At 40.8% G+C, this 72089-nt stretch overlaps 1 long non-coding RNA gene across 1 annotated transcript; it reads left to right on the top strand.

Annotated features, from left to right (window-relative positions):
• Positions 1-30594: 30594 nt before the first annotated feature.
• On the top strand, positions 30595-62972 carry LOC129015790 (uncharacterized). The gene is made up of 3 exons (XR_008494661.1): positions 30595-30756; positions 60458-60561; positions 62779-62972. It is a non-coding gene; the product is annotated as an uncharacterized LOC129015790 (long non-coding RNA).
• Positions 62973-72089: the final 9117 nt, after the last annotated feature.

The following is a 72089-nucleotide window of genomic DNA, read 5'->3' as shown; positions in this document are numbered from 1 at the left end:
CTCACTTTCTCAGGCTGATGCACCTCTAAATGTTCTCGTTAGCTCTAGCTCTGATATTGTCATGATGGAGGTGGTGAGCAAACCCCTTCTTCTGACCAAAAAAAATTTTAAAAGATCGAGAGAGGAAATCCAAGAGGGGTCAACTTAAGAAACAATACAAAGTGCACCAGTTTACAAACACTTACTTTTTTGGAACTCTTCCTTCATTCCTCAAAACCAGAAAGTGACATTTGTGAGAAAGAGCTCTGGGATGGCAGAGTCCCAAATCAGCTCCTCCCATGCGTCACACCCCAGAACTGACAAGGTAAGGGGGCATGACACAGGAGAAAGAGCACTGCTCTGGGTGTGGGACCACCCAGGTTTGGGGTGGGGGTTCCCGCTCTCTCACTGCGGACGCTTGGGAAAATCACTTCTCCTCTCGGACTTCAGTTTCTCTCTCGCTAAAATGGGGAGGTTGGGTTTTCACACCAGCCTGTGCCTCAGAGCCACCTCAAATTTCTCACCATACCTCGTGTCTTAGGAGCTCTGGAGTCTGTAGGAACTGGGGGCTCATGTAATTTATAAAGGCTTCTCTACTTTTTTGCCTTGTCCTAAAGCAATTGGCTCACATGAGACTTTGTCCAGTCACCAGTGACTTGGAGATTCTCAATGTGAGTTGAAATGAGGTAAAATGTACAATCTAAGAGGCTAACAGCAGCTTTACTTTCTGCTCAGAGTCTAACCTTTCCCCTGCCTTATTCCTCAGAAGCACATGATTGAAATTGAATTTTGATTTTTAGACTTCAAATGCATCATTTCTCAATATATAATTAGTTGTTAATGATGGCATGAAATTTAGAAAATCACGGATTTTGATTCTAAATCCTAACTCCAGTCCTTTGAGTTATTTACTTGGGAAGTGATTCTGCGTCCCCAAACCCCAGTTTCCTTGTGGGTACAATTGGGAGAGTTTGGACACATGCTTCCGAGCGTTAAGGCAGATAATTCATACAAAGCATTTATTCCTCTGACTTGCACAACATTAAAGCTCAGGGCATGTCAGCCACTATTACACTCTTCTTCTGATACTGATAGAGTCCCACGCTGACCCCACCGTGGCCTTTTAATAAGACCGCCAGAGGCTATTTGGTGTGGGACCCTTCCTTTTACTGGAAAGTGAATACCTTTTCATGACCCAGAAACAACCATCACACACTCCCAAGACCCGTGATTTCAGTCATGGGAAGAGACACTGAAACTACTGCATTGTTTATCTCCAAGACCTTATGCAATGTTTTTCCCACTATTTTTAAGCTCCCCAGCCTTGCCTTTCCCCTACTTCAACTCCCTAAAGCTCAGCTCCTTGTTCAGTTCAGCTATTTCAGTTTTGGGTTGAATGGTCTAGACAGGAACCAAAAAATGCGCAGTCTGCATACAGGTCCCCCTGTGGGCCCCACAATTTTTCCGAAAAGACATGGGGCTGAATGACAGAGGAACTTTAATTTAATGAACTAATCCATCTAAAGCACACACCACGAACCTGGTGCACCATGGTGCTCCATAAATTGTGAAAATGCAATATTATGATTATCTGTAGACTTTAAATCCCTTGGCTTTTATTTGCTTGGCCTTCTTCTATTCTTAAGAGAATATCCTGGAATCACGGCCAATAGCTCAGCTGCCTTGGAGCAAAATAGGAAAGACAGTTCAGTCTCATTTGAGTGGACTTCTCTGGCCCTTGACACAATTTTGTTATAAACCTCCCCAGTAGTTAGCAGTAGCTGCACAACGGACAAACACAAAATCTCAGTGGCATAGAACAATAGGCACTTACTTAGTTCACATGCCCGTGAGGCAGCTGATCTCACCCTCCTTGTGGTGTCAGTGAGCTAGTCTGGGCATGTCTTTCTCATAGTCGTGGAGGACACACCAGAGTACACTTACACAACCAAGCACACAAACACATTTCAAGTCCCTGCCACATCCTGTCTGCTAAGATTCCATTGGCAGATACAAGTCAGGTGATCATACCCAAGATCAAAAATGAAGTATATTTCTCTCATGGAAGTATAAGAGAGAGAGAGCAACTATTTCTGAAAAGGAATTCTTTAATCCACCACACCACTCCAAATTCCATTAATTCTCACAGTACTCCAATATACACTTCTGACATTCTCATACGTGATGCATGTTGGGTAGATGCAGAAATGGGGAAATGGTCCTTTTCTGTTCCTGGACCAGCTGGAAGGAAGTCCCTCTCTATACCTCCTCCACGCTGCCATTTTGTATTCATTCTGCAGGCAGCTGCTTCGTAATCTCTGGCCGTTGCATATATAGATATTTTGCATCTCTTGCTAAGCTGAGAAAGTCAACCAAAGCTTCTAGTTATTTTGGGTCTTAGAGAGCTCTGGAGTGGCTTTCAAGGTGTTGCTAACTTTATCTCTCCTTGGAAGATTCCCCAACAATGCCAGTCCCCCATTGCCAGAAGCCTGGGTCCTGTTCCTGTGGTCTGGTTGCATCCTCTGCACACTTCCATTAGGGAATTTCTGATACAGTCACTATCATGGTTGGCTCATCAGGTCATGTGATCAGTGTTTCTAAAAGGATGGCCAATATTCTTCTGAATCAGAATTTTCTGGGGTACTTGATATAATTCCGGTTCCCAGCCTTCACCATCAAAGGTCGTATATGAAACATTCAACAACTGGGGGGAATCATACGAATCAGGCAGAATGTCACCTGCAGCAATAAGGGACTTCAGAACACTCAACTCAGCAAAACATTACTCTTTTATTCACTGGAGAATTGCAAGGAGTCCTGGGTTGGGGTCAGGACAGTTAGTGGGATTGGGGGGTAGACAAATGTCAGAGGGACTGTGACATTTGGTATTTACCAACAAATAAAGAAGTATTTTAATATTTCAATAATCAATTCATCTGTCCTGGTATGTTCCACTTGAACTGTCTCTGATTAGTCTTATTAGTCAAACTTTCTGGGGGTGAGGTTCAGGAATCTATTTTCAGCAGGTTTCAAATTTTGTTCAGCCCCAGGAGTAACTACTTATCTACTTATCTTGAGCAATGTTTTGTTTTTAAGTTTGATAGACACCAAAAAAATACAGACATCATAAAGATAAACCTCTTTGCATTAACTACTAGAAACCTCATAGCAAAAAGTATGACTCGCTTATCTTTAGCAAGTGGCCCACCTGGTAGTATTTTGCTGGGGTCATGAGCCTGGTTCTGACCAAGGAGTTGTGAGTGGGTAGTATGCTACCTCTGAAAGAAAGCATTTAATTGCTGATTTGAGACCCTCCAGAGCTCTCTTCCCCTCTGAAAGCAACACGTGAGAAAGTGGTTGCTCCATCATCCTGAGTTCTGGTACAAGGCTGTGAAAAGAAGAGCACCTAACCACCCCTCAGTGGACATAGGCATAGATGAGAAATAAACTTTTGTTCTGTTAAATCACTGAGATCTCAGGGTTCTTTGTTACTGCAGCAAAACTTAACCTAATTGAACTCATGATCTGCCTCCTTGGCCTAATTGAAATTTAGGGTATGGATTCAGTGTTGCCTTTCTTCAGAGCCCTTAGCCACTGCCTAATATATCATAATAATCATTAATTACCATCCACTGCACAGATAAGGTCAAATATAAGAAGACACACAAAAGTGCTTTGTAATCTATAAATATTTTACAAACATTTTGGAAAAGCAAGTGATTCTATCAAACTTAATGATATTGATCTTGTCCCCTCAATAAGGCTGTAAGGTCTTTAGAAGAAGAGATTCTGTCCTTGAGGAATTTGAAAGCTTAGATATTTCTAGGATATATCTACCATGTTATAGGACTCCTGACAAGTTCTTAAAGAATTCTTCCCAGCCATATGGAACTGTAAGTCCAATCAAACCTCTTTTTTGTTAAAAAAAAAAAAAAAAAAAGGATTCTTATAGAATTGCATTTAATGGGTGACACAGAAAATCAAGAAAATAGCTTTTGTGACGCAGAATCCCTTTTTTTATTGGTTCTCATAATAATGGGAATTCTCCTGTTAAATCTTTAGAAGCAAAATGGCTTCCCTTTATATGGGACAAAAAATGGGAGCTTTCTAGCAGCCAATGTTTAGTTCTTGAGGAAGGTGTGAGAGGACGGATGGAGGTCAGAATGGACTGTCCCTGACCCCAGGGATGAGAGATGGAGTAAATCATGAATATGATCACTACTGAAGCTGAGAAAGAGCCTATTAATGTCATGTAATGAATTTCAAAAAAGATACAGTTGCACTTAGGGTATTTAAACCTTGGAGGTTTAAACTAAATCATACTTGTCACATGCACACAGTGTCACCAATGAGCTTATGTAAATATTTAATCTTCTCTATTTGCATTACTCAGCCCAGCCTACCTCACCAGCCCCTTCTCCCAGCCTTCTCTAACACCATCAGCCAGCCTCCTGGAACTTTGGTTTCTGTAATTTGCCATGCACTTTATGCCTCTGGCTGTAACATGTATATTTCCCTCTATCTGAACTTCCGTCTTGCATATTTCCTTTTCTACCTACTAAACACCTATACATCCTTCAAGGCTCAGTTCAAATACATCCTCCTCTTTGGGAAACTTTGCCTGAACCATTTACAACTCCCCTACCCTAGTAGAATTTTATTTTCCTCTTCTATGCCCCCATTACCTTGCTATCATTCCATAATTCTGGGTATCCCATCTATTTATTCAACAAATACTTATGAAATCTTGCTAGATGCCAGTCCTGGGGCCAGGTGCTGAGTGTACAGAAGTGAATAAAAATTCTAATTATTTGTAACTATGAATTCATGGACAGCAAGTGTCTTATCCATTTTTTTAACTTCCAAGGATAATGCATTTGCAGTCCTAAATAAATAATAAATACAGAATGTTTTCTCTTTATATCTCTTTAATGGGTGGCACAGAGGTTCAAGAATATAGCTTTGTGACACAGAATCCCTTTTTAGTCCACGTTCTACTTCTGCCTATATCCATCAGGGCTGTTTCAGTTGGAAGTATCAGAAATGCTATTCACACCACTTTAGCTACAAAAAGGAAAATACTGGCTCATGGATTCCAGGAAAGATTGACCATTCAAGCTGGGGGAAGGTCAAGGAAGGTGACTAATTTTAGGAACAATAACAGTAACAAATAGTAGATGCTATTCAGAATCTCTCTGTGTTTTATCTTTCTATTTCTCTTTGCCTATTCTGTTAATTTTCACTGTCTGCAGCCTGGTTTTCTTGGCATGGCAGGAAACATGGTCTTCAAGAACGTCCAGGTTTTAGGTCTTACAACTCTAACCACTGATGACAGACTGCTGATTTCTCCTGCTTACAGTCTGTAAAGTTCAAGGGAAGAATTCCAATTGGTTCAGTGCCAACTATTTGCCAATCTTGGAGCTACCCAGTGTTACCAGGAGATTAGAGAATGATGATTGGATAGGTTGTCTCAGATGTCCAACCCCAAACCACCAACAAACAAAGGCTTTGGGGGTAATGTTTCTCATTACCTATCAATTTCTCAAAAGCATCGGTTTCTCAAAAGCAAAGGAAGATGGTAAACAGATCGTCACAGTTTTCTGTCACTGATTCCGTCATTCATTTAACATTCTTTGCATATATATTACGTTTAATGCATCATGCTAAGATGGACTGAGAAAAAGAAATAAATAATAGGCAATTACTTATCTGGTCATCTGGTAAGAGGCACTAGACAGGGATTGTGGCATAGTGGTTAGAAACTTGGGGTCTAAAGCCAGAACACCAGGATGAAAATCTCAGCTATGTGATTTACATGGCTGTGACCTTGTGCCTCTCTGATCGCAGTGTCCTCATCTGTAAAATGGGAATAAGGCTCACATCATCTCAGGCACCAGTTGTGAGGCTTAGTGAACCACACATGAATGCTGGCATGGAGTGAATACTCAGTAAGATTTTCACTATTGATTTGTGCATGCTCTTACATCAGGACAGAAGGAATTATGTTTCAAAATGATGATACATAGAGCTCAAGATTCAAAAGAACTCCGACAATTAACACTGACAGTGGGGCCCAGAGAGGAAGAAGAATTTAGTTTAACCTTAGCAGATGAGCAGCATTTTAATACAACAGCAGATAAATGGTGTTTAAGAATAATGGACAGGACGGGTGCGGTGGCTCACACCTGTAATCCCAGCACTCTGGGAGGCCGAGGTGGGTGGATCACGAGCTCAGAAGATTGAGACCATCCTGGCTAACACGGTGAAACCCCGTCTCTATTAAAAATACAAAAAAAAGAAAAAAAATTATCCGGGCATTGTGGCAGGCACCTGTAGTCCCAACTACTTGGTAGACTGAGGCAGGAGAATGGTGTGAACCCGGGAGGCGGAGGTTCCAGTGAGCCGAGATCATGCCACTGCACTCCAGCCTGGGCAAACAGACCAAAATAAGAGGATGTAAAGTGGGCAGAAGATCCAGAAGTTCTGATTTGTGCAGGGTTTCTAGAGCCTACAATTCACAGATGTATAGGGTAGGAGATGTGGCTGTCAAGGAAGTTGACTGTGAAGGGACTGAACGCCACATAAGGGAGTTGGACTTTATCCCATAGACAGTGGGGAGCCATTGAAGGTTCTGGAGATGAGAACTAAGTGACAAGATCTAATGCACATTAATCATTGAGTAAAGACTTATTAGAGCCATAGTGGCCAGAAAAATAAATTAGAATTCCCTTTTAATCCCCCTTTTTTGCCCCATTTTTTGTTAGAGAAATAGTTCTCTTTCATTAGAAAACAGAATCATATGGACTATTATAAATGGCAACCAGTACCCAGTCCCAGTATTGGGCAGAATAAGAGATAAGGAGATTGTGGCAAATTAGAGGCCACATACCCTTCAAAAGGGAAAACCACTCCTCAGCTTCATTCAATATTTACCAAGTAGGACTACAGGCCCAATGTTAATAAATATTATGATGATTCTAGAAAAGTGTAAAATCTGTTTTTATGTAAAATGTCTGTTTTTTTTGGTTTTTCTTGTTGTCTCATTAACAACTTTTAAACTCTATAGACTAAGTAAAGTATGTCTGTGGACTTAATTTGTCATCAGGGCCATCAGTTTGAGACCTCTGGATTCCAGTTGATTCAGAACATGTATTAATCTGACCTAGACACCTTTACTCTATGATCATTCCACAATTTCTGTTGAAGAACTCAGAAATAAAAACAAAGAAAGAGAATGCCATGGGCAAGAAGTATTCCCAGTTAATCAAAGAAGAGATTTTAAAAACTGAAATTTTCTAATGTAAAATAAATCAATAAAAATAAAAACTAAGTAAAACAAATAAACAAAAAAGGTACATAGGGAGTTCTATGAGAGCCATGGGTAGATTATTCACAGTTAGACTCATATGCTAGGGGTATGATTTTAAATTCTAGCTGACATTTTTCACCAAAACTACTTGATAAAGGCTAAGGTCCAGTGCAATGGAAATAACTTAGGCTTTGCAGTTGGAAAATCTGAAAATTTCTAGTTTTGACAAGAAGATGTGTAAGCATATTTCTTAGAGCAGCTTGTATCGCTTATCTATTGCTAAATAATTCATAACAAACAATTACAAGATATTAGCATTATATAACAATAAGCATTTACTGCTTATGTATTTACAAGGTTCAGCAGATCTTGGTTGGCCTTGTTCATTTATTTTCAGATTTACTTCTTTCCACATCTCTCACCCTCCTCCTTGCGCTGGCAGCCTAGCCTGCCCTTATTTTTCTCATGGTGATGGGAGAGCTGCAAGAGAGGAGGTAGAGACGTATAAGCCCTCTTGAAGCCATAGCTCACACCTGGCAAACCATTGCCTTTTTAAAAAATTACCCAAAGTAAGTTGCTTGGCAGAGGGCCTGGACATATAGAGGTGCAAACAATTTTTGCGATCTACGTCACAAAACGTAACTGAAGATGGCTTAGAGTCAACCAACTTAGAATGGGGAAATAAATCAGGTTGCAGTCTCAAAGTGAAATACCTTATAGCAGTAAAGAAAATGAATGCACCATGGTATCATTCAGCAACATGGATGAATCTTACAAATCTATGATTGCCAAAAGAAAGGCAAATTCAAATAAATAAATACAATATGCATCTATTCCTGTAACACTCAAAAAGAAGCAAAACTAAACTATATTATTTATGAAAACTCATATAAGCAGTAAAATCATAAAATGAAGAAAAATGGTTACCAGAAAAGTCAAAACAGTGCCTCTATCTATTCTGGGTGTCCTGATTAGAAAGGAGAACCCAGGGGAGATAGAGATATCTATATCTTGACCTGAATGATGGTTATTCAGGCAGTGACTTCACAATTATTTGTTAAACCATGCTTTTATATTTTAGGCATTTTTCTGTATGAGTGTTATAGTTTACCACAGTTGGATTTTTAAAGTTCCTCAAAATGCAAAAATAACAGTTATGGGTAAAAACATCCAATTTTGCTATTTAACCCTGATGTGCTGGGAGGGGGCTACATCACCTCTGAATATCTGTTTTGTCTTTGGTGACAGTAGGATGATAATAGTCTCACTCGAGCTTGTCCCAAGGGGTAGATAAAAAGATGCCTAGAAGAGAATTTTTTAAATACTAGTAAACTAGATGCAGAGGTGGAAAATATTGGTATTTGACCTGTAGATGAAAGGAAGACTTTAGTTCTGAATCCTGTTTCCTAGCAATGCTCGTGGCATTTTCTCTTGTTTGTTTCAAGGAGAGAAAGCAGTGGAAGAACTCAAACCCAAGCCTATGTGATTCCCAAGTAACTAATTCAAGAGGAAGGAGGCTCTGGATATGCAATAAACAACCAAGTTTCCAAGTGTGAGCCACATCGCTCTCTCTGCCTCAAGCCTGTGTGGGAGCTTCCTGGTATAACTGGGATTCACTTGAATACCCCGTACTTGAGTGATTTCCTGAGGTCACAGCCTCTACCACCCCTGTGTGAGGAAGATGGGGCTGGGAAGCTCCTAACTGCATAAGTCAGACCCATCATAGTGGTTACTTACACTGGGGACTCACAGCTTGGCTCTGGGGTCCTTAAGCTGATGCAGGAGAGGAGTTTGGCACAACCAGCCACATGACACTGGGCTCCTTTCCATTCTGCCTATCAGATGGACCTGGGTCCTGGTGGGAGGTCTATCCCCATGGCAAATGGTTATCTTTAAACCCATCCTTCACCCTCTTATCAGTGGAGGAATGTGGAAAGATTGTAGGCATTAGCTGTGTAAGCATTTGGGATTTTGTGTGGGTAAGTGTGTGGGAATGGGAGGCTTATAGGCCTTCAACACATTCTCAAATCAAGTGAGTGTAATCTGCCCCAGCAGAGGTCCCTGAAAGAAAGTGTAACCTTCTCAGACTGCACAGATACTGCGAACAAGAACTAACATTTTCGAGTCCTTGCTTTGTGCAAACACTGTCTTAAGAGACTGACGTGAACAACCTCACTGAATCTTCACCCAACACTTTTTAGCCAGTAGTAACCAAGTACTGTCGTTACTCTTTTTTAACAGAAAAATGAGCCAGGAGGAATTGAAACGGAAACCTGAGGTCACACAGGTAGATGGCAGATTATGGATCTGACAGGTGTTTCCATGCTGTGGACAGCCTTGGTTTGAGCAGCAATAAGAGAGGGTACAAGGAGAAGTTGGAAATAGGTACAGAACGGTGACTCTCGCCAACTTTCCAGGACTTTATTTAGTGGCTTTGCTATTGTATAGGCATCACACACACACACACAGACAGACACAAGACACAAACACATTTCCAAATTTAAGTAGAAAACCCATTCCAAAACTAACTCTACAGAAATGATTCTTTGATTCTCCCACTATTTCAGATCATTGGCTCCAATATTTACTGTCTTTGGTGCATAAAATAGAGAAATTGAGATATAGCATTTGCTGTCAACCAAGGTTACGTATCATTCTCCAGCCCACTTTGGGTCCATGAGTTCTATGTCATCTGCTTTCAAAGTTTCCCTTTCTTGCTAGAAAGGGAGTTATTGGAATAATCATTTAGAGCAGGTACAACCCCACCCCACCCCCAAGCTCATACGGGCTGGAAAGCCTTCTTTCCCACCCCTCACCCTCCCCCACCACAGCTGTGTGGGCCTGGTCCTCTCTGCTTTATAGAGAAAGGGAATTCCAAGGAGAACCTCTGCTGGTTTATTTTTAATTGTTGACCTCCAAGGCCTTCTGTTTGCATCTGTTTATTAAATTGCGAGCTCAGCTGTGAAATGCCCTTTATGGTGTTGTTTTATTGGTGGACCATTCAGGGACCCAGCGCCACACAAACAGGATAAATATTTTTCTTTGCAGCACACACCCCACATTGGGGGCCACGGAACAAGAGAAGCGAGGATCTCGTTTGTTTACGAGCTCCGATTCATTCATTACTTGGCGAGGAGCTGTGAAATGTAAACCTCACATTCCGAAGGACAATCGCAGGGCCAGCTTGAGCTCATTTGGAGGTGTGATGTTCTACTCAAAAGGAGGCTGTTAATTTTATTGACCAAATTTGGAAAGTGGGAGCTCCAAAATTAAATAGAGCCTTTGGAAAAAAAATGAACATTTAGGTTTCTGAAAGACCTAGAGAGTGGTTACATGGTCTCGTTTTTTGGTTTCTTTTCCCTATAGGAAATTTCAGACGCCAGTGCTGTTTAGAAAGCATGAAGTGAAATTGCTGTCCGCCTCATCTTCTAGTTTTAAAAGATTTTATTTCTCTATGAGAGGTTTGTTCGTATTAATTATAGCAACCTTTGTAGCACATTTAGCACTCCGCTTTAAATATATATCATCTCTAGTAATTCACACAGTTATTATCCAAAGCTCACATCATTATTGACCTTGTATTATAGGTTGGAAAATGAAGCTCAACGCTGAGAAACTTTTGCCTGGAGCCCCACAGCTAGTGTGGACAGAGAGAAGACTGAAAACCAGGTCTACCCTGACACGAGAACCTGGGTTCCTTAACCGCCACACTCTCCTGCCTCTCTCTCTGCCGTTTTTTGTGTAACGAAAAATTTGACTTTCCCAGCGTTTCAGAGAGAACTAAAGTTTCCAACAGTTACTAAGCAGCCCCGGGTTGCAGATACCCCCTGCTTTGTTGTGCACAGAACAAAAAAATTCTGACTTGCTGAAAGATTTCAAAAGCCACGCAGTGTCTTCACTGCCACTCTGCCCCCAACCATATAGTCACGCACAGTGTCCTCCAAGAAAAAAGACATTTAACTCCAAAAGTCTCCTTTGGGGTTCCCAGACCTCCATTTTACTCTCTTTATGCCTGGCACGAAAGAGTAAAATCAAACCCAGTGCAGCAGATTCATGCACTCAGTCTGAGATGGCACAGCTCATTCGGGACTTAAAGGGGGTGTTTACCCAAAGCTAGCCTTGAACTGGGCCACGGAATGAGTGGGTCCATGTCAGTATTTGGACTTTAAGAAGGCCTGGTTTATAGCTGTTCAGAATTGTCTCTGAATTGGGCTTTGAATCACACATTTGCCATGTTCCTCCAAGGCCTTGTTCTTTTCTTAGGGGCAAAGGCTATTTGGCGAGATTTTCTTTAGAAGGGTTGCTGGGGGCAATGAAGAAAAAGCGGTGCAAATTCAGAATATCACAATGTGATATGGAAAAAAAATGTAAACCATGTTACAAAAGCTCTGTCATCAAGAAATGTTATTGTTGTTTGAATGGTAGGAACCATCTGGGTCTCTCTTAATGACCGGGGGCCCCTCTGTGCGTGGGTACAGATGCTTCTTTTGTTATTGGTGCTATCTTGTAAATAGTTAAAATATTTACCAAGGCACCTCTAAGCTGGAGCTATCCCATTTTATTATTTATACCTTTTCAGAGGGACAAAAATGGAGGTGTCCACTAAACGTGATGGATTAGGCTTATAAACAGCCATTATGGCCGTCAAACCTCACATGTCAGCTCCCCCTTTGTGTCTGCGCATTTCTAAGCTAACCAGTGATCCATGCATAAGATAGAAGGTTAAGAATGCGCAGAGAAAAGGAGTGTTGACTCCAAGCAAGATGTATCTTCTGCTGATTAGAAATACAGCTGTAGAAAGTGAGGGGGATGCCGGGCAAGAGGCGAGAAAAAGGGACTTGTGTGTGCATGAGTGTATGCGTGTGCATGTGTGTGTGTGTGCACGTATGTGTGTTTGCAGGCAGAAGGGAGAGAACTGGGGAGGTGCAGAAGTCACTGCAACCTGACACGCTGCATTTTAGTTCTCACAATTTGAGGCTGAAAACCTGCAAGTCCTCTACCTGCCAGCATCCCTCAGCTGTTTCCTTAACTGACTGCAGCTGGCTTTTGTTTTCCCAAGATAAAAATCAGGAAATGCAAAAATTAAATAGGATTTGAGAAGAAAAAGGATGGGCCCTGGGTAAGAAGAAAAAGAGTGAGCCAGCAGGTACCAAGACTTGTTGACAGAGGGATATTCCATCTTGTCGTAATTAAGTTTTAAAAAAATCTTAAAATAGGGTGAGGCGAGTGGCAACCCATGTGGCAGGTGATCCTGTGCAATGCCTAGGAGCTAAACTGGAATGACTTATTCACAAAAGTGAGATTTGAAAATCCTAGATAAAGTTAGATGGAAGGGAAAAGGAGGTATTTTTATATCAAACTACTTTATAATTCATAAAGGATGCATTGTCAATCCAATTAATGGAAGGAACCAAAGTAACTTGACTTGCAGGTAAAGAGGTGAATGTAAATTATATTATTTTTGGCCATGATGGCTGCACATGTGTTGGAAAAAGTTTCTGTCAAAAACTGGCTTCCATTATATTTTTACCTTTAAGTCCCAGCTCCTTTAATCTCTGAGAGTTTGTCTCTGATTTCCTGCCATGCCACAAACTCCAGCCTACAAATTCATCCCTCACTCTCTCTCAAAGAGAAGCTGTGGAATTAACAGGCAAAGGAGCTCATGCTTTTGAAAAGATTAGGCACAGAGTGGCTGAAATATCATCTAGCCACTCTAAATGTAGATTGGAATTTTAATTTTGGTAAAGTATTTCCTAGCCATCTCCTCTAGAAATCTAAATAAGAAATGATGACCTCATTTATGTATGTATTTATTTATATAGTTATTTATTCACTGTGGGACTTGGATCAAAACACTGATGTAACAAATAGAAAATTATATTTATCTGCCGTTTTGCAAAGAAAGGAGAAAAGAACATTTGGAAAACACGAAGACTGAAGCAAACTTCCTCTTTTGACTCAGGGGGCTGTTCCATCCTAAAAGTCCCTCTTTGGGTCTCTGGTCACCTTTAAGCATCTCCTAGAGAAAGCCCCTCCTCTAGCCCCTCTGCCTTCAGGCTGGTGTCTGCCACATTAGTATGCTGGTGCACCAACTAATTTGCCTCTATAAATGCTGGGATCTGAATCACACCACTGTTGTGGCCAGAGACTAAATTTCTCTCATCACTCTCTTTGGAGGAAAAGAAAGAAAGAAAAAGAAACACACACACACACACACACACACACACACACGTTTTCTAAACAACATTCTTACTCAAGCTATACTCATTGACATTATAAGCTCAGTGGATCACGATTTGGCTCATTAAGAAGCATGGTCTATGAAATGAACACTCAATAAATCTCCCATAAGACAGTAATTTTACTTTTTGTTCACAATTATAAGTAATAATAATAATTCTTATCAGCCCCCCCTCACATAACAAACACAAAAGCCCAACTAGGCTCACTTGATGGTTCCCTTGGCAAACTCTAAAAAGCAACCACAGGAGTATGCCTTACAGCTGATTCCTCCTCCACTTAATCGCTCCCATTCATGAATGAATTAGAATTTTCTGTAACTCAGAATATGTTAATTAAGCAAGAAGAACTTGGAAAGTTAAACTGTTATACCAAGCAGTTTGGCTAAACATTGTATATGTTTATACAAAAATGAATGGCATATATGTTGCACATCACATAGTTCATAGGACCCTCAGATGTATAGAAGCCACTAATTGAATTGCTCCCATGGTCCCTGCTCTCCTAATAACACAAACACACACACACACACACAACAATATCGAAGCCTAAAAAAACCACAACACCTCCAGAAGGCATATTTTTCTGTCCTCTTAGCCATAGGCAGCTACTTTGAGAATGGCTGTCACTATTTTCATAAGAAATAGGGAAGACTTGAGTTCCCATTGACACCCCTTTCTCTTTCCATCTGCTCTGAAGCTTTCAAATATTCCTGAGAAGAGCCTTTCTGTTTGCTTGTTTGTTTGGTTTGAGACAGGGTCTTGCTCTGTCACTCAGGCTGGAGTACAGTGGCAGGATCATGGCTCACTGCAACCTTGGCCTCCAGGGCTCAAGCAGCCTCCAACCTCAGCCTCCTAAGTAGCTGGAACTACAGGCGCGAACCACTATGCCACCACACACAGCTTATTTATTTATTTATGTAGCTACAGGGTTTCGCCATGTACCCCAGGCTAGTCTTGAACTTCTGGGCTCAAGCGATTCTCCCATCTCCGCCTGCCAAAGTGTTAGAGTTACAGATGTGAGCCTCCATGCCGGGTGAGAAGAGCCATCTCTAGAAGCCCATCTGGCCTCTGTCTACTTTAGGGATGCTGGGCATCTGACCAAATCACCAGTTTAAAAAAAAAAATCCTCAGATAGGATTGTCAGATTTTGTAAGTACAAATATGGGATGCCCCAGTTAAACTTGAATCTCAGGTAACCAAATAATTTGTTAGTATAATTACATCCCCATATAATATTTGGTGTATACTTCTCTAACACCACTACCCTGAGAAAGCCCGAGCCTGGTGACTCCAGGAGAGTGACTCACCCTGGGCATCTTATTTCTTACTTTGTGATTTTAATTAACAAAGAAAGTGCTGAGTGAAACCACAGATGTCCAGGTTTCTCAATGAGACACAACAAGTCCCTGAGGAAGGCGTCTCATTGTGGGGCAGGAAGGCAGAAGCAGACCATTAGAGGCTGCCCCCAGCAACAAACCAGAGCTCACACCTAGTCTCAAATATTGTTCACAGCCCAATGAGGTCGGACTTTTATTATCTCCATTTTACAGACAAGAAAACTGAGGCACAGTTTCCAAAGCCAGGCAGCTATAACAGAGATTTTGCCCCAGAGAGTCTGGCTTGAGACTCTACATTTAAAATAAAAATAATACCAAGCCAGAACATAAACAATTTAATTTTCCAAAGGACCTAAACTGCACATGTATGCTAAAATGGAAATGGCTGCAGCCTCATTGCCTGCACCCGCCGCTGCCTCTCCCGCTGAGCTGTTAGTGTCTGGACCATGCTTGGCCAGCCCAGTGAGGAATCCAGTGCTGGAAACATGGTGGGGAGAAACATGCGCGAACCCCAGAGAGGAATGGGACAATGCGGGGGGCGGCGGGGGGGTACCCTGTTATGCCCCTACCAGAGTCCTGCCCCCAACCCACCTCATTTCTCCCAACCTACAGGGGCAGAGAGCAATGAAAAATATTGAGAATGTAGGCTTAAATGAGGAACTCTGGCAAAAAAACTTCTTTCTAATTTAAAGACCACCCAGGTGTGTGCTGGTCTGTCCCCATTTTAGGGTCTTTGCCTCTTGCTTTTCAGCAAGAAAAGAAACAGATGTGATCCCCATTCATCCCTAATGGAGACAGAAGGGGAGGGAGGACATGGGCGGTGTGGGGAGCTTGGGGCTGTCTCTGGCCTGGAAATTCTGTCTTGTAGGAGGAGAACAGTAACTTCCACAGCGTTTAAGCCTGCCTGCATTTGTCACCTGTCAGCTCAAAGTCCAGCATATAGTATGGAATAAATACACATATGTTCAATCTCTTTAAAATTAAATAATGCAATCAAAAGTCTTGGTGGTGCCCAGGGCGTGGGCTGGTGACTGACCTGGCCTTGGGACTTGGAGCCTGACCACAGGAGTCTCACTTGGTTGGAGTCGCCAGTTGATGGGTTGGGGGTGGGGTGCTGGCTTCCCCTCACTCCCACCCTGGACTGGGTCAGCTCAGAGTGTCCTGGACAACTATCCCCAAAGGGGAAAAAAAGTCCTGTTCAACAAACCCTCAACTTTTGTCTTCTCCGGGGCTGCAGACCGTGGTACCTCTTATTCAGCCCTCCCTCTCCCCCATCCTGTGCCTGGGACGCTCTGTGGTTATGAGTCAATGATCAGACAGGAAAAGGGCACGCTTACTATAGGGGAGGAGGATTCAGCAGGGCTCTGGGCTTTGATGCCGGTTCTCTTACATCCTGAATGCATGAAAGGCTATGGGAGGGAGAGGAAGAATTATAAAAGCAGAAAGGAAGAAAATGTTATTAAAAAAAAAAGTTGAAGGGGAAAAGAAGTGCCTGGTTTGAAATGTTGTTAAGTATCATCGACAAATATCTCCAGGAGACAAAAGCTAGTTAAAAACTGAGTTGAGATAAGCCATCTCCTTCAGTGACTCATCTTCCTAGGAAATAATGGCAAAGAGGCGGTGTTCAGGAGGGAACTGATGTGCAAATAGCAGTGTCCCTGAAGCTGGGGTTAATTACAGGAAGGACTTCCAGGGTAGTTGTTGATACATGGCCCTGGTAGCAGAGCCTTGCATCACAGGCTAGGAAGGCAGCTCTCTGCCATTTGAATAGGGTCCCCAAACACTGTCCCAGAGGCAGGGGGCTGGGGGGCTCCCCAAATGGGTTCTTCAGAGAAGCCTCATGCCCGGTCCATGTTGCTTTGTGGGCTGACCTGGCATCCCTACCACCCTAGTCCAAGAACGCTCCCACTCAGTCCAGCCCCTGAAAATGTATCTGTAAGCAAACCAGAAATAAAATGATGTTTGCCATGCTGTTGGAAATTAACAACTTCAGTCCAAGGATTGGCAAGCAGCACCTCCAAACCATCAGCTAAGTCAAGTCTGGCTGTGGAATATGGAGATTATTTTCTCGGAGAAACCATTTTTGTACCAGGATGTACCTTAAGCAGCTTTGCCTTGCATCATGCCCCCCCGACACACACTTTTTTTTTTTTTTAAATGGAGTCTCACTCTGTTGCCAGGCTGGAGTGCGGTGGTGCAATCTCGGCTCACTGCAACCTCTGCCTCCCGGGTTCAAGTGATTCTTCTGCCTCAGTCTCCTGAGTAGCTGGGACTATAGGTGCCTGCCACCACACCCAGCTAATTTTTTGAATTTTTAGTAGAAACAGGATTTCACTGTGTTGGCCAGGCTGTTCTCGATTTCTTGGCCTCGTGATCCATCCGCCTCAGGCTCCCAAAGGGCTGGGATTACAGGCGTGAGCCACCGTGCCCAGCCACATCATGCCCCCTTTAAGAGATGAAATAATGCATTATATCCATATGGGCAAGGACAACTTGTGATAATGGAGCCCAGAAACCCACCCCATTCTGGGCAGGTTTGCAATGGTGACAGGATACCTGAATTAGAAGGAGGAGGCTGGGAAGCACTGAGAACTGTCCATTGAAAGGAAGAAGAAGCCTACATAAAAAAGCACCCACCAGCCAGCTCCCTATGCAGTGGCTTTCTGATACGCACTGATAAAATTTCAGAGGATGCTGAAAGAGCTCAGCCTTCTCTGCTCCTCCTCAGAAAGATAAGGGTGGGGGCTTTTTCCAACTCTCCACAAGCATCTTTTGACAATTCCGCAAAGGCAGTTCCTCAGTGCGGGGCATAAAGCAGATTCTGAGATCAAAGGGCCGCAGCTGGTAAAAACAGAGAGAAGGTGCAGGGAAAATGGCCAGAGTGCTAAGATCAGCCACCAACCTCCTGATCCAGGCCTCAGTTTCCCCACCTATGAAATGACGGGATAATCAAGATGATGTCTCAGCCCTCACATCTGATTTTCTGAAACTTGGGAACTCCTCAAACAGGTAATCTGACCCCGAGGGCAGGAAATCTATTTCACAGTCCCCTTTCTCTTTCCTACCACCTTGAATAATGCCTTTACCATTAGTAAGAGCTTAATAAATAAATATTTTGAATGGATCCATGCATGTGTGATCTGTGGCTCTTTCTTTGTCTTTTAAAATGAAAGATTTTTGGGCCAGTATTTGGGGAGGTGGTACGTCTCTTTCTTTCAGTCTTACAGAGTTGCTTCCAAAGATGAAATAAGAATAAATGACTGTAACAGCTAATATTTTTTGTGCTCAAGCACATTGCATACTTATTCTAATTATATCTCAAAACATTCCTGTGTGGAGTGGTTGCTATCATTCTCATGCCACAGGTGAGGAAATGAAGACTCAGAAAGACTAAGGAATGAGGCATTCCACAGTGTGTCAGCCCTAGCTCCTTTTGACGAAGAGTCCTTGTGTTTAGCATCTCCCTTGACTGCGGGGAGTCTTGCTGTGACCCTACCACTGGCTTGCTGAGTGCCCATGGGTAAGTCAGTGTCCCTACCCAGTTAAAAAGTGCCCCCTTGGCTGGGCGTGGTGGCTCACACCTGTAGTCCAGCACTTTGGGAGGCTGAGGTGGGCAGATCACGAGGTCAGGAGTTCAAGACCAGCCTGGCCAACATGGTGAAACTCCATGTCTACTAAAAATACAAAAATCAGCTGAGCATGGTGGCAGGCACTTGTAATCCCAGCTGCTCGGGAGGCTGAGGCAGGAGAATCAGGAGGCAGGAGGCCTCCTGATTTGAGCCCAGGAGGCAGAGGTTGCAGTGAGCTGAGATCATGCCATTGCACTCCAGCCTGGGTGACACAGCAAGACTCCATCTCAAAAAAAAAAAAAAAAAAGTGCCTCTCTTGAGCTAGTGGATATCCCTGCTTCCTTCCCAGACTGGCATTTCAGACTTCTTTGTTCACCACTCAGTTCTCAGCTCAAATGGGCCCTCCTTAGGAAACTCTTCAATTCTGCCGTGCCCTATCCACTTCCCAGTAAGGCAAACCCTTATTGTGGACTGTCCTTTTCACTTATCTGTCTACATATTTATGTGAGTATTAAATTCATGGTCCTCTTTTCCACTACACTGCAAGCCTCCCAGGCGCTCATGTCTGTCTTGTTCATCACTGTGCTCCATCCCTGGAAATTTATCCCCAGACAAGGGCCTGCCGTGAAGCCAATGCTCAAAAAGTATTTGCCAAACTTTTGCAGAGGCCTCCAATGACTGTGAAATGCACAGACCAGGGAGGGTCAGTTTCCATGCCATGAGGAGATGCATAACCCTAACTCCTTAGAGCAGCAAACTAAGAACGCCTGGTGCCTTAGAAGAGGATGTTGGCAGTTAAAAACAAGGCAAAACCAAATCACCTTGGAATCTCTTGCTTAGGAGGAGATGAGCAATATTTGTCTAGTGGGGAGCGAGTTCTCCCGCAGATATTCCCCAAGCATGGTGATGGGAGAGCTGCTCAGCTTGTCTTTTTTTACACAGGCTGAGATGCAGGTGGAACTTGGAAGTGTCTGGTATCAAAATGCTGCTTGGGTAATTGAGCTACCCAAGCCTGTCTGGCGAGGAGGGGGATGCCATTCGGGATGCACACCATCCCCCAGGAACAGATCGTAGCAACCAAGCATGCCCCGAGGAGGGGGGTGCGTTTCTGGTTGTACACAAGAGCCAATAATAAATACAATGAAGAGGCCTCCCTCCCAGCTGGTTGTGCACGCCCCATTCAGTTGGCTGGGATGGCCGTCTCCCTTTTAAGCGGACTCTCTCTTCCCCCTCGCCGCCTCCTCCTTGCTTGGTCCTTTAGTCACATACCAGACACGTCTCACAGAGCAGACCCGAAACTCCAGGTGGCAGAATCACAGTTTCATATAAATTAGGCGGGGTAATGCTGTTCAGACACATTTTTTTGTCTAAATCATGCAAAAATAGAACTTTCTCAGGGGCATAAATCTGGCCCAAATCTAAACCTGAATGTACAATTGACTGGTATAGTTTATAGTACAAACATGGAATTATCTGGAAGTCTTCTGTTTCCAAAGACCATAGCCCATTTTTTATCCAATCTGAAAGAAATGATTTATTTGCCATCTTTAAAAAATGCAAAATTTGGTGCATGGCAAAGGGACCAGATGCAAGCCGTGATTCAACAGAAAAATGTGTCCTGCCCCAAGCAGACATATACGTTGCCCAGTGCGATGTAACATTAATCCCACAACTATGTACCAAGGGCACAGAAGTTTGGGCATTTAGCCTCTTTAAGGTAGATGCCTGCTCTGTTTTTCAAAATGGGAAAGAAAGGCAAAGAGAGGAAAAAAGTTGTGAAGACATTGAATAAGAAAAAGAAACAAAAAATAGCTTCACAACACAGTCAACAAAGAACCCAACAACCTCTAAATAATTGCCCATTAGGTATAATATATTACATGTTATTACATATATATTGTGTATCATAATAAGAGCATTGTTTTGCTGAAATCAGTGGAAGACAGTTTCTTCAACACTTTATTTTTTCACCTATCCCTATCCCTTTACTTTCAAAGTCATTGAGTCAGTATGATGACCTTAAAGTTTTAATTCTAGGGTGGAGAGAATTGTCTTAGTTCTCATGAATTTTAAGTCACGATTTGGGAGTGTGAGCACCCACATTGAAGGACAGTCACCACTAATCGATACCTTTTCCCACCACTCTGTGGGATGGCCTTGGGAAATTTAAAATGACAGAAAAAAATGGTAATAACCTCTCTCACAAGTTGTTTAAATTATCCTGGCACTTTGCCATCAAACTGGTTTCATGCAATTCACAGTGACTTCAAAGAGTGCAGAAGAACAACCTGAGGGCTGCGTTTCTGAAAAAAAAAAAAATGTCAGCAGTAAGGAGGTGGCGGAAATGTTTCCTTAGGTAGAAAGAAAAGAAATGGCAATAGCCAAACCCTAATGTTTGCCAGAAGGTTTGATATACCGGTAAGTGATTTTTTAATGTAGCGTGTTCCTAATTCTTATTCAATGACAGTTGAAAATTGGGCATTTAGGTGTAAAAAGAAAATACAAGGAGAAAATAATTAGAGAGAACTAAAAAAGGACCAGAGTAGGTGAGAGATGTCAGAGGATTTGGAAACAGTCTTTAGAGAGGGTGAAGTCGAAAGATAGTCATCTTTACTCTAGTAAAACACAAGAGAGAACTAATTTGGTAGAATATTGGAACTGGGTCTAACAGGGGATGAGATAGGATTAAGAATGTGAAGTATCTCCTTAAATTATTTCAACAACACTTTACAAGCTCTCCCAGCTCCCTTCTTGCCTGTTTCCAGTCAATTCCTATCAGGGTGCCATGTTTCTAATAAGCCAATTGAATCAACCATACAACCATTCCCATTGCTCCTTGCAGAGCCGATAATGCCCTACAGAATGTAGCCCCTGCCTGCCTTTCCAGGCTCATTGCTCCTCACTCCCCACCACCCAACCACCTGTAGTATAGAGTCTACACTCCAGCTCTCAGAAGCAACTCTCTGTCCTTCTTCCAGCAGATACCTACCCATTTTCTGCATTTGGATTAAAAGCCACTTATTCATGGAATTCTTCCCTGACCCCAGGCTTCATCCAGGCAATCATCTTGTTTTGTCTTTGTTTTGAGTCCAAATTTTTAAAAATTGTGTATTTTATATAAAAATCCAGATTACCAGCTCCTTTTGGAAATCAGAAGATCCATTAATGCTAAACCCACATCTCACAGAAGTTTGGCTAGAGGAATCAGGGAGGGTGGTATTCTCACCAGTCATTCCAGAGGATATTCTCCAAAAGTAGCATCTTTTCAACTTTTTTTTTGAGACAGAGTTTCGCTCTTGTTACCCAGGCTGGAGTGCAATGGCACGATCTCGGCTCACCGCAACCTCCACCTCCCAGGTTCAAGCGATTTTCCTACCTCAGCCTCCTGAGTAACTGGGATTACAGGCATTCACCACCACGTGAACCACCACGCCTGGCTAATTTTGTATTTTTAGTAGAGTTGGAATTTCTCCATCTTGGTCAGGCTGGTCTCAAACTCACACCCTCAGATGATCCACCCGCCTCAGCCTCCCAAAGTGCTGGGATTACAGGCATGAGCCACCGTGCCCTGCCTTTTCAACTTTTTTAAAAAGAAAATGTTAGCACGGCTATGATTTAAATTATTCTGGAAGCAAGACCAAAGATTCTTAAGTATTTAGTTACGTGGCAATGTATGTTTGTTGTAAATAAAGGGATGATGACTTTTTCATGACAGCAGTGGCTCTGCCCACAAAGAGGCGTGGACTGATCAGTTTGCCATAGCCCCCAATTCTTGAACTTACGTACCCCGTCAAAATATGCATCTAGAAACTCCAGCTCAGACCTATCCTTATCACTGCTGATTCATTGTACAAATAACAAGAGGAATTCTCTCCAGGCCAAAGGATCACTTTGAAAATCACTTGTAATGCCTGCTAGGACAGAGACCGTACTTGACCATTTACCTGCCCTGTGATCTTAGGCAAGTCACTGAACCCCTCCTTACTTTATAAATAGGTATAATGATGATAGTGATGGCAATAATATTAATGACCCTTCTCTCATTCCTTGAGCGTTAAATGAGAATGTCGAAGTGAAAGTACTGTGACAACTCAAAATGGTAACACAAGCTTTAGTTACTGTTTTGATTATGGTAACTAGTGATTATTTACTACATTCCAGGTGCTATACCAGCCACTTTACACACAATATCTCACTTAAGACTCATCATTACCTTATGAGCCAGGTACTGAGATTATGCCCATTTTATACATGAGGAAACTGAAACTCAGAGAGGTTATATAATTCATCTAAAATCAGTAGCTATTATAAGGCAGACTCAGGTCTGAACTGAGTTTGGTCTAATGTTTCCAACAGCATCACAATGCTGATCACATGTGATGTCCCAAAAACGTCACAAAATGATCATTGTAGTAGTGGTTGAAATAATTATTTGTACTAAGCTATTTCTTGTATTGTAAGCAAATCTCTATCTTAAGCATGTCACATGTATTAACTCTTTTAACAACAATCGTGAGGTGGGAAGCTATTTTGTTTTCTGTTTTTCTTGGATGGTTATGACAAAGTATCACAGGTGACTCAAGAGAAGTGATGACAAGTTGAAAATAAATTTAAGTTGCTCTAAGTACATGACTACCTTATTGTTTTAATCTCCAATATATTTGCAATGTCTAATAGGGGCTTGATTAATACTAATTAATATCTGTAGGCATCAATATCTATAGGACAAGTGAATGAATGAGAGAATGAATGGAAATTGATTACTCTTCAGAGGTGCTGCAAACATGATTTGACAGAAAACACACTTCTACTATTGCATATTCTACACTCCTCAACCTTTGCTCTAGCCTGCTATGGAGACCTCTTTGTAGCTTCCAGATTATTCACTGGAATAAGATAAAAATGAGTAACTCCTCAGAATCAAATCCCTATTAACCCAGGGGTCTTGCTGCAACCAATATGGGTTTGCTATGTACAAGATACATGCACTCTATTTAATCCCACTAAATATATTATTGTCATTTCCATTTTTCCACGAAACATATGATTATTACCATCCTGTCCAATTTTCTGACAAATATGTCAGAAACTGAGAAGGGTCAAATTTAAGTAACTTGCTTGAAATTCCACATCCATAATAAAGAAGGAGCTAGGGTATGAATCCAGGTTGGGTTTTTGGAGGGGCTTTTCTGTTGTTTTGGGAGTTTGGGGTTTTTCAAATTTTTTTTGTTGATACAGAGTCTCACTCTGTCACTCAGGCAGTGGTGCAATCACAGCTCACTGCAACTTCGAATGCCTGGGTTCAAAGCATCCTCCTACCTTGGTCTCCCAAGTAGCTAGAACTACAGACATCCATCACTATACCCAGGTAATTTTTTTTTTATTTTTCTGTAGAGATGAAGTCTTGCAATATTGCCCAGGGTGTTCTCGAACTCGCGGGCTCAAGCGGTCCTCCTACCTCAGCCTCCCAAAGTGTTGAGGTTGCAGGTGTGAGCCACCGCAACTGGCCTGAATCCAGGTTTTGCCTGACTTCAGAACCCATGTTGTTGACCAAAATGCCACATCTGTGGGTTGACACTGCCCTAAAATTAGGTGCTAGAAATTCAAAAGACTAACGTTGTGCCACATGAATGGACATCTGCCCACTTGAATGTGGAAAACTTTTTTAAAGTTCAGCTAATTCTAAGCTTCCTTTCAAACTTTTGTGGGGGGAAAAACATAAGGCATTATTTTACACTCCTCTGTATTGTCAATATCCCTGGAATTACAAGCAATGACACCTTGTAATAACAGTTCTATTATATCTAGCTCTATTCTGTTTGATATGACTTCGGGGTCTGACATAACTTCATATCAATCAGAATTTTCAAAAATGCTGGCTTGTGATAGTTTGTTCCAAGGCCTTTGTGAATAATTATATAGAGGGGGAAATCTTTCTAATTAATATGGTAACTTCCCAATTATTCAAAACCATTTAATTGAGAATTTGTAATATTTGATACAGGATCTGGTCAAGATTTATATTCTGGAAAAATTTTAAAAAGCTAGTAAGCATATCACTAATGTAAATAAGTTTACAAGAGGATCATACAAGTCTCTTAAGAGAGCAAACTCTTTTCCAGCAATTTAGAGACACCCTGTCATTAGGTTGGTGTGCTAATTACAAATCTTTCTAATTGATTAAATAGTCTCCCAAAAGACTTCCATAATGTACTAGACAAATACTTTATTAGCCAAGCTGAGTTACTGTAGTTCTTAAAAGAAAAAAAAAGCTTTCTTGAAAACAATATCAAGTCAGAATTCTCACCATTATAAAAGGGCCCTTTCCTTGATTTTATTCTCAATCAGTGTTTGTTTCACTGTTTTGACTTCCTGCTTTTATTTAATGAATGCTAATGTGAGACAGAAAAGAGAAAAGGGACTTGGTTTCTTTCCCTACATCCATCTTGTCTCCCTTTGTAAAAAAAAAAGAACATCTGTTGTTCATTCTTGACCAGGATCAATTTCCCCCATTTTTCTTTCACAGTCCTGATTTTTCCCCCTTTTGGGAGTCACCACATCTCCACTGTCTGTCTATGCAGGTTAGATAGATTGACCCCACCTTCCTGGATCCACGATGGCCACTTAGAAATGTTCTATACATATCTTGTTCACAATGATGGCTATGGGAATGGGCATGAATCCCAAGGCAGGCCAGTGAGAAGACGTACTGGTAGCACCTGAATTGCTGAGCTGTAGGAAATAGGTCAGGTGCCTGATGGCCACCACATGGAAGGACTTGCCAGAGGAATGAAGTTGGTACAGAGTTGGAGACAGAGACAAGTAAAGCCATTCCTGACAATGTTAATTAATATGGTAACTTCCCAATTATTCAAAACCATTTAATTGAGAATTTGTAATATTTGATACAGGATCTGGTCAAAATTTATATTCTGGAAAAATTTTAAAAAGCTAGTAAGCATATCACTAATGTAATAAGTTTACAAGAGGATCATACAAGTCTCTTAAGAGAGCAAACTCTTTTCCAGCAATTTAGAGACACCCTGTCATTAGGTTGGTGTGCTTCAATGTTATTTGAAGCTCTGGATTAGGTTGTACCTGTCATCATTTGTACCCCTGAGTTTTTGACTCATACCAACTAAGATATTACTTTTATTTATTTTCCTTTTTTAAAGCTTGTTTAGGTTGTGTTTTTATTCACTTGAATAGAATTTAGGCTAGACGTGGTGGCTCATGCCTGTAAGTAATCTCAGCACTTTGGGAGGCCATGGCTGGCAGATTGCTTGAGGTAAGAAGTTTGAGATCAGCCCGGCCAACATGGCGAAACCCCATCTCCACTAAAAACACAAAAAATTAGCCGGGCATGATGGTGCACTCCTGTAATCCCAGCTACTCAGGAGGCTGAAGTGGGAGGATCCTTTGAATCCAAGAGGCGGAGGTTGCATTGAGCCAACATCACACCACTGAACTCCAGCCTGGGTGGCAGAGCCAGATTCCATCTCAAAAAAGAAAAAAAGATTTTAAAGTGAATTTTATTTTCTTAAGGAATCCCTTAAAATAAAAAGACATATTTTATTTCCTTGCGTATAATTTTATCTTCTTGTACAACACTGACCTCCTTCTCTGAGATTACTCAAATTAAAAAGGCCAATAGTTTATTTATACCTGAACTAAAGGCTATCCATCTGAATTTTGATCTAAAGGCTTACTAAAAAAATATTTCACATTTCTGTATTTTTAATCTTCTTAATTTTTATTCTAAGCCTCTATCTACTCCTTCCTAAGTCTCTGGGAACTGCTTTTTAGTTGAGAAGCAATCCCTTTATCCTTATGCCATGGGGTCCTCAATGAACATGAGATTTTTGGAAAGTAAAGCCAGGAGGCTCTGCCACAAACCATCCCAAAGCCAAGGAAACACAGAAACTGCCTCCTGCCTGCTGGGGGGAGGTGAATTATTCAATAATACAAACTGCAGGGAAAAAATATAATTCAATGAAAAGAAAAATCTCACTGTAACTACTTCAAAAAATTAATTTTAGCCCAACAATAAACAGCTTGGATGCTGCAAGTCAGCTTCAGATTCTGTAGAAAAAGGTGATGGTAATACCCTCAAGAATAAGACTAGACATTTGAATCTTATTCTAGTCTTGGGTCTAAGATCATAATGGTCATTTTCTATTTCTGGGTCTCTCTTTTGCCATCTGTAATGTGCAGATAAGTAGACTTACTTATTCAAATACATAGCAAAGATATGAGAGATTCTTATCTACTCCCCTGCCTACAACAGTTTCATAAAAATTTAATCCACTATCCAAATCAAATCAGTCTTCTACAATAGTTCCTAAGGAAGCATATTTTGTAAAGCTTTCCAAGTGATTCTGAAGAACAGGCAAGTTTGAGAACCACTGCTTTAGATGAAGGAAGCACTAGTGCTTTTATTAAAACAATGGCTCAAAACATGGTCTAGATTCACCAGCAAAGCTTTATATAAAAGGAAATACCCTGGGCCATACCCTCAGGCCTGCCAGGATAAGGCCAGGGCATGTGTCTGTTCAACAAGTAACAGTGGTGACTCAGAACCTCTGTTGGAAACCTAAGCCATTCTGGTATTCCAGAATACCTTCTGTTCCTGTTTCCTGGTTTGGTCTTCATTGTCCTGAGAAGACCAGGCCTCACTCCAGGCTGCCTCAGGAAGTCCATCCAGAGACCTGGGCTGGTCATGTTGACCATGACAGGGCCAAATTAGCCTGCTTGGTCTTTGTAGTTGTCCATGAAAATGGACTGCTGATAAAGACATATCCAAGACTGGGTAATTTATAAAGAAAAAGGACTTTAATGGACTCACAGTTCCATTTGACTGGGGAGGCCTCACAATCATGACAGAAGGCAAAAGGCACATCTTACACGGCGGCAGACAAGAGAGAATGAGAGCCAAGTGAAAAGGAAAACCGCTTATAAAATTATTAGGTCTCATGAGACTTATTCACTACCACGAGAACAGTATGAGGGAAACCACTCCCATGATTCAGTTATCTCCCACTGGGTCCCTCCTACAACATGTGAGAATTATGGGAGTTACAATTCAAGATGAGATTTGGGTGGGGACACAGCCAAACTATATCCGTCTTCAAGGATAGAGTAGGAGACTCTGGTTTCCACTAAGGTAAAGTATCAGAGTGCTTTTGGTTTTGGTTTTGTTGTTGTTGTTTTTAAAGTGCAAGGGCAATTGTTCGGTTGTCCTGGGCCTCAGGGGAGCTGTAGACATTTAGTGCCTGTCCAAAATGCCAGTGGTGCTCCCACCGAGAAGCACTGGCCAGGGGAGGGACTAGTGTTCTCTATCTACGAATGGAAAGCTCAGAGGACATGCACAGTTGATGAGAATCTTTGTTCTCTGAAGATTCTGTGTAGTATTCACTGAGATGCTGCATAGATCCAGTAAAAGTACATCAAAAAATTGAAAGAGCTGAGGCAAACATAAAGGAGATCTAACAGTGGGTTTGAGAAAGGGCACTGTTGTTTCTGCTGCCTTTGTGTCCCAGGGTTGTGTCCAGCATCAACAGCAGTAGCAACGTGGTCATCACAAAAATATTCCACCTGGTTTTGCTTCCATTCACAAGTTGCAGACTATAGGTCACATCTTACCCACATGATTTTCCAACGAAATATACACAGTATTCTAAAAACATTCATACAATAACTACCTCCAACATCTAGAATTCTTGGGATTTCACAATAACAACCATATATTTCTTTTTGAAAAAATTCAGAGTTGGCAGCAGGGGCCTGTATGTCTGCGCAGCAGCATTGGTGGTGCCGGGTGACTTCAGCCCCTTGAGATAAGTCCCTCGTTCTCTGGTGCCTGCTGCCCTGGGCTTCTGCTTCAAGCTTGGCCTCTGTAGGCACTTGCATTTCTGAGCCTCGTACAGTCATTTCCTTCTTCTTCAGAATCCTTTTTCTGTAATTCTTCCATGGGTCCACCTCCGTAATCCAGCGAGGAGGGCAGGACCCGCAAGACAGGTCACATTTCACAAATGGGGAGACCAAGACCCAGGAAGGGGGCAGGATTTGCCCTGAATCAAAGAGCAACTTTTTCCTACCATACTGACTTCAATAAATCAGACTACGATCCTCTTCCCTCCAGATATGACCCCCCACAACCTATTCCTAAGGGAGCTTATTTCCCCCAGCTTAGTTCAGGTGTTCCTGGCTTTGTGTGGCTATAAAAGAATTGGATTTAGCTCTGTTTGGCTTCCCTGTTCTCTTCCTGACAGCACTATTTAATGGACAAACAGTTTGTTTTATTTATCTGACAGGGTTTCTTCACATTGTTTCGGGTTATCAGCCCTCCCCTGCAGATCATATTACAGCTTGTGCCGGGTTCGACCCTCAGTAGGGTTCACTCTAAATCAGATCCTTATCCTCACTGCAGTGATAAATAGAGCGGCCTGGAAGCCCACAGCCAGGTTATTTATTGAGTACCTCCGTGGATCATGTTTTATACAGCCGGGACTTCGTGTCAGGCCTTTACGGATCCAGCTTAAGTTGCATTCAGGAATTAAAACCCAAAGCCCCCTAAATAATGTTAACTTAATAGCTGACATTTTTATGAAATAAGTCTGTGTGGAGGGGGCAGAAAGGGGGCGATGCAGACAGAGAGCTGGAGCTGAGTTTCAGTGTGTGTGTGGCAGGGGTGTCTGAATGCAGGTGGAGATTGGAGAGGATAGGGAGGCTTTGATTCTCTGGTTTATTCCAAACTAACAGAGAATACTTTGCTTTTAAGTGAGGTCTCTCATGGAGGTCTATAGTTGTTGGTTTTTTTGGTTTGTTTGTTTGTTTTATTTTAATGAGATAAAAAAGAAGAGTTGGAGTTGAGATAATGTTTCTTAGGGAGCCAGACGAATTAGGGATGGGGTTTTTCACTGGGGGGGCAATTTATTTTATTTGTTTATTTTAAATTTTTAAGACAGGGTCTTGCTCTGTCACCCAGGCTGGGGTGCAGTGGCATGATCGCTGCTCATTGCAACCTCCTGCAGCAAGCGATTCTTGTGCCTCAGCCTCCCAAGTAGCTGGGACTACAGGTGCACGCCACTACACCCAGCTAATTTTTGTATTTTTAGTAGAGACGGGGTTTTCCCGTGTTGGCCAGGCTGGTCTTGAAGTCCTGGCCTCAACTGATCCTTTCATCTTGACCTCCCGAAGTGCTGGGATTACAGGCGTGAGCCACCATGCCTGGCCAGGGGGCAATTTATGTAGTGGTGGAGGGAGGAAGCATTCTCTCTGAGAAGCATCTTGTCACAACCATCTGGCTGGGGGCGGTGCACAAGAACCATCTGCTGGGAGCCTCATTTCCATCCTGTTCCTTAAATGCAAACTTTTGACGTTATCCATAAATGAAGTCACACACACAATCACTGTAGTGTGGGTACGCGAAATGTGTTATTTGGACAAGAGTTAACATTTAACATACTCAAATTTATTTATTTATTTTGCAATTGACTTATGGTATTTCTCCATTTTTGAATACACTAGAAGTCAAAAACAAAAAAAGTGAGCGTCTTTCAACCTTCAAGGATCTAGAGGGGAGGAAATGAAAACATCTGCCTTCATAAAGGTGCTGCTATTTCCTTCCAGGATTCCCCAGGGCATCCTTGGAGTGCCCCCAGTTTGAATTGGAGAGAAAAGGTATGGTCTTGTTGAAATTGCCCCCAAACTGAGCTGCACCTTCCAACTGAGGCAGAAAGAATCGCCTTTTGATACGTTCCACAATTGGAATGCAAATTCTCTCCCATCTCCTAGACACCTGGGCCTGCCCCCATTTTTCTTGACTGTAATCTGTTTAGCTTGTGCATAAAATGGCAAAAACAAAGAGTCTTTCTGTAAAAGAAAAAGAAGAGGAAAGAAAGTAGATTCTGTGTCCTCTTCCCTAGTCCTTGCCAAATCTTTGCTCCCAGACCTCGGCAGGTGGCAGTGTACATGAGTCATGCAGTCTATCTTTCTGTTTTGTTTGTTATTAACCACTGAAATGATGGCACCATTCCTGGAGTTAGGCCTTCAACCAAAGAGCCGGGCCATCCGTGGCAATGCCTCCCAGGCTTGGGAGCTGGGAAAAGGCCCCTGGAGCTAGGGCATCCTGATTGTTCTTTCAAAGAAATCCCTCTTGTTCTTAGTCAACATGCTTGATACCAGCTAAAAAATGCAAAATGATCTTCAGGCAGGGATGGCACAAGGACCCTTGCTGAGCTGTGAAGCCTGGCTGTGAGGATTCCTGCATGGAAACATCAACATGTTGCCAGACTAGTATACGACTCAGCACCACACTGGTATGTAACCAGCTTAGCGGTCTGGAGGTTTTAGAGAAGCTGGGAAGTATTATTGCATGTTAGAGCTTGAGAACACAGGGCAGGCCAAAAGGTTAGGTTCTGATATGTGTGGAGGTTGAGTACCCGGCGCAGCACCTAGACGATGCTTCAGCTTGGCTTGCAACCAACAGGACACAACGGTGAAGGTACCCATTGCTTGGGGAAAAGGAGTAGGAGGCTGTGGTCATCACGGTTGGGGAAGGAAGCCATAGTTGAAACCACATATAAATAATTAGGAAGAAAAAAGACCATGGTGTCATATAGATTTGTAAATCTCTAAAAATGAGAATGGTTAGGGATACTGAAAAGAATTAAGTATTGTCATGAAATGCTTTCCTCCACTGTACATTAATTTTATTTAAACACTCTTATATAAGCATTTACTTTGTATCAGGCACTGTTTTGAAGACTGTGCAAGTATGAGCTCTCCTACGCCTCATTACAAACCCATGAGCTAAGCACTTTTAGGTCACCACTGTTTCAGGATCTGGAAAATGTGGTCCTGGAAGGTTAAGTCACTTACCTGAAGTCACCTAGCTTCCACGTGGGATTCACATGCAGGCAGCCCTGCTTGAGTTCACGGCCTCTCTCCAAGACTCAGGCAGCAGATCTTGGATACAAAGTGCTTAGAATACATTGCTTTCCCAGGAGCCACATTCAAGATGGGCTCATGTAATTCTTTGCTGTCCTTTTCAGGATCTGTCCTTGCCTCCAAGGCCCCAAATCTCCAATCTTCATGGTTGACCTCTGCTTATTTGATCTGGGATGTCTGCTGTGCAATGACGCCCTGTCTTTCTAGTTCTTGTTTGGTGGTCTGATTGAACCACAGGGCTCTCTTCGTGCACTTCATTCCTCTCTGCTCAGCTGGTATCTCTGTTTTAGGAAGGCGGGTGTGAATCCTTACACTCAGCTCTCATGGTCACTCATTTCTTCCAACTTCCTGCTCCTGATCCAGCCTCCATCACCTGCCTGCAGATAGCATTGCTACCAATGTCTATTGGGTAATGGATAGATATTCAAGGAATGTTTGTTGAATGAATGCATGAGTGAATAAATGACAAATAAACTATGCCTTTGCCAAAAGCCAAGCCCCTACACCTGCTCTCCTGTGGCGAGCTCCCATTTGAGACAATTATCCAAACACATTAATTCCTGAAAGAAAGAGCAGCCAGGAGTTCATTCCTTAGAGCAGAAAACACAAAAGGTTAAAAGTGGCTCTTTCTTTGAGTCCCCGACTGTGATTTCAGCACAGAGTGCAAATTCATTCCAGCTGGAAGGATTCCATTGTTGACATCTACAAAGCATTTGGAAAATCCTCATGGAGAAAAATGCTGGCAAAATCATGTAAGAAAAAAACGAATGAAATCTATGAATTTTATTATAATCACATAAAAATGACATTTGTTTATGGCCAAAGACTAGAAAGGAATATGAAATATCAAAATGGCTTATTATTTAGTGTATTGCAATTTGAATTTTTAAAAATACCTACTGATGATTGTTGTTGGTGTGTGTGTGTGTGTGTGTGAATGCATGTTCATGTGTGAGCATGCATGTGTGGAGAATAACAGGCTATGAAAAGATTGTACCATCATCCAAGGGAACTTTGCACTAAGTTATCAATCCTGACCTGTTCTTCAAAAGTAGGATGATTTCTGATTAAATTGTCCAGGTGATTACCCAAGTCCTAACCTCACAATAGCAGTGGTAGTCAACACCAGGTTGACACAGTTTCTATAATTGGGTAAGCATTGCACTTTGGGCCCAAGGTAGTCATCTTGTTGATAGCACATGGAAGGTATTTGGCAGCTAAAGGGCAGCTGAGCTAACATAGCACCTGGCTGTTAAGAACATATTAGAATGATTAAGAGAAAAGAAAGATAAATCTGTTTATGATGATGATGATGATGATTATTATTATATTTTAAGTTCTGGGATACATGTGCAGAACGTGCAGGTTTGTTACATAGGTATACACGTGCCATGGTGGTTTGCTGCACATATCAACCCGTCATCTACATTAGGTATTTCTCCTAATGCTATCCCTCCCCTAGCCCCCCACCCTATGACAGGCCCCAGTGTAGTGTTCCCCTCCCAGTGTCCATGTGTTCTCATTGTTCAACTCCCACTTATGAGTGAGAACATGGGGTGTTTGGTTTTCTATTCCTGTGTTAGTTTCCTGAGAATATGGTTTCCAGCTTCAACCATGTCCCTGCAAAGGACATGAACTCATCCTTTTTTATGGCTGTATAGTATTCCATGGTGTATATGTGCCACATTTTCTTTATCCAGTCTATCATTGATGGGCATTTGTGTTGGTTCCAAGTCTTTGGTATTGTGAACAGTGCTGCAATAAACACACATGTGCATGTGTCTTTATAGTAGAATGATTTATAATCTTTTGTGTATATACCCAGTAATGGGATTGCTGGGTCAAATGGTATGTCTGGATGTAGATCCTTGAGGAATCACCACATTGCCTTCAACAGTGATTGAACCAATTTACACTCCCACCAACAGTGTAAAAGCATTCCTATTTCTCCACATCGTCTCCAGCATCTGTTGTTTCTTGACTTTTTAATGATCACCATTCTAACTGGCATGAGATGGTATTTCATTGTGGTTTTGCTTGCATTTCTCTAATGACCAGTGATGATGAGCTTTTTTTCAAATGTTTGTGGGCTGCCTACATGTCTTCTTTTGAGAAGTGTCTGTTCATATCCTTCACCCACTTTTTGGCGGGATTGCTTGTTTTTTTCTTGTAAATTTGTTTAAGTTCTTTGTAGATTCTGGATATTAGCCCTTTGTCAGATGGATAGATTGCAAAAATTTTCTCCCATTCTGTATGTTGCCTGTTTATACTCTGATGATAGTTTATTTTTCTGTACAGAAGCTCTTCAGTTTAATTAGATCCCATTTGTCAATTTTGGCTTTTGTTGCAATTGCTTTTGTTGTTTCAGCCATGAAGTCTTTGCCCATGCCTATGTCCTGAATGGTATTGCCTAGGTTTTTGTCTAGGGTTTTTATGGTTTTAGGTCTTACATTTAAGTCTTTAATCCATCTTGAGTTAATTTTTGTACAAGATGTAAGGAAGAGGTCCAGTTTCAGTTTTCTGCATATGGCTAGCCAGTTTTCCCAACACTATTTATTAAATAGGGAATCCTTTCCCCATTGCTTGTTTTTGTCAGATTTGTCAAAGATCAGATGGTTGTAGGTGTGTGGTGTTATATCTGAGGCCTCTGTTCTGTTCCATTGGTCTATATATATGTTTTGGCACAAGTATCATGATGTTTTGGTTACTGTAGCCTTGTAGTATAGTTTGAAGTCAGGTAGCATGATGCCTCCAGCTTTGTTCTTTTTGCTTAGTGTCCTCTCGGCTACACAGGATCTTTTTTGGTTCCATATGAAATTTAAATTAGTTTTTTCTAATTCTGTGAAGAAAGTCAATGTAGCTTGATGGGGATAGCACTGATTTTATAAACTACTTTGGGCAATATGGCCATTTTCACGATATTGATTCTTCCTATCCATGAGCATGGAATATTTTTGCATTTGTCTGTGTCTTGTCTTATTTCTTTGAGAAGTGGTTTGTAGCTCTCCTTCAAGAAGTCCTTCACACCCTTTGTAAGTTTTATTTTTAGGTATTTTATTCTCTTTGTAGCAATTGTGAATAGGAGTTCACTAATGATTTGGCTCTCTGTTTGTCTATTATTGGTGTATAGGAATGCTTGTGATTTTTGCACATTGATTTTGTATCCTGAGATTTTGCTGAAGTTGCTTATCAGCTTAAGGAGATTTTGGGCTGAGAGGATGGGGTTTTTAAATATACAATCATGTCATCTGCAAACAAAGACAACTTGACTTCCTCTCTTCCTATTTGAATACCTTTATTTCTTTCTCTTGCCTGATTGCCCTGTCAGAACTTCCAACAGTATGTTGAAAAGGAGTGGTGAGAGAGGGCATCCTTCTCTTGTGCCGGTTTTCAAAGGGAATGCTTCTAGCTTTTGCCCATTTGGTATGATATTGGCTGTGGGTTTGTCATAAATAGCTCTTATTATTTTGAGATACATTCCATCAATACCTAGTTTATTGAGAGTTTTTAGCATAAAGGGGTATTGAATTTTATCGAAGGCCTTTTCTGCATCTATTGAGATAATCATGTGGTTTTTGTCATTGGTTCTGTTTATGTGATGGATTACATTTATTGATTTGCATATGTTGAACCAGACTTGCATCCCAGGGATGAAGTCGACTTGATTGTGGTGGATAAGCTTTTTGATGTGCTGCTGGATTTGGTTTGCCAGTATTTTATTGAGGATTTTTGCATCAATATTCATCAGGGATATTGGCCTGAAATTTTCTTTTTTTGTGTGTGTGTGTCTCTGCCAGGTTTTGGTATCAGGATGATGCTGGCCTCATAGAATGATTTAGAGAGGAATCTCTCTTTTTCTATTGTTTGGAATAGTTTCAGAAGGAATGGTACCAGCTCCTCTTTCTACGGCTGTGAATCCGTCTGATCCTGGGCTGTTTTTGTTGGTAGGTTATTAATTACTGCCTCAATTTCAGAACTTGTTATTGGTCTATTCAGGGATTCGACTTCCTCCCAGTATAGTCTTGGGTGGGTGTATGTGTCCTGGAATTTATCCATTTCTTCTAAATTTTCTAGTTTATTTGAGTAGAGGTATTTATAGTATTCTCTGATGGTAGTTTGTATTTCTGTGGGATCAGTGATGATATCCCCTTTATCGTTTTTTATTGTGTCTATTTGATTCTTTTCTCTTTTTTTTCTTTATTAGTCTGGTTAGCAGTCTATATATTTTATTAATTTTTTCAAAAAACCAGCTCCTGGATTCTTGATTTTTCGAAGATATTTTGCGTCTCTATCTTCTTCAGTTCTGCTCTGATCTAAGTTATTTCTTGTCTTCTGCTAGCTTTTGAATTTGTTTGCTCTTGCTTCTCTAGTTCTTTTAATTGTGATGTTAGGATGTCAATTTTAGATATTTCCTGCTTTCTCCTGTGAGCATTTAGTACTATAAATTTCCCTCTAAACACTGCTTTAGCTGTGTCCCAGAGATTCTGCTGCATTGTGTCTTTGTTCTCATTGGTTTCAAATAACTTATTTATTTCTCCCTTAATTTCGTTATTTACCCAATAGTCATTCAGGAGCAGGTTGTTCAGTTTTCATGTAGTTGTGCGGTTTTGAGTGAGTTTTTTAATCCTGGGTTCTAATTTGATTGCACTGTGGTCTGAGACACTGTTTGTTATGATTTCCATTCTCTTGCATTTGCTGAAGAGTGTTTTACTTCCAATTATGTGGTCAATTTTAGAGAAAGTGTGATGCGGTGCTTACAAGAATGTATAGTCTGTTGATTTGGGGTGGAGAGTTCCGTAGATGTCTATTAGGTCTGCTTGGTCCAGAGCTGAGTTCAAGTCCTAAATATCCTTGTTAATTTTCTGTCTCATTGCTCTGTCTAATACTGACGGTGGGGTGTTACAGTCTCCCACTATTATTGTGTGGGAGTCTAAGTCTCTTTGTAGGTCTCTAAGAACTTGCTTTATGAAACTGGGTGCTCCTGTATTGGGTGCATGTATATTTAAGATAGTTAGTTCTTCTTGTTGCATTGATCCCTTTACCATTATGTGATGCCCTTTTTTGTCTTTTTTGATCTTTGTTGGTTTGAAGTCTGTTTTATCAGAGACTCAGAGACTAGGATTGCAACCCCTGCTTTTTTTTTCCATTTGCTTGGTAAATATTACTCCATTCCTTTATTTTGAGCTTATGTGTGTCTTTGCACATGAGATAGGTCTCCTGAATACAGCACACCAATGGGTCTTGACTCTTTATCCAATTTGCCAGTCTGTGTCTTTTAATTGGGGCAGTTAGCCCATTTACGTTTAAACTTAATATTGTAATGTGTGAATTTGATCTTGTCATTATGATGCTAGCTAGTTATTTTGCCCATTAGTTGATGCAGTTTCTTCATAGTGTCGATAGTCTTTACAATTTGGTATGTTTTTGCAGTGGCTGATACTGGTTTTTCCTTTCCATATTTAGTGCTTCCTTCAGGAATTCTTGTAAGACAGGCCTGGTGTTGACAAAATCTTTCAGCATTTGCTTGTCTGTAAAGGATTTTATTTCTCCTTCACTTATGAAGCTTAGTTTGGCTGGATATGAAATTCTGGGTTGAAAAATCTTTTCTTTAAGAATGTTGAATATTGGCCCCCACTCTCTTCTGGCTTGTAGAGTTTCTGCAGAGAGATCTGCTCTTAGTCTGATGGGCTTCCCTTTGTGGGTAACCTGCCCTTTCTCTCTGGCTACCTTTAACACTTTTGCCTTCATTTCAACCTTGGTGAATCTGATGATTATGTGTCTTGGGGTTGCTCTTCTCAAGGAGTATCTTTGTGGTGTTCTCCATATTTCCTGAATTTGAACATTGGCCTGTCTTGCTAGGTTGGGGAAGTTCTCCTGGATAATATCCTGAAGAGTGTCTTGCAACCTGGTTCCATTCTCCCCATCACTTTCAGGTACACCAATCAAATGTAGGTTTGGTCTTTTCACATAGTCCCATGTTTCCTGGAGGCCTTGTTCATTCCTTTTCATTCTTTTTTCTCTAATCTTGTCTTCATGCTTTATCTCATTAAATTGATCTTCAATCTCTGATATCCTTTCTTCCACTTGATTGGTTTGGCTATTGATAATTGTGTATGCCTCACAAAGTCCTTGTGCTGTGTTTTTCAGTTCCATCAGCTCATTTATGTTCTTCTCTAAACTGGTTATTCTAGTTAGCAATTGCTCTAACCTTTTTTCTCAAGGTTCTTAGCTTCCTTGCATTGGGTTAGAACACACTCCTTTAGCTCGGGGAGTTTTTTATTACCCACCTTCTGAAGCCTACTTCTGTCAGTTCATCAAACTCATTCTCCATCTGGTTTTCTTCCCTTGCTGGCAAGGAGTTGTGGCCCTTTAGAGGAGAAGAGGCATTCTGGTTTTTGGAATTTTCAGCTCTTTTGCACTGGTTTTTCCTCATCTTCATGGATTTACCTACCTTTGGTCTTTGATGTTGGTGACCTTCTGATGGGGTTTCTGTGTGGGCATCCTTTTTGTTGATGTTGATGCTATTCCTTTCTGTTTGTTAGTTTTCCTTCTAACATTCAGGCCTCTCTTCTGCAGGTCTGCTGGAGTGTGCTGGAAGTCCACTCCAGACTCTGTTTGCCTGGGTATCACCAGCAGAGGCTGCAGAACAGCAAAGATTGCTGCCTGTTCCTTCCTCTGGAAGCTTTGTCCCAGAGGGGCACCTGCCAGATGCCAGCTGGAGCTCTCCTGTGTGAGGTGTCTGTTGGCCCCTGCTGGGAGGTGTCTCCCAGTCAGGAGGCATGGGGGTCAGGGACCCACTTGAGGAGGCAGTCTGTCCCTTAGCAGAGCTCAGGCACTGTGCTAGGAGATCCACTGCTCTCTTCAGAGCTGGCTGGCAGGAATGTTTAAGTCTGCTGAAGCTGCACCCATAAGCCGCCCCTTCCCCCAGGTGTTCTGTCCCAGGGAGACAGGAGTTTTATCTATAAGCCCCTGACTGGGGCTACTGCCTTTTTTCAGAGATGCCCTGCCCAGAGAGGAGGACTCTAGAGAGGCAGTCTGGCTACAGCAGTTTTGCCAAGCTGTGGTGGGTTCCGTCCAGTCCAAACTTCCCAGAGGCTTTGTTTACACTGTGAGGGGAAACCTGCCTACTCAAGCCTCAGTAATGGCAGATGCCCCTCCCCCACAAAGCTTGAGCATCCCAGGTCAACTTCAGACTGCTGTGCTGGCAGCAAGAATTTCCAGCCAGTGCCTTGCTGGGCTCTGTAGGGGTGGGATCCGCTGAGCTAGACCACTTGGTTCCCTGGCTTCAGCCCCCTTTCCCAGGGAGTGAATGGTCCTGTCTCGCTGGCATTCCAGGCACCACTGGGGTATATAAAAAAAAAAAACTGCAGCTAGCTCGGTGTCTGCCCAAAGGGCCACCCAGTTTTGTGCTTGAAACCCAGGGCCCTGGTGGTGTAGGTGAGGCAATGCCCCACCCTGCATCTGCTCTCCCTTCATGGGCTGCACCCACTGTCTATCCAGTCCCAGTGAGATGAGCCAGGTACCTTAGTTGGAAATGCAGATATCGCCCACCTTCTGCATTGATCTCACTGGGAGCTGCAGACTAGAGCTGTTCCTATTCAGCCATCTTGCACGCAACTCCCAAATCTGTTTTTAAAAAGGGAAAAGAAGGCTGGGTGCGGTGGCTCACGCTTGTAATCTCAGCACTTTGGGAGGCCAAGGTGGGCGGATAACCTGAGGTCAGTTCGAGACCAGCCTGACCAACATGTAGAAACCCCATCTCTACTAAAAACACAAAATTAGCTGGGCGTGGTGGGGAATGCCTGTAATCCCAGTTACTCAGGAGGCTGAGACAGGAGAATTACTTGCATCCCTGGAGGCGGAGGTTGCAGTGAGCTGAGATCATGCCATTGCACTCCATCCTGGGCAACAAGAGCAAAACTCCATCTCAGAAAAAAAAAAAAAGAAAAAAAGGAAAAAGACAAGCCGAGTTTAGCAAGAATCCTACTCATATGGAAGTCGTATTCATTGAGCACTTCCTACATGCAGAGTTTGAAGTTATTTTATTGTTCCTTAAAATAATGCCCAACGTTGCTCAACCATAATTGTCAATGGCATTTGATGGATGAATGATCTAATGAATATGCATTTGAAATATCTTTTTAACTTCCTATTTAATTATGTTTGTACATAATTAACTCATGTGTTATTATCTAAATAATAGAAATATGAACTTCTACTTTAAAAAGGATACATATCCAGAAGATCTTGAAGATAAAGGTGTGAGTGTAGTGTTTGATTTGAGAGGTGATCTCAGGAGACACCAGTAGAGGAGAGTGAATGAAAAGGCCAATCCTTGGGGCATAGATGAGGAGGTTTCCACTATAGATAAGCAGGAGTCAGTGTCCATATGGGAAAACATGTTTCAGAGTTGGCCTACCCAAGAAGTAGGGAAGCTGGGGTGTGCACCAACTCCCATTCATCGGTGGCCGAGGGATACTCCCATGGATGGTAACTGCCTAGCAATTCCAGTCTGCCCTGGACTCTGGCTCAGCTGCTCCCATTTCCAGAGGCATACTACCAGCAAGACATCTTTAGTAGGAATGGTGAGTGTCAAGGTCGTATGGATGAGGCATCTTCTGTACCTGCTACTGACAAGCATATCAAGTAATTTACTACTGCTTTTTTTGGTATCTACATCAGAAATGCTTCTGTACTGTTGCTTAATCTAATCTCAGCATAGGACACTATCATCTCTCTTTCTGTCAATTCACAGGCATCATAGCTAGTGTAGCCTACCACAGAGTAAATAACCCATTAATATTTTTTAAATAAACAAATAACATATAACTCAAGGCCCAGTTCAAATCTCACTTCCTTCAAGAAATGCTCTCTAGGCCAGCACTGTGGTTCACACCTGTAATCTCAGCACTTTGGGAGGCTGAGGTGGGTAGATTGCTTGATCCCAAGAGTTTGAGACCAGCCTGGGCAGCATGGCAAAACCCTGTCTCTGCAAAAAATACAAAAATTAGCTGGGTTTGGTAGCACATGCCTGTAGTCCCAGCTACTCGGGAGACTGATGTGGGAGGATCACCTGAGTCCAGGGAAGTCAAGGCTGCAGTGAGTGGTGTTGTTGCCACGGCATGCTAGCCTGGGCTACAGAGTGGGACACTGTCTCAAAAAAAAAAAAGAAATACTCTCTAATTTTCTCTTAGAAATACTTTCTAAGTGTCCCAGAACACTTTGCACTTCAATTACAGACCTTTGCTCTACATCTTTTCTTGTTGAGAATAATTTGCCTGTTCCTGGCCCTGCAGCTTATCAGCAAAGATCTGGTCAACACAGGGAGAGTGAGAGTCCGCAGTTTTTAGCTATTATCTGTGACTAGGTGGGTGAGCCTAATTTTCAGGTGTAGTACTAGGAAGCTTCTTGCTCCTATGTTCATGCTTCTAAGCCATGCTATTCAAGTTCAACTTTCACAGCAATGAAGCCAATCTTGATTTGTGTGACTTCTCTGCTTTTGTCAATTGGTTCTGAACTCAGGCAGGAAAGAGGGTTCTTATTTATTGTGTCCCTCTCAAATTCCTACCATACAATGCAGAGACTTCAAGCTTCCAAAACAGTATTAGAAGGAACACTTCTACAATCCAAGGCATTTAGGATTCTCATGGATAATAACCCCTGCTGAAGGTGACCTCATGATGAAAATGCCTACAAACTGATGAAGAAACAAACCACCATGAGGGAGAGTCAGCATGTGCCACAATGAGAGAATGCACTGCCCTGATCCCAGAGATAACACAAAAATCTGTATATGACACATGTGCTCCTTCAAATATAATCCCAGTCCATTCTCTGCAGGGTAGAAAGAGCGATATTATCAAAAAACATAAATCAGATCCCTCCCACATCCCAATCCTGCTTAATCTTCTGTGATAGCTTCCAATTGTGCTTAGAATAAACATAAGCTTCCTAGGTTATCCTGCAGGTGTGGGCGCTACCAACCTCACCAGGTGGATTCAAAAACACCTGCCCACTCCATATCCTCAAAACAAGTTTTTCAGATTCTAGAACACATCATTCCTTGCACACATTGGTTCTTCGGCCCAGAACTCCTTTCTGGTTCTTTAGGCATCTAGTTCCCCTAAACTTATATTCTCTAGAATTCACCTCAATCATTAATTTCTCACAGAAGACTCCTCTGACCATCCTGCTGAGGTCAAATCTTTTTATATGTTTGTTTGTCAAATCTTATTACGTGCATAGCACCAAGTTCCTTTTCTTCCCCATATTTATCAGACTTGTGTTTCTACCATTGTGTGGGTAATTTCATCAAGGTTGTTCAGTGGAATGTTAGCTCTTTTAAGTCAAAGTCTGTTCTTTGGCCGGTCATGGTGGCTCACACCTGTAATCCCACCACTTTGGGAGGCCAAGGCAGGCAGATCATGAGGTCAGTATTTCGAGACCAGCTTGGTCAATATGGTGAAACCCTGTCTCTACTAAAAATACAAAAAAAATTAGCCAGACGTGGTGTCATGCACCTGTAGTCTCAGCTACTCGGGAGGCTGAGGCAGGAGAATCTCTTGAACCTGGGAGGCGGAGGTTGCAGTGAGCCGAGATTGCGCCACTGCACTCCAGCCTGGATGACAGAGCAATATTCTGTCTCAAAAAAAAAAAAAAAGTCTGTTCTTTGCATCCTCAGTACCTAATATTGTGCACAGCATCATAAAGATGCCTCTTAAATGTCTCTTGTATGAATGAGTAAGTAGATGTATCTTGAATGAATGAGTGTGGCAGACCCATTTATCAGCTGTTGTGAGTGTGGCCTGATCATGGCTCACAGCTGCACCCCTTCCTTGGAGAATTGCCTTTGGCTGATAAAGGTCACCTCAACGGAAGAATAAATGCCCTAGAGCAGTCTGTAGCTAATGACTGTTGATATGAGTACAAAATCTGGTTTCCCACAAGGAGATGCCACTTCCCACCCTCTAGGATGGCTGCAATCAAAAAGATAGATAATGACGAGTATTGTTGAGGATGTGGAGAAATTGAAACCCACATTCATTACTGGCGGGAATGTAAAATGTGCGGCCACTGTGGAAAACAGTTTGGTAGTTTCTCAAAAAGTTAAATGTAGAATTATCATATTATTCAGCAATTCCACTCCTATGTACATACCCAAGGGAATTGAAAGAAGTATTTAAACAAAAACCTTGTACACAAATATTTATAGAAGAACTATTCAGGAGTGCCAAAAGGTGGAAACCACCCAAATGTCCATCAACTAATGAATAGATAAACAAAATGTGCCTGGGCACTGTGACTCACACCTATAATCCTCACACTTTGGGAGGCTGAGGAAGGCAGATCACTTGAGGTCAGGAGTTCAAGACCAGCCTGGTCAACATGGCAAAACCCTATCTCTACTAAAAATACAAAAATAGCCAGGTGTGGTGGTGCACACCTGTAATTCCAGCTACTCAGGAGGCTGAGGCATGAGAATCACTTGAACCCAGGAGGTGGAAGCTGCAGTGAGCTGAGATCGCACCACTGCACTCCAGCCTGGGTGATAGAGTGAGACTCTGTCTCAAACAAAAAAAAAAAAAAAAAAAAAAAAAAAAAGTGGTATATGCATGCAATGAAATACTACTCAGTCTTAAAAAGAAATGAGTACATATGCAAATCCATAGAGACAGAAAGCAGATGAGTGGTTGCCAGGGGCTGAGGGGAGGAGAGAATGGGAGTGAAAACAAATGGATACAGGGTTTCCTTTTAGGGTGAAGAAAAAGTACCGAAATTAGATAGTGGTGCTGGTTGCACAACATTGTGAATGTACCTAATACTAGTCAATTGCACACTTTAAAATTGTTAAAATGGTATTTTATCTTATGTATATTTTATCACAATTTGTATTGCTTTTTTAAAAGTTTTTGTTTTAGATTCAGGGAGCACCTGTGCAAGTTTGTTACATGGGTATGTTGTGTGTTGCTGAGGTTTGGGTTTCTAATGATCCTGTTGCCCAAGCAGCAAACCTAGTTACAGATGGGTAATTTTTAACCGTTGTTCCCCTCCTCCCCTTCCTCCTTTTCGAATCCTTAGTATCAGCCGGGCGCGGTGGCTCATGCCTGTAATCCCAGCCCTTTGGGAGGCTGAGGTGGTGGATCACGAAGTTAGGAGATCAAGACCATCCTGGCTACCATGGTGAAACCCTGTCTCTACTAAAAATACAAAAAATTAGCCAGGGATGGTGGCACACGCCTGTAGTCCCAGCTACTTGGGAGACTGAGGCAGGAGAATTGCTTGAACCCAGGAGGTGGAGGTTGCAGTGATCTGAGATTGTGCCACTGCACTCCAGCCTGAGCAGCAGAGCCAGACTCCATCTCAAAAAAAAAAAAGAAAAAAGAAAAAAGAAAAGAATCCCTTGTATCTGTCATCCTAACTTTGTGTCTATTTGTACCCAGTGTTTAGCCCCTACTTATAAGTGCAAACATGGTATTTGGTTTTCTGTTTCTGCATTAATTTGCTTAGGATAACAGCCTCTAGCTGCATCCATGTTGCTGCAAAGGACGTTATTTCATTCCTTTTTATGGCTGCATAGTATTCCATGGTGTATATGTGTCACATTTTCTTTATCCAATCCACCATTGATGAGCACCTAGGTTGATTCCATTTGTTTGCTATTATGTGACAACTTTTAGAAAGGGCTGGCACTTTGCTGCCACAAGGCAAGGATGCCCCTGTGTTGGGACACATGCTCCAGCATCCCACACTGATCAGGCCAACTTTAGACCTTACCTGGCACATCCTTGCTCGGCTCTTGCCTCTCCCCTATCTAGCGTTCTTCTCTCACTTTCAGGTTTCTCCTAAGAGCAGTCCCTCCCTCAATTAAAAAAGGACTTTTTAATTCTTCTCTCAGGCTCCACTTTTATGGAACGTGACCTCAAACCGTAAGTGAACCGGTGGATAAAATAAATGTGCAAATTTTTTTTTATTTTTTATTTCTTTATTTTTCTTTATTTAGTTTAGAAATGGGGTCCCACTGTGTCACCCAGGTTGGTGTGCATTGGCATAATCATAGGTCACTGCAGCTTCCAACCTCTCACCTCAAGCAAACTTCTTTCATCAGCCCCGCAGTAGGTAGGACTACGGGCGTGCACCAACTCACCTGGATGATTTTTTTTTAAGTTTTATAGAGATAGGGTCTTGCTATGTTGCCCAGGCTGATCTTGAACTTCTTGGTCTCAAGCAATCTTCCCACTTCAGTTTCCAAAATGCTGGGATTACAGGCACAAGCCACTGCATCCAGCCTACATAATTTTTGTAAATGCTCAAGCCCTCTAAGCTTGGAGCTGGGATTCAAACCCACATGAGGTTGACTCCAAAGTCCACTCTCTAACTATTAGGGTGCCTTCCCTAACGAGTTCACTGAGGAAAATATGGCTTTGTGGAGCTGATGATGTTCCTTTAGGGTCCACACTTCTGCCCCTTTTCCTGCAGATATTCTTTGAATATCTGCACCTCAGACTAAATGGAAAGCCTAATCTCAGTGGCTTTTTTCTCTGCAACCTCAAGCCCTGTATAACAATTATAACATACAAACACACACACACACACATACACACACACACAAAATGAAAACAGCCCATCCCCCAGCCCTTCCATGTAACAGAGAAGTTACTGTATCTAGAAACCCAGCTGTCCAAACTGAGATCGCCAGTCTCCAAGCATATAGAAAGATTGGATTAACTCATTTGTCCTTGTGAAGACATTAATATTGTTCCATCACTGAGCAGCTGAAACCCCGGATAAATCTCTATTTAAAGGCAAATTTGTAAATGCCTAAGTGTAGTCATAATAATAGTGTTGTAATTCTTATTGAACATGCTCAGAGTGGTGGATTATTTATAGCATCGTGTTCAACGTCAAATACTTCAGAACACAAATTATAAACTCTTAGAGTTTGGGGGAAGTTTATAGAAAAGGAGACAATAGAAGTAAAATCTAATTTGGGGGAATAATGGTGAGAAATTACTCAACCAAATTAGAAATCAGTTTTACTCACTTCGTGGATGGTGTCCAGACTGACAAAGGAGAAGGAAGATGGATGGTTTTCCAGTAAATGCCACTAGCAGACAGAAACAATCTAGTATGTTCCAATTCCTCATTCCTCTGCATGGCTAGATGTGAGTGAGAAGGCATCTTTGTTGGCTATTACGATGTAACAAAGAGCCATAAAGTCTCAATGGCACTTAATAATAAGCTTTATTTCTCACTCATCCATCTGTAGTTTGATTGGAGCTGAGCTGATCTTGTCTGAACTTAGCTGGGCCTGGTCCGGGGTGGCAAATTAGACTCAGATATGTTCTCCATTTCTCTACTCTCCCGAAGCTGGCAGGTACCTGAGACACGCTCTTCTCATGGTGGTGGCAGGAGTTAAGACTGCAAGCCAAACATACTGACACATGTCAAACTTCTATGCTTGTCATATCTACCAATGTTCCACTGGCCAAAGTAAATCCCATGGCCAAACTCAAAGTAAGAAGCAGGTAAGGGTACTCTGTCCACTATAAGGACAAAATAAGGCTGTAGTTACACTAATCTACTATGGAATGTATCAGTCCCTTAAGTTACCATAACAAAATAACATAAACTAGATGGTTTATAAATTACAGAAATTTATTTCTCACAGTTGTGGAGGCTGGGAAGTCCAAGAGCAAAGCAGATTCAGTGTCAGGTAAGGGCCCACTTTCTGGCTTAAACACAGTGGCATCTTGTGACATCTTCACATGGTGGAAGTAACAGGAGATCCCTCTCAGGTCTCTTTTGTAAGAGCATAAATTCCATTCATGAAAGTGCCACCTTCATGACCGAATTACCTCCCAAAGGCAACACCTCTGAATATCATCACTTTGAGGGTTGGGATTTAACATATTAATATTGGGGGGACACAAACATTCAAATCATAGCATGGAGGAATGAGGACATAGAGAAATAACTAAGTCTATTGCGAGAGCCAATGCTACCCAAATAGTGCTATAGTGCTTTTTTTTTTCTTTAGACCCAGATAATAGAAAAAACATTATTAGCAAGAGTTTTTGTTTGCCTAATTCTGATAATAATAGCAATCTCTCTTTGGGGAACTACCCGTCCCCTTTCTATATATAATTCAGTTGGGGCTGATCTTCTCCAGCCTCTAGGAAACAACAAGAAATGGGAGACTGGCCAATCAGAGGAACTCATCCTCTTGGCCATATGGTTTCATTCAGGGATGAGCATGTGACTTATGATGAGGCAATAGAAGCCAAGCTTGGGACTTTGGATAAAGCTGCCTAAAAAGCTCTTTCTGAATATGCACAGCATGTTAAAGTTGGAAAATAAAATTTAGTAACTGTCTTGGTTCATTTTGTGTTGTTAGAATACCCAAGGCTGAGTAATTTATAAAGAAAAAAGGTTTATTTTTAGATCATGATTTTGATCCAAAAAAGAAAGTTAAAGATTGGGCATCTGCTTCTGGCGAGGGCCTCAGGGCCTGTTTTTCAAGCCTTTCCAACCTCTTTCCCTACATACACATCACTTTCTGAGAAAAGTTTCATATGGCACTATCAGTCTGGGTTTTTCTCTAACTTCTCAGTCATGAAGTGACTTCATTCTTACTGTTTTACCTCTTGAACTCAGAAAATCATTTTAGAGACATCACTATTGTCATAGCAACATTAGTTAAATTAAAATGTTATAAAGTTTTAGAGCATTACCAGTTTAGATGGAAACCAGAGATATTTCTTAAAAATGCTCTAAGAACCAAACAAAAAGGAGATTCCAGAAAGTAAATTAAATGCATAAGTGTTAACATTGTTTGTGCCCGAAAACCAAATGTTGGATGCCAGATAATAAGAAAAATGGGTAGTTATAATATAAAAGGTTGATAAAAAAGATTGGGTATTTCTATAATCTACTTTCCTGCCTCTCCAATTAATAGTAAATTTATTATGGTTTTCTTCATGATGATTTGGAATGCCAAGTTTTCAGTCTTAAAACCTCAGGCCAGATAAACATTTTAGGTGATTAGAAAAAACACACACACACATTTAGAAAATGACGTTCTGAGAAGCCTGCAGGAAGAAATTCACACCATTCTTTACAGTTTCATTACAGAAGATGAAAAAATATCTGTCAAATTAGCTTTGCTCAATCTCATAAATGGTGGGAATGCAAAAACAAATGCAAATAGCAAAGCACAATTTGTTTTCCTTCAGTGGAGTGATTGGAAAGATTCCGGTTTCTGCTATATATAATGCAAGGTCCCATCAGAAATCTCAGCTCTGGATCCAGCTAGCATAATATTCATTCCTAAGGCAACTATATGTGTGTAGGGAAGAGGTAGGAGGAGGAAAGGGAGAAGAGCTGCGATAAGGACTCTATGCTTGCCTCTGGAATTTCCTAATTCTGTGCCTTCATGAAATGATCTTGAAAGCCCCATATCCAAAAATCACAATTCTAGAAGTGTTTGATCTACATTCCAGGAACCAAGCTCGTTACCTAGATACAGGTGGTTTAAGTTAATATAAGCATGATTACCATTGTTAATTGTCTTATTTATTATATCAGCAGTATTGCTATGTAATAACCCCATGCCTCAGTGGCTTAAAACAGCCACGAATGCCTGGGAGTCAGCTGATCTAGACTAATGGGCTGTAGGCGGCTCCGCACTACAGGTCTCTCATCCTCTCCTGAGACCAATAGGCTATCCCAGGCATGCCCTTCTCATGGCGTTAGTAGAAGTGAAAGGGATCAAACAGAAACAATGGGGCCTCTTGAGGCCTGGGCTTCAACCTGGCACATCATCACTTCTGTCTCATGCTACTGATCAAAGGAAGTCACGTGGCCAAGCCAAGAACCAAGGGTTGCAAAATATGCCTCTCCCCTTTTGTGGAGGAACCTCAAAGTCACACAGCAAAGGGCATGCAGAGAGGATAAAGTGAAGAATTGGAGCTATTAATTCAATCTATTACTTTTTATTTTTAAAATATTTATTCATATATTCATTTATTCATTTTTTTATTCATTCTTTCAATAAATATTTACTGAGCAGAAAATGTAACACATGAACCAGGTGTGGTGGCATGCACCTGTACTCCCAGCTACACTGGAGGCTGAGGCAGAAGGATCACTTGAGCCCAAGAGTTCAAGTTCAGCCTGGGTAACATAGAAAGACTGAACCGCTAAACTTGCATTTTCATATAATAATAAATAGGTAAACAAATAACTAAAACAATAGAATGTCATCATAAGTTCTGTGAAGGAAATAAAGAACATTGATAAAAAATAATTCAATAATGGAAGAGATGAGGTGGCTAATTCAGAAAGTGTGGTAAGAGAAGCACACACTCCCTATTCCATTTATCTGCTACCTGATTCACGTATGTAGTGAAGTCATGAAAACCCAACCTTTAATGCCTGCTGTACACCACTCTATTTGATGCCAGTCCTGAAATATGTTGATTAACCCAGGAGAATTAAAAATATTAAAAGCCCTCATAGTTCTCTGATGCCTTACATTTACAATATGTTTTTTCAACTATTGCATCGTTTGAGTTTCATGGTGTTTCTTGTCGATAGTCTGGGTAGGAATTAGATAGCAAAGCATGGGTAATAGAGGATGCTGTGAGGCATAGGAAGAAGGGTGGTCCCAAGAGGACTAAAGTTTACTCTCCAGGAGAAAAAGAAAATAATGAGAATCAGGTAATGGATGAGAGGTAGAGAAGATTTTGTAAGCTGGCAAGAGATGTGAAAGCTAATGCATCAAACATGCGGTTGTTGACATCTAAATACCCCTCCCACACAAAGCATCATGGGGCACAAGGCAGTGTGAAGAAAGGATGGAAGGAAGATTTGCTGGCTTCACATATTAGCCCTTAGTTATTTTCAAGTTTTATCTTTTCGCAGAATTACCATTCAATCCAGCAATCCCATTAGTAGATACACACCCAAAGGAAAAGAAATCATTCTACCAAAAAGACATATGCACTTGTATGTTCACTACAGCACTATTCACAATAGCAAAGACATGGGATCAACCTAAGTGCTCATCAACAGTGAACTGGATAAAGAAAATGTGTTACATATACACCATGAAATTCTACACAGCCATAAAAACGGAATAGAATCATGTCTTTTGCAGCATCACAGATGCAACTAGAGGCCATTATCCTAAGCAAATTAATGCAGAAGCAGAAAACCAAATACCACATATTCTCACTTACAAGTGGAAGCTAAACATTGAGTACATATGGACATAAAAAGGAGCACAATAGACACCAGGGGCTACTGAAGAGGGAAAGTGGGAGGAGGGCAAGGGCTGAAAAACGGCCTATCAAGTACTATGCTCACTACCTGGGTGACAGGATCATTGTGTACCAAACCTCAGCAACATGGAATGTACTCCCTTGAACCTAAAATAAAAGTTGAAAAAATAAATAAATTAATAAAAGTAAATCAGGTCAAACATGAAGAATAATTTATGTTTTCCTTAAAACATAATATAGTCACGTCATTTTACCTTTTTTTTAGTAAGCGTCAGTAAAATGCATACAAAAGAAAGATGACTACCTGGTCTAAAGGAGATGAAATTCTTGAGTGAAAAGCACAACGAACAAAACAACATTGATAGGCATATATAGTTTGGGGTTTTTGTTTTTTGTTTTTTGTTTTTGAGACGGAGTCTCGCTCTGTTGTCCAGGTTGGAGTGCAGTGGCCCGATCTCGGCTCACTGCAAGCTTTGCCTCCCGGGTTCACGCCATTCTCCCACCTCAGGCTCCCAAGTAGCTGGGACTACAGGCACCCGCCACCATGCCCAGCTAATTTTGTTTTTGTAACTGTGTTAGCCAGGATGGTCTCGATCTCCTGACCTCATGATCCGCCTGCCTTGGCCTCCCAAAGTGCTGGGATTACAGGCCTGAGCCACCACACCCACCGGGTTTTATTTTCTTTTTAAGATTAGGAAACAGTGACTCAGTGCAGTGAAAGGATGGGTGAAAAGTCTCTGGTGTCTGAGCATTATGGGCCCCATGTCTCTTCCCTGTGGTTGGCCTCTTATTCCACCAGAGATGCGAATTGTGGAATCGAGGCAATTTATGTTTGGGGTGGAATGTCTATTTGTTTTAAAATCAGAAGTGGCAGGAGTGTTGTGGGTTTCCCCCCACCCTGGGAATTTTGTGTGTGGCTTTATTATTTTATTGTTAACATGTTCAAATTACAGTTTCCCTTTCTTCTTTGCCCCCTAAGAAGAGTAGGCAGAATTCAACTGATATTGACTTTTACTAAGACAAATTCTAGATTTATTGACCTGAGAAATAAATATTAATAGAGGTTAAATTGGGGTCAATTTTTTACTCCAAGAGATGATAAATCTTGATATATTTCTCATGGTTGGTTGGTCAATATGTTCTCTGTGCTGTCCACGAACTCACCATCATCAGATTCTCCGGAGAAAAAGGCTGGCTAGCAAGAGGATGCCAGAAGAGTGACATCTCCCTCATCAGCCCTTTGCCTCTTAAGGTACTTAGGACACACAATTACATTTTATCCTAGCTTGTTATTTATTAGGCTTTGACCACAGCCCAGGTCAAATCATGTGCCTAAGAAAATAATGACACCACACACATAACACAAACACACACACAAGTCTCTCTCTGTCACACACACACACACACACACACACACATTTCATCCTCTCCAGGCCACCCATTGCAGTAAGAGAAAGGTATAGAGCCTGGTTAGTGCATCGTATGACTTTATTTAAGGAAGGAATTTCTGCTTGTTCATCCACTAAAACTCTGAGGACGAGATTCTCTCCCTTAGTCTATCCACCTATTTTTGATTTACTATTAAAAGAATGGTGATGGATAATTCATTTGACAAATACTGACTTCCGAGTAATTACTCCTACCTCACACTTATATATGCCATGCATTTTAAAACCTTTTTTTATATATAACTCATTCACTACTCACAACCACCCTAGGCACAATTATTTTGCTTCCTCATCCCATGGATATGGGATGAGGAAACTGAGACACAAAGAAGTTAGGAAATTTGTCCCAGGTAATACAGCCAAGATCTATCTGAACTCTGGTAGTCGGGTTGTGAGTATATAATTGTCAGAACTTCTTCCCACAGCACATCTCACAATGCTTGGTACTGAGAGTACCGCAATGAGGGAGACATTCGTGTGCTTATATACGTGCTTGTATGCATTCAGAAATGATGGGAAGAATATAGATATCTCAAAGTTGACAGCTGTTACATCTAGCCGGTAGGAACTCAGGTTTTTGTTCCTTTTCTTTGTCCTTGTTTCCTACACTTCCCTCAGTTTTCTTTGTAAGGTAATATGGATAGTCCAAGAAATCTGCAAATAAGTGCAAATGAGTAAGGAGAGAAAATGCATTATAGTGCATTACAATTTTTTAAAGTGTACAATTTAATAAGCTTTAACATATATTTGCGCATGTGACACATATGGACCATATCCATTGCCCTCAAACATTTCCTCGTGCCTTTTTGTAGTCCTTCCCTCTTGCCTCTATAAGGATTAGTTTGCATTTTTTAGAATTGTGTATACATGGGGTCATACAGTGTGCATTTGTAATCTGGCTTCTTTCACTCCATTATATCACTTTTGATCCATCAAAGTTGTGTGTGTATCAAAGTTCATTTCTTTCTATTGCCAAGTAGTGCTCTACTGTATGGCTGACAATTTAAATTGCCATTCAGAGATTAAGTTTGAGAGTCAGAAATGAGCTAGGGGATGTTCAAGGGACTGCAAGAAAGGATGCTTCCTTTAGAGGAAATCTAAAGCCAGTGAAGAAAGAATTAGAGGACACAGTTCCATTATCAATTAGTAACATCTCTGAGTAGGTGAGGGATTGATCCAGCTGCCAATAATAGAAAACCTGACCCAAGAGCAGTTTAAACAGAAGTTAGTCTATCTAGCTATGCTATCTGTCCACTGATTTATGTTTTTCCATAACAAGAGATCCAGGGAGAGGTGAGAGCTTGTGTTGGTTCAGAGCCTCAGAAATACGGTCAACATTGCTCTGAGGAACTAGCTCCTATCAGTCTGCAGCTCTGTCCTCAGCACATCAGGATTAGTCTCATGCTTTATCATTGCACGCATCACAGGTTGGCTGCGTCGGCTCCCATCATATGCCATCAACAATGTCAACACTTGGTATGTCAGGGTTATTTTTTAGTTTTAGCCATTCTAGTGGCCATGTGGTGATATCTTATTGTGGTTTTTGTTTTCTTGCTTTGTTTTGTTTTGTTTTTTTGAGATGGAGTCTCACTCTGTCGCCCAGGCTGGAGTGCAGTTGTGCGATTTTGGCTCACTGCAAACTCCACCTCCCAGGTTCAAGTGATTCTCATGCCTCAGCCTCCCGAGTAGCTGGGATATCAGGCCCCCGCCACCATGCATGGATAATTTTTTTATTGTTAGTAGAGACAGGGTTTCGCTATGTTGGCCCGGCTCCTTCCGAACTCCTGACCTCGTGATGCACCTGCCTCAGCCTCCCAAAGTGCTGGGATTACAGGCATGAGCCACCATGCCCAGCCCTTCTCATGGTTTTAATTTGAATGTGTCTGTTGTCCAATATGATTATTGGTTATTTTATATCTTCCTTTCTGAATGCTTGTCCCATCAAACATTCACAAATGAGAATTCAGGTCTTTTGCCCATTTTATGTTTTGTTTGTATATTTTTGCTTATTCACATGTGGGAATTATTTATTTATTCTGGATACAAATCCTCTATTGAATATAACTTTACTCTCTTCCATGTACACTACACAAACAAAAAGTATACAAAAATTAATATGTATTTATAAATGTGTGATTGTACACTTATTCAAGTATATTGCCTCATTTCATTTAGGATCTAGCAAACAATCTGCATATTGAATAAAATTCTAACTCTTTTTCAGTTACCATATGCATAAAATAATATAGGGACTACTTTTTATTGTCAATACTCATCATTTGTGATTCACTTAAGAGAAATTAAGCTATAAGGTTTTTACTTGATTATAAAATAATATTTGTGTCCTTTATCATGAAAAGATAAAAAGTAATGTGGGATTTGCCCTAGCCTTTATTTGGAATGATGCCTAAGTCCAAGGACAACTCACTCGTGGGAGAAAGATGATAGTTTAGTAACTGGAACTTCTATTATGTTAATGCCGATGTTATGTGATTAAAATCAGGGACAATTCAAATAAGAGGTTGAGATTTCTTTTTCCATCTCCAACAATTTAAGGCTTTGAAGTTAAGTATAGTTAAAAGATCTATGTGTAGCAGCTTTACCACTTAACCATACATGATAAATATTAGTGGAGATACGCCCATGCTAATAAGGATTGTATCTCTTTGTTAACTTCAAACCTACTTGTCTTCTGAAGAGGCACATTGGCACATTGCATGTATATACTCTGTGGTCAGTTCTCATCACCAGTCTGTGGATTGTAAATGCAATGCATGAGAGATGCCTTATAAAATAAAAACAATACTACTTTATTTCTTGCCCTCTGAGTCACTAAAGGAAACAGAGTGTGTTTTGAGCCAGTTTCAATATGTGCGTTTTTTAATTAAAAAAGGATTATTTGTTTATAGTGTATATGTGAATTCTCAGTTAACTAAAATATTAATTGATAGTTATTTACTGAGCATCTACCACATGCTCAGAATTGTGCTGAACAGAATGAAAGACATAGAAAAGTATATTGAAGGAAAGAGATGGCATTAACATTTTTGGAACAATTGGAGAACAAATTGGTATGATTTGTGATAGACTCTAAGTATGATAGAAGTTCAACAAAGAGAAAATCCCAGTGTAGTGAAGCAACAAGGAAAGGTGGGACTTAACTTGGTCTTAAATCTGAGACAGAATTGGGATTAAAGACTGGAAAAAAAAAAAATATGAGCAAAGTCCCCCAAATTCAGTAGCTTAAAGGAGACTGAAGATTATTCTCTTGCATAAAAGTCCTCAGGAGAATGGATCTCTATATCATGGGTAGCTCTGCTCCATGTGGTCATTCAGGGGCCGAGGTTTCTTCCATTTCTTGCTCCATAATACCAAAGGGCAAAGGTTCTTCAACTATGGTCCTCGGGAACTTGTTAGAAATTAGCTAGAAACTGAGTACTAAGTCTATGGGCTCTGGGGCTGAGATCCCAGAACACACTCTCCTTAAGCTGAAGGGTGAAAAGAAGAAAACTGACATTTTCTAAGGGACTATAAGATGCAGCAGAAAAGGAATGACTTTGAAAACATATGTTTACATTTCAATTCTGCCATTATGCTGTCCATCAGACCCCATTGATTTAATTTTCTTATTTGTCAAATTACTATTCTCCTTGATATTTCAATTTACGTTTTATTTTAAGTAAAGTAAGTGGTACAAGGTTAAACACATAATAAGAGCCAAACAAAAGGTAGTTATTCTCATTGAACACCCCCTAAGGGCCAGGCACTTTGCTAGATGTCTTACATATGATTTCCTCACAAATATTAGCAATGATACGTGATTATGATATTTTCACATCAACTTTACAAATAATAAAACCAAAGCTTAGTGAATAAGTATCTTGTCCAATATTGTAGTATAAGTAGCAGGAAGAAAACCCAGATTGATCATGCCACATATTATGTGCTTTTCCATTAGGTTTTCACTTTAGTCTTACGTTTTGGAGTTAATGCCTCTGAGTCATGCAAACTATTGGGCCTTTTGATGGTGACTCAGCAAAGCAATTAAACTCATACCTCAAGGATATTTTCAAGGGGCTTATGGGTCTAGATTCAACATCCCAATTCCTTTAGTTCCAGCAGAAGTTCCTGGTGATGCCATCTCTCTCTGTTTTCCAAGGAGAGCTAACCATATAAGCCACAGAATTTCTCAGGAGGCTTTCACCTCCAAATCCCATGAACTTACCAAATTTCACTGGTCTTTGACCTCTTGAAAATAAGTTCAAGTGAAACTCTTGAGTTCCCAAATATTTATTAAGTTCAGATCTATACCTAGTGCTAAGCCAAAGGAACGCAATTTACATTCCAGTAGCTTTACACTAAATTCTAAATAATCTTACAGTGAAGTGATGCCATTTTTACAATCATCAGCTTTACTCACAGGGAAACCAGAAAACACATACAAATACAAACTTACACATATTGTTGAGAAACTCATGAAAGTCTCCAAATTAACATGTGCTATTTTTATTTTAATCCCAATGTTCCTTGGTGTATTGGATAATATTCCATAGTCACAGCTTAATATGGGGTGTTGCTCCTCTTTTACAAGGTGTTAGCAGTGATTATACCATGAAAGCTCCCTTGACACAATCCCAGTCCATGTCTTCACCCATTTATGGCAATCAGTAGTTTTTAGGAGAAAACTACTAATCATCTAAGCCTGAGAAAAGTTGGCTGAGACTGGGGAGGGATTCACTGGGTAACCTTTTGATTATTTTATGACATCTCTTGCATTAATCTTGTATTTAAAAAGCCCAAATAATCACAAATATCAATGTCTAAGGGTTCCTAAAAGTGAGAAACTGATTCATGACCACTGACACACACACACACACACACACAGAGTTGAGTTACACACCAGAGCACTAATTTGAACCATAATAATGTCATACATTTGTTCATGTATTTAACATATATTTACTGTCTGCCTACTGATAGCCAGACACTATCTTAGATACTACAGACACAGCAGAAAACAGAAAATAAAACAGACATTGTCATTACCTTCATGGAGACAGCATACTAGTAGGGGGACAGATATTAATCAAATAATCCCCCAAACAGAGCTGTAACAATGACATGTGCTGCTATAGGAAGGTTCACGATGCCAAGAGAGCCTAGAGATAGAGCAATATGGCTCAGTCTTGAAGTCAGGGAAAGCTTTGAGGAAATGGCCTTGGAGCTGACATCTGCAAAAGGAGTAAACTCATGGAAGAGGGAGGGAAAGACATTCTACACAGAAAGGTTATAACTGCAAAGTCTATTTTAAAAAAATGCCCAAAACCTTGGAAGTAAGGCAAAAGGATAGATGCTTGTCTTTTCAAAGTCACAATGGAGTGCTGGTTAAAAGTCTCACCTGAGGATTATTTAATTTTCCAGTGCAGGGCCAGCAAATTTTTTATGTAAAGGCCCAGAGAGTAAATATTTCAAACTTTATTTTAAAACAGAGCCATATGTATTTCTGTGAAGTATTCTTCTTTATTTGGGGGGATTGTTTGTTTGTTTTGAGACAAGGTCTCACTATCACCCAGGCTAGAGTCCCGCAGCGCAATCACGGCTCACCATAGCCTTGACCTCTCCGACCTAAGCCATCCTCCCACCTCAGCTTCCCAAGTAGCTGAGACTACAAGGCATGCACCACCATGCCCAGCTAATTTATTTTTATTTTTTTTAGAGACAAGGTCTCACTATGTTTCCCAAGCTGGTCTGGAACTTCTGGGTTCAAGTGATCCTTCTGCTGAGGCTTTCCAAAGTGCTGGGTTAACAGGAGTAAGCCATGGCCTGTTTGGCAGGATTGTCTTCACAATCCTTTAAAAATGTAAAAAACAAAAACAAAAACAAAAAAAAACCATCCTTTGCTCTCAAGTTGTACAAAAGTGGTCCACAAGCTTCATTTGGTCTGTGGGCCATAGTTCACCAATCCCTGTTCTAGTAGAACCCACCTTTGCCATTTTCTTTACTATTGACTAAGGCCCAGACCCTTGGAAGTCATGATTAATTTGAAGATATTTTTGTCTGTGAGAGATGCAAATGATTTCTGCTGGTAAAAAAAGAAAATAAAGGTTATGATTTCATAGTGCTGTAGTCCTAATCCATTAACCACTTTTTTACCTAAACTAGCAATCTTATTCTAACTTTTTTTCCTGTGCTGATAAACACACAGTTCTCAAACACTCCTTGAGCCAGCTTATTGGTTTTCTCTTTAATGAGTTAAATAAATCTTCGTACCTGTTTACTTTGTATTTCCATACAAGCCTTGTTCATCACCTTTATAAAATGATACTTTGACAGGCCCTATAGCAATAGAGGGGATTGTTTGCACAAGGAATTGAAGACGAGGGTGGCTTAAGCAGAGACAGAGTGTACATGTGACATGCTAGGAATAGGTGGATAGGTAGTGGCCTGCCCATATAGGGCAGTGTTGACATGTTAAGCAAGTTTGCCTTGAGCTTGAGAGCATTAGAAGACGTTGAAGGATTAATCATGTATAGTGGTGTAGGAGCTGTGTATGTGTATATGTGTGTGTGTGCATGTTGAGGGGGCAGGGGTGGTCATTCACATAATCATGCCACCCACAGTACAGAGAGCAGACTGAAGGCATCCAGGCTGGAGGTGAGTCCAACCATTAAGAGGCTATTGAAATAGCCCAGGCAAGACAGTAAGGCCCCTTGATAAAGGTTATAGACATGAGGACAACGGTCATATCTGAGCAATATTTGGAGCTTTGTTTTGGAGAGTTCATAAAAGAGAAGAGCTGCCAAAGATGCTTGGTCATTCTTTCCATCTAGAGGAGCTAATGTGATCCAAATGTGTTTTGATTCATTGACCATGCAAAGTCACCATCACAGGGATTCAAAACACTTGAAGTCCTCCTTAGGGGCAGCTCATTTCTTCTTTGTTAACATATTTATGTCTCCACATGGAAGCCATATTATATTCAGAGGACTTCTTGGTGAAAAGAAGAGGAGGACTTATGATAGACAGTGGGGACTTGGAAGGATGAGAGGGTGGGAGGCAGTGGATCATGAGAAATTACTTAATGGGTACAATGTATGTTATTTGGGTGATGCATACCCTAAAAGCCCTGACTTCACCACTATGCAATTTATCCATGCAACAAAATTGCCCTTGCACCACAAAAATTTATACACATGTTTTTTGAAAAAGAAGAAGAGGACTTCTGTGAAGTTAATATCTATTGGCATTGGATTGAGACTGCCAGAGATTTTAATTTGCAGTAATGATTGTCATCCCAGGAATTGAAAAGTCAAAAAGATAAACTCGGGTTTATCTCCCAAAGTGTATGTATGTCTCTGCAGCATTGAATTACATTCTAGAGCCCTACTCTTCAAAGCTTTCATTGCTGATCAGCCTTTTAGGGGTAAAACACTTTTTCTTTAGATGCATGAAAATCTCCACATTAAGTGTCCTCTGGATATCCTGGGAGATTTTTGTCTTTTTCAGTTGACTTTGCCTATCTCTGCTCTGTTTTCAGAGGGTACTCTTTCTTCATTTTCAGATCCTTGGGGCCATCTAACTGTAGTCCCCAAGTACTATAGCATTTGTTTTAAACACTGTTCAAACTGGCAGTGCCATCAGCCCACACTATGCACTCCACGTAAAATATCCTTAGCAAATTATGGAATGCCTCTAGTAGATAAAACATATTTTAATGAATGAAGAGGTTAGTATTTCATAAACCCAAGAAAAGTGTACACTGACTTCCACTATCAACAGTTTAAAATCAATTTGGAGGCATTTGGAAAGCATTTTAAAGAGCAACTAGGCATCAATAAAATTTAATTAATTGGTTCTATGGATGCACATGTAAATTGGGTGTTAATTATGCTAGCAATGCTCTTCCATTAAAAATTAAGCTCACAATTAGTAACTGAGAAAAACAAGCCATCATTCTATAAACAAGTCTCATTCTTTTGTATTTGAACCCAATCTTTCGAAAATTAAATCATAACTCTACATTTACTCAGATGAATCTGAGCCCTGATGGATGGATGGTAAGTTAGCCAAGTGATCTTCCCTGGGCTGTTCCATAAAAACAATTGATAACCAAGCAGATAAGTTATGTGCAGTTGAGCTGCCCTTTAATACAGAACTATTGAATTATTGAAAATTCTTTCCTATCTAATTGACACCAAACAAAAGAATGGTCAACAATCGCAAGAGATATCGTGAAGATTAGTGATCATTTCAGAGCCGATGACGTTTGAAGATGGAAGGCCTAGAACAAAATGTTACAAGCTGGAAACTCCAAGTTCTTTCTGCAATCCTTCTCCCCTCTCCCCGTCCTCCCTCCCCACACCAAATTCTTGTGTTTAGATAAAAATGCAGTGAGGGTTTTAAAGATATATTATAGCTAAGCTATCATCCTTTTTACTTCCTCAATTTATTTTTCTAGACTCCTTGGAAGTCAAAATATAATGTAGATCCAGAGTGGGTATCAAATCCCAATGGGCTTCCCTAATTGACAGAGAATTAGAGCTATATTTTTGGAAAGAATAAAATACTGAAAACACTTTACCCACGCCACTTGGTTTTCTTTTTCCCAATAGATTTTTCCAAGGGAAATTGAGTCCATATGCTCTGATCCATCGTCTCAAGAATCATCAAGATGCTGTTTTATTAGAGCTATTTGATGGGGCATTTTATCTATTTCAATGAGCCCTTTGATGTCCCATTTCTTAGTCTTGGAAAATTGGGTATGGAGAAAAGACAAAGATATACCCTCTCACTTCCCACACCCAAAAAGAAAAAAAAAAAAAAAGGAATGCTTCTAAGCCACAGAAAAGTTAGGGAAACTGCTCAGGAATTTTCCTAACTGACTAAATTACAATGCCTTGGCTTAAAAAAAAAATGAAACATCAGAAGAGCTTTAGCAATAAGGATTCTGCTTTAGGTTGCTTTTTAAGAGGATGTCCTCATTTTCTTTTGAGACTGGCCTTTTTCATCTATTTCGCCTTTCTAAAATGCTACAGTGAGGGGGTGGCTGGTACCCGGTGGGAGAGAGATTCACATGCATAGGAAAACATTTAAGGAAGGAGGAAGCAGCCATATTTGGATGATTTTGAATTTCTGCATCTCATTGTATTTTATTTCTATTGGTCTTTCATGAGACTAAGCCTTCCATCCTGGATTGTGTGTCATGCAGAAACCCAGGAGCTCAGGCAAATTTAAATCACTGTCTTGACCATCATTTAATTGTATCACATGCGTAGAAACTGATGCATGCTTCTGTGTACAAACATACATGTGAGTATGTATATGTGCTTGTTCCCATGCAGACATGCTGCTCCCAAACAGTGCCTTTGAATCAAGACCCAGTCATCATATTTGAAGAGAAGAGAAATATCCCTGACCATGTTGGGACTTACACTGCTTCACAGAGGTACTGCAGACATAGTTTCTTCATCTGTTCATAAAAGTTCTGTTGACCCATTGTCTATAGAACTGGGTAGGAGTAAGAGATTGAAATATTTACATAGTCCTTTGGTAATCTGGTGAAACAAAGACTATTCATTACCTTTTTCTTTTAGCCAAAGTCTATTCTGTGAGTGCCTCCTGTGTGACTGTTTCTGTGCTAACTGCTAAAGTGCATGGTGTAGAAGAAAGACTGTTTTATCTGCCAGTAGTCAGAGTGGAGGGAAAAAGGAAGCAAGTGATAAAGCCCAAAACAGTCAGAAGATTGTCTGGGAATGTGTTTTGGCAAAATTGTGAACATTTATACAAATGAAAGGTCATAATCACTCAATGTGCAAAACATTTTAAGGAGATCAACAGGTTAACTTACAATGTTATTGCAACAAGGTTACTATGAAAGTGAGATGAGTGAGGTGCCTTGGGCACAAAATTTAAGGAAGTGCTCACTCTCAGCCATCAACCCTGTACTTGCAGGACTGACAGTGAGCACCTTATTCTCATAAAGTGAGGGAAATTATCACCCATTTTACAGTTGAAGAAACTGAGGCTTGGGGCTGGGGGAGTGGCTCAGGAACATTTTTACTAAACGATCAATTCAGGATTGTATCGTCCTATTTTCACATTGCTATAAAGAACTACCTGAGACTGGGTAATTCATAAAGAAAACAGGTTTAATTGACTCACAGCTCCACATGGCTGGGGAGGCCTCAGGAAACTTACAGTCATGGCAGAAGGTGAAGGGGAAGTAAGCACCTTCTCAAAAGGCAGCCAGTAGGAGAGAGAGAGTACAAGAAGGGGAGTGCCACACTTTAAACCCATCAGATATTATGAGAACTCACTATCATGAGAACAGCAAAAGGGAAATTAGCCCCAGTGATCCAATGGTCTCCCATCAGACCTCTCCTCTGACACATGGGGATTACTATTTGGGATGAGAATTGGGTGGGGACACAGAGCCAAACCATTTCAAGGGCTTTGGGTCTGCAGAGATTGCCTCTTAACCACCGTGGATGCTGAGTAATGACCTTCAGCTACTTAGAAATGGTGGCTTAGAGATGGAAAGTAGGAAAAGTAGGGAAGGAAGGGCATCTGGAGAGGAGAAGGGAAAATAATATATATGACAAGCCAGACAGTGCCAAGAAAGAAAAGAATCCCCATGCTGCCATATGGGATGAGGAAAAGAGATTGCACACAGTCCTAGGGTAAATGGAGTTGTATCGGCTTCTGGGCAGCCCTTCTACTGATCAGAGAGTCTTTCTTCTTTCCTCATGCCAGCTACCCAAACCAAGGAGAATACCAACGTGAATTGTCTTTCCACCTGTTGTGTGGGGCCAGCAATTATTTTTTTAGCTTGACGTGTTAACCCACCTGCTCCCTGTGGCCCTGGGATGTTCTGCCGTTCCCCGTGGCTGCCAGTTCACTTAGGGTAGACTTATGGCAGAGGGATGTCAATTTTGCTTGAACTGCTCAACCACTGCTGACATTTCGTTAACCACCCTATGAACTTCTCAAGCCTGAAGTAGCAACAACTTGTGCCCTTGAAAACTGAACGGAAAACAACTGTATTGATTTTTTACTATCAACAAGAAAAAGACAATTTCTCTTTGCCGAGAATGTTCATAATGCATTTTACACCACTTATTCTCGGCAGTCCACCTCTTCCTGATATATTGTTGGGCCTCTTTAAACCCCTGCTGCTTTAGACTCTGCTAGAATTAACCCTGAAATGCCAGCACCATCTCAAGGCCCTCCAGTTCCCGAATAGAAATGTTCATCAGTGCTGAATTGACAGCCTACTTAGGCAAGGGAGCTGTAATCATTTAGAAATTACAAAGGAACTCAGGCCTGGGTGAGGGGTTTGGGGTTGGGACCCTAGGAGTCTCTTTTTGTAAAATTCTCTTTTAAAAGAACATATCTCTTTGGTTTATTAAAAGCACTAAAGATGTCCATATGAGATTTTGGAGATATATCAGCATATACACTGACCAAACTGATTGAATAGGAAGTAATTTTCAGTAATTTTTACCACTCATGCAACCATTCTTGCTAACTCAAGGCCCAAGATTTCGCTTATGAATGATTATTCCAAATTACCAGGCTTTTCTTTTCTTTTTCAGCCTGTATGTAAAAAGAAAAAAAATATCAGGCATGCCCTAATAGTTCCATTTTTTTTTGACATTTCCAGCATACCAAAAACAGACTGCAAGGAACCGAAAGAGATTCAAGAAGCTTGAAAAAGCAAGCCTGACCCTCTGGGACAACCACAGTGTCAAAAGCAGTCAATATTTATGCCTAGCAACCTTGACAATATCCTTTTAATTAAAATCAATGGAGAAATAAAACATGCATTAGAATGCACGTGAGATCACTCACCTCACGAGACAGAGAAGGAAGGCTCCGATATTATGCACAGTGTGATTATGACAAGACGCTGGATCTTCTGTTTGAGACATGGCTTCTGGTGTTTGCAATTAGATCTCTTCTTTTGATGGTTGTTTTCATTCAGTGTTATTATTTTCGTTTTTAGTTGTTTGTCGGTTTCTCATTTGGTGCAACTTTCTTGAGACACATGTTAAAAAGCATACACAAAACAATCTTAGCTCGGTGTGGTGGCTCACTCCTGCAATCCCAGGACTTTGGGAGGCCAAGGAGGGAAGGTTTCTTGAGCCCAGGAGTTCAAGACCAGCCTGGCCCACATGGCTAAACCTCATCTCTACTAAAAATGCAAAAATTAGCCGGGCGTGGTGGTGGGCACCTGTAATCCTGGCTACTCAGGAGGCTGAGGCAGGAGAATTGCTTGAACCCGGGAGGCAGAGATTGCAGTGAGCTGAGATCGTGCCACTGCACTCCAGCCTGGGTGATAGAGCAAGACTCTGTCTCAAAAAAAGAAAAGAAAAAAGAAAGAGATTTTAAAAATTTGCTGGGTGTGATGGCACATGCCTGTAGTCCCAGCTACTTGGTAGGCTGAGGTAGGATCACCTGAGCATGTTGAGGCTGCAGGGAGCTATGATTGTGCCACTTTGGGTGACAGGGCAAGACCCTGTCTCAAAAAAAAAATTAAAGTAGAAACTTCTTATAAAGTCAGATAATATGTTTAACAAGTACAAACTATAACCTAGATTTGATGTAGCAATTGAAAAAAACAGGGAAGGAGACCACAGAGTTTAGGAGAATGGTGTTCTCTTGGTAGCTCTGCCTCCAACTAGCCATATGACCTTGAGGAGTGTGTGGGGGCATCATAGGCAACATCTTTGAGTCTCAGCTGCCCCTTCTCTAAAATGAAATGGTTAGTCTCAATTCTGTGAGTTTCTTTTGGCTCCCTGTAAACGTTCTATTAGACCAGTGATTTTTAAAATAATAGCAACTACTGTTCATTGAACACTCCCCATGTATAATGCAAGAATTCTCTCAGTCAATCTTTACTGCAAACCTATGAGATAGCAGGTCCCATAACTGTTTCCATTTTATGGATGTGTAAACTGAAGCTGAAGAGATGGAGCCATTCTCTCATGTACCAGCTGGCTGAAGTGTGAGTGTATTCAAAGGCTATGCGCATCACCATTGTCTCACACCACCTCCCTGGAGTCTATGGGAGGTAGAAGGGGCTTAGGTCCGAAAGATGCCCCTAGTTTCCCTCTGTAGACTTTGAAGGGTCTTCTGACTGTGCCTTCCAGCTAGCAGATTTTTCTAGAGCTCACTTGGCTTGGGAACACTTCACTTAACCTCAGGCCACTTCCACTGCTGCAGAGTTCACCTAACCTGAACCGGGACAACTTTTCTATACATCCAGATTTTGTTTCAAAGGCTCTCATGCAGGCAGGCTTAACAATGACAAGTTAAGTTTCCCAAGAACAGAAGGCAATTTAACACTGTCCTCTCTGGCAGGGCCAGGCAGATTAACCGTCAGATATCAGCACTTTATAAAATCCAAGCATCACAGAGGTATTTTTGTTTGTTTGCTTTTCTCATGTGCCTGGGCTCCTCTCAGATTGCAAAGAACCACTTCTCTGGAGCTTGCAGGACGACTGTCATGTTGTTAAAAGCTTCCCTTCCTTATCTCACTTCCTAATCACCAAAGAGGGATTTGAGAGCCTTCAACACTGGTTTTCCTCTTCAAGGATCTGCTAATGCTGGACTAATTAATGGAAAGGGTCCGGAGATGAGTTCCTTCAAAAATTATGGAATGTTCTAATCAGACGGGTAAGCAAAAAGCTTGACCTCTAGGTCAGAGGGTCACTCTCAAATAATACGATGGATTCAACTATTATTGTCATTTTATGTTACTCCAAAAGAGTGAGAACAGAGGTTAAAGTAGGCCCTGAGGGACAAAGTGACACCCATGTTTCTGCTATAGAAGTGATCAGTTAAAGAACATTCTTCATGTATCCCCAGAGTCTTCAAAACCTGGCTCTGCTTGTAAGCAGTTCTTACCTTGTCAGTTTCCATTACTGGAAAATGTTTCACCAGTTCTTTCTTCCATGTGCCTTCCTGTCACTGTTGCCAGGCCTTCCTCCCTGTCTCCATTAAACTCACTGCTTCCCCCCTCCACCTAGTATTAACCCCCAATTCCCCAAAGTTCTTGTTCACTTTTTAGTACTTATTTTAATTATAAAACATTTGAAATATATGTTTGTAAGTTTGGAAAGTTTCTTCTGTAGAGAAGATGGAGCAGATGAACATTTCACTATTCTTTGCTAATTACAGCTAAAACATCCTTGGGCATTATATATGAAACCAACATACAAAGACTGTAAAATTTGAAGAGAAGAAGGCAGATAAGCTACAGACTTTAGGACCCACAGAACAACGTGGTGGCAAGTTCCCCGGGCTTTCTCTTTGCCTCATATACCCCAGACTTGAAGCTGAAGAAGCCAGCACCCTGGAATGGTCAATGGATACAAATGAAAACGACAATAATAACAAGTTGCTGTTTCTAGCCAAAGTGATAGCAGCACATGATGGCTGCAGCAGGGAGGCACAGCTGGGGCTGCATACTCCATGCAGCCAGTGAAAGCCCCATCCCTTCTGAGTTGGGGCAGGAGCTCCTAGGGTACTGCTGCAGCTGCCCAAACCACAGGCTGCAGACCCAAACTGCAGCTGTAGCCACTCAAACTGTGGCTGTGAATCCGAGCTTCTCTGTGCTCTTCGGGGGAACCGGTAGTAGGCGGGATCTGCCCTTCTGGGTGCCCAACCCACGGCTGCAGACCTGGGCCTCCCATTCCACAGAGTATACAGGAGCTGGGGACAAGTGGAAGCCCTGCCCCTTCCGAGTTTGCAGAGCAGAAGCTCCCCGAGTGCTGCTGCAGCAGCCCTCCCAAGTGCAAGGCCTGGGCATCTCTGCAGCCTGTGCCCTCAGGGTCCAGGAAGGGCCTCCCAATCCCTGTAGGCCCAGGGGTGTCTGCTCCTGCTATCTGGCCTCTCTCCTTTCCCTGTGCCAGCTCCAATCTTGGAGCAGGGTTGGCACTGTGCACCAGGGGCCATGAATGGCAGCAAGAGTCAGATAGATCCCTGGGTAGAAAACAATAGTCCACGGTAAAGCCTCACCTTCAGACCACGGAGAGGTGAAGGCTGGGGGCCTGACTGCCAGTCCACAGACCGGAGTAGGGAGTTGTAGTGCCTCCTGCTGCCTGTCCATTGTCACCTGTGGATCAATCTGCATGCACTTCCTCCCCTCTGAGGTCCATAAAAGCCCCAGGTTCAGCCAGAGCAGGGCAGAGGGCAGAGGAAAGAGAGATGACAGGATGACCAGCTGCAGAGAGGAGCTACCATCTCTTCTGAGAGTTTCAGAGACCTGCAGAGTTGTCCGAATGACCAGCCTGCAGAGAGGAGCTACCCTCTCCAGGGCCTCCTCTCTGCTGAGAGCTGAACACTTGACAGGATGACCGGCCTACAGAGAGGAGCTACCCATTGCGGGTCTCCTCTGAGCTGTTCTAACACTAAATAAAGCTCCTCTTCATCTTCTTCACCCTTCACTTGTCTATGTACCTCATTCTTCCTGGATGCCAGAAACTCTATCTTGTCTATAAAAACTCACTTCCTTGATAATGCTATAAGTATATTAAAAACAAAATAGAGGGAAAATACATCATGTAAATATTAAAACAAAATAGAGCAGAAGTAGCTATACTAATGTCATATAAATTAGACTTCAGAGCAAGAAAAATTATCAGAGGTGGAGAATTACACCATATAATGATAAAAGGGTCAATTCACCAAGAAGATGTAGCAATCCTAAATGAGTTACAAAATAACAGAGTTACAAAATCCGTGAAACATATTTAATAGAACTAAAGGGAGAAATAGCCATAAAAATAGAAATGGTGTAAAGCTTCATCATCACTCTGTCAAAAATTAATAGATAACTATGTAGAATGTCAGCAAAGAAAGAACTCAATAGCACAATCAATATGCATTCATAGAATACTCTACTCAGCAATAGCAGAATATATATTACACATTCTTTTCAAATGTTTATGAAATATATACAAAGATGTGGGCTGGGTGTGGTGGCTCTCACTTGTAATCCCAGCACTTTGGGAGGCCAAGGCAGGTGGATCATTTGAGGTCAGGAGTTTGAGACCAGCCTGGCCAACACAGTAAAACCTCATCTCTACTAAAAATATAAAAATTAGCCAGGCGTGGTGGCACATGCCTGTAATCCCAGGTACTCAGGAGGCCAAGACAGGAGAATTGCTTGGACCCAGGAGGCTGAGGTTGCAGTGAGCTGAGATCATGCCACTGCACTCCTGCCTGAGAGATAGATCAACATTCCATTTCAAAATAAATAAATAAATAATGTATACTGAGGTGGATAATATTCTAGACTATAAAAAAAACCCAACAAACTTTTTAAAAATAGAAATTATGTAGAGACCATGTTTTCCAACCACAATGGAACCAAACAGGAAATCAGTCACAGGAAAATGAAGTTAAAATCTTCAAACACTTGAAGACTAAAAGACACACTTTTCTTTTAAATAATCCATGAATCAAATAGGAATTCTCATGGGAAATAAAAAAATGTCAAACTGAGTAAGGATGAAAATATGACATCATAATTTGTAGAAAACAGTTAAAGCGGTGGTAAGAGAAAAGTTTACAGCATGAATTATCTATATTAGAAAAGAGTGAAATTCTCAAATAACCTAAGTTCCCACTTTAATAACCTAGAAAAGAACTGCAAAGTATATCCAAAGCATGACAATGAAAGAAATAATAAAAATAATAGCAGAAATCAATGAGATTAGAAACAGAAAAACAATATTGGAAATCCTTACAACTTGGAGATGATTCTTGGAAAAGATCAGTAAAATTGACAATCCTCCAACAAGACCAACACAAATTACCAATATCAGAAATTAAATAAGGAATGTCATATAGACTCCGCAGACTTCAAGAGAATAGTAAAGAAATACTAGAAACATCTCTAGCCACATAAATTTGACAACTTAGATAAAAATGGAGCAATTCCACAAAAGTACAAAGTATTGTATCATCTAATATGAAATAGAAATTTGAATAAAACTATAACTATTAGGAAATTGAGTTGATCATTTTAAAGCTGCCCCTCCCCCAACTCTTCTCCCCCAAAACCCACCCCCCCATCAAAGTACCTTGTTCCAGATGGTTACATTTGAAAATTCTAGGAAACATTTAAGGGAGAACTAACACTATTTCTATCCAATCACTGCCAAAAATAAAAATAAAAATAGAAAAGGAGTAACACTGCTGTATCCATTTTATGAAGCTAGTATTACCCAGATATCCAAATTAGACCAAGACAGTACAAAAACAAAAACTGCAGAGCAATATCCCTCATAAATGTAGATGCAAAAATCCTTAAGAGAATATTAGCAATTAGAATTTAGCAATATATAAAAAGAATTATACCTCACGGTCATTGGGGATTATTCCAAGGAAGAAAGGCTGGCTAGCTCAATTTTTAAAAATCAATCAGTGTAATCCATCACATTAAGAAGTGAAAGAAGTAAATTTATATGATTATATCAGTCAATGTGTAAAAAGTATTTGACTAAATTCAACACTCATTTCTGATTTTAAAAATCACTTTTATAAAATTAGAGGAAATTACATCAATTAATAATGTACAAAAAATCTATACTTAATATTATACTTAACTGTGAATAACTAAATACTTTCCTCTCTGATTGGGAAAAAGTCAAAGATTTTCACTCTCCCCCCTCTTATTTAACATAGTGCTGGTAGTTCTAGCCAATACAATAAGGCAGGAAAAGAGATAATAAGTAAATTTGGCAAAGTTGCAGGATACAAGATCCACTTACAAAACTCAATTATATTTCAGTATGCTAATAATAAAAGGATAGTCACCAAAACTAAACGTACAATACCATTTACAATTACTTGAGAATAATTTAAATGATTAATTATAAATCTGACAAAATATGTACAGGACTTTAATGCTGAAAACTGTAAAACACAGATGAAAAAAGTCAAAGAAGGTCTAAACAAATGGCAAGACATATCACGTTTATGGGTTGAAAGACTCAACATAAAAATGTCAATACTCCCCAAATGGATGAACAGGTTTAACCTAATTTTTATCAAAATGTCAATAATATTTTGTGTAGATATAAACTAGATTATTCTAAAATTTTTACGTAAGTGCAAATAAACTAGAATACTTTTTCAATAAATGCTGCTAGACCAGTGGACACCCATAAACAAACAAACAAACAAAAACAAGAAAAATCAAAAGAATCTTGATCTAAGGCTTATAATTTATACAAAAAAAATCATAAAGAGTGATGCCAGCAAAAATGGTGGCATTAGAGCCACCAAAAGTTTGTCCCTTTATAGAAGAGCAATGAAAAAGCTAAGAAAAAAAAGTGGTCAGAATCAACTTTTTCAGAACTCTGGAAATTAATCAAAGGCTTGCAGCAACCCAAGAGATGTTTAGGCAAGAAAAATTGCTAAATCTTAATAAGAACAGTGAGTTTTGCAGCATTTTAACTTATATTAGTCCCTAACCACTCTCCAGCTCTTTGTTAGCCTAGAAAAATAAAAGCATTGAATCTCAGCATCAGAGGAAATAGAGCTACCATATTCCCTAAAAATGTATTGTTTCATCTGTTTAAAGGCTTCCTAAAATACCCAACTGGAAAGGCTGGTGCTTTGGTGGAGCTTACTCAAATTTGCCCAATGCGAAACACCTCTTTCTGGGGGCATTTGTCAAATGTCTTAACATCACAGCTGCCTCAAGTGATGGATAAGAGTTGGGGCAAACAATAAGCTAACAAAAAAGCTTGACAGGAAAATCTGAAAGGTGAAATACTTTTAGGGTCTTTGACATATTTCTGAGAAGCTAGAAGTCTACATATATGACCAGGGCTGTGCACAGCTGTGCACATGCTTATGAAAGACCAGAGTAGGTCCTAATCTCTCAGGGACTTGACTGACCTCAAGTCTCTGCCCAAGCAGGAAGTGAAGGCTAAGGCAGAGTCGTAATCACCTGGCTGAGTGTTAAAGGCATTCCCCACCATATACACAGAGTCACTCAAAAAAAACTGGGAGACATATTAGCTCTAGGCCTTTAAGGAAATTTTTGTCCAATCATTAGCTGACCATGAAGCTAATTGAATAGAGATTTCAATGGCCACACATTACAAAGATACAGACTTTACAGAATTAATTCAGAAACATAAAAACAAAAAAACAGTAACAACTACAACAGGAAGCAACAACAGATCTTGGGGAATAGGGATGGTCTGATTTGCAGAGTCACACATTATATAGTTGGAAATGTGTTCTTTTCAACAAAAAGTTATAGAACCTGTAAGTAAACAAGAACTTATGACCCTTACCTAGAAAAGAAATATGCAATCTATAGAAACCATCCCAGAGAAAGTTCAGAGGCCAGACTTACAAGAAAAAGACTTTAAATCAGCCATTTTAAATGTTTGAAAAGCTGAAAGAAGTCATGTCTAAAAAACTAAAGGAAAGTATGTAAATAATGTTCTACCAAATAAAGACAATCAATAAGGAGATTGAAATGATAAGGAATCAAATAGAAATTTGGGGACTGAATAGTAATTTTTTAAACTAAAGTAAAACTAACACAAAAAATTCACTGGAAAGTCTCAATAGCAGATTTCAGCATGCAAAAGAATAAGTCAACTTCAAAGTAGGTAAATTGAGATTATCCAGGCTAAGAAACAGAAAGAAGAATGAGTAAAAATAAACAGTCCAGCAAAGACTTATGGGACTTGATTGTTGTACACTATCAAGTGTACAAACATGCATAATGGAAGTCTCAACAGGAAAACAGAGAGAGAAATGGGTAAAGAAAGTATTTGAAGAAATAATACCCAAAACTTCCCTCATTTTATGAAACACATTAATTTACTCATTGAAAAAGCTCAGTGAACTCCAAGTAGCATATACTAAAAGAGATCAACACCTAGACTCATAATCAAACTACAAAATTCAAAGACAAAGAGAGAATCTTGGAAACAGGCAAGAAACAATGTATTATGTATAAAAGACCCTCAATAAGATTAACAGCTGGTTCCTTAGCAGAAACCATGGAGGCCAGAAAATATTGAGATGACATTTTTGAAAGAAAAAACTGTTTACCAGGTTTTTTATATCTGGTCAAACTTCATGGAGAAAGGAGAAATTAAGAATTCCCAGATAAAGAAAAACTCACAGAATTTGTCACCAGCAGACCTGCCTCACAAGAAATACTAAAAGCAGCCTTTCTGGCTGAAATACAAGGACACCAGACAGTAACTTGAATCCACAATAAACAGAACACCAGAAAAGCAACTACATAGATGAAGATAAAGTATGAATGTATTTTCTGTTTTCAATCTGATTCAAAAGACAACTTCATAATGCAATAAATCTAAAGAAGGGCACATACTATACAAAGATTTAACTTACGAAAATAACAGCAAAATAGGAGGAGAGGAATGAAGCCATATATGAGCAAGTTTTAATATTCTATTTAAATTCAGTTGTTATTAAAACAAATCAAATTTTTTTATAAATTAAGATATTGATGGTATTCAGGACAATCGCTAGGAAAATAATTCAAAAGTATGTAGTAAAGAAAACAAGAAACTTTAAATGGTACACTAGAAAATATTTATTTAACACAAATGGAGACAAAAGTAGAGGAACTGATGAACAAAAAAGAAAGACATATAGAAAACAAATAGCAAAATGGCACCTGAAAATCCTATCATATCAGTAATTACATTTTAATGGATTAAAGTTTCTCATTAAAATTCAGATAATAAATGGTGCTGGAAAAACTAGATATCCACATGCAGAAGAATAAAGCAAGGCATCTATCTTTAACCATACACAAAAATCAACTCAAAATAGATTAAAGATTTAAATGCAAGACCCCAAATGGTAAAACTACTAGAAGGAAACATTGGAAATGTGCTTCATGACATTGGTATGGGTAAATAATTTTTGGATAAGACCCACAAAGGGAAGCCCATCAGA

This window comes from Pongo pygmaeus, chromosome 18, assembly GCF_028885625.2.
Source record: "Pongo pygmaeus isolate AG05252 chromosome 18, NHGRI_mPonPyg2-v2.0_pri, whole genome shotgun sequence".
NCBI classification, from domain to species: Eukaryota; Metazoa; Chordata; class Mammalia; order Primates; family Hominidae; genus Pongo; species Pongo pygmaeus.
The sequence above is the reverse complement of the archived record's forward strand: the minus strand, read 5'-3'. Positions and strand labels throughout refer to the sequence as shown.